At 45.1% G+C, this 71839-nt stretch overlaps 2 protein-coding genes across 3 annotated transcripts; one reads left to right on the top strand and one right to left on the bottom strand.

Annotated features, from left to right (window-relative positions):
* The first annotated feature begins 9817 nt into the window (after nucleotides 1-9817).
* On the top strand, nucleotides 9818-28297 carry LOC137562431 (zona pellucida sperm-binding protein 4-like). Its single transcript, XM_068273777.1, has 13 exons — nucleotides 9818-10001; nucleotides 15119-15240; nucleotides 16160-16253; nucleotides 17152-17304; nucleotides 18607-18794; nucleotides 19756-19853; nucleotides 19938-20065; nucleotides 22058-22247; nucleotides 22323-22482; nucleotides 22823-22901; nucleotides 23389-23520; nucleotides 24920-25030; nucleotides 28126-28297. Exons 1-13 carry the CDS (start codon nucleotides 9818-9820, stop codon nucleotides 28269-28271), a joined length of 1785 nt encoding a protein of 594 aa, XP_068129878.1. The 3' UTR covers nucleotides 28272-28297.
* Nucleotides 28298-48568: 20271 nt separating this feature from the next.
* Nucleotides 48569-70380, bottom strand: LOC137564467 (zona pellucida sperm-binding protein 4-like). Of its 2 annotated transcripts, none has more exons than XM_068278364.1 (12): nucleotides 70275-70380; nucleotides 69745-69866; nucleotides 66963-67059; nucleotides 64683-64838; nucleotides 61550-61737; nucleotides 59307-59404; nucleotides 59077-59204; nucleotides 55007-55196; nucleotides 54783-54933; nucleotides 50849-50927; nucleotides 50659-50775; nucleotides 48569-48739 (listed from the first exon to the last, which is right to left on the bottom strand). In XM_068278364.1, exons 3-12 carry the CDS (start codon nucleotides 67042-67044, stop codon nucleotides 48600-48602), a joined length of 1329 nt encoding a protein of 442 aa, XP_068134465.1. In that variant the 5' UTR covers nucleotides 67045-67059; nucleotides 69745-69866; nucleotides 70275-70380; the 3' UTR covers nucleotides 48569-48599. The 2 variants fall into 2 exon arrangements, with proteins under 2 accessions (XP_068134465.1, XP_068134464.1); XM_068278363.1 differs by lacking the exon at nucleotides 70275-70380 and adding an exon at nucleotides 69950-69989.
* Nucleotides 70381-71839: the final 1459 nt, after the last annotated feature.

Here is a 71839-nt window from a genome sequence, read left to right as displayed (position 1 = left end):
TATCCGACCATAAATAGTTTCAACTTACCGCCATGCAGGCAATGACACCGCCCCCATTCAGCCGCTACGGCGTCCCGACATATAGGCTCCGCCCACCGGAAGTTGCGCACACGCTGCTCTAACCAATTGGTGAGCGACAGGTCTCCCCGCCCCGTGCGTGACGTCAGATCCTGAATACGGCGTCACAGCCTGCCTGTTCGCCAGCAGCTATGCGGGGCTAAATGTTGCCATGGTGATCATAAATAAAAGGTCCTTGATACACAAGGGGACACAAACGTCAATAGACAATAAATGATGCAGTATCAAATTATGAAAATAAGGAGTAAATAGCCACGCTATAATCATATAAGAAAGGCAAGGACAAGAATATTAATATTTTGACAGAAAGCAGTGGAGTTCATTACGTTCGTTCAACCCTAAGGGGCCGCAAGCTCCAGTTTCAGAGATCAGCTTAGCTTCACATTGAAGCAATAGCTGTTCCTGATTGCCCCCCCTGTGGGGTACAGGGACCTGTCTCAAGCCCAGAAACTGCAAAGAGTCAGTGTCTCCATTATGGCCTTCGCGCATATGCTTGATAAATCTTCCTGCACCCACACCAGTCACAACGGAATGGACATGCTCCTGAAAACGAGAGCAAATCATACGGGTGGTTTGCCCTATGTAGAAGCGATTGCATGAGCAGACTATCGCATAGACAGTATTCCTAGATCGGCAGTGCAAAAATTGGTTAAATCTGATCGTCTTGGCTCCCAGACGGGCGCTCTTACCAGTTTTGAATTGTACACAATGATTGCAATTGCCACATCTAAAGTTACCAACCGGAATGTGTCTCTGCAACCAGTTCTGCTCAGGCGTCAGTCTAAACTCACTATTAGTGACAATGTCACCAATTGTCCTTGCTCGTCTAAAGGATATAAGTGGTTTATGACCAACGACATCGAGTGACCCCATGCTGGTTTGAAACTCACACCAATGTTTTTGAATAATGGCCTTAATTCTCTCTGACATTGGTGAGTATTCAAACACACATGTAAACGGTTGTGCACCCTGCCTCTGATTTCTTTTAACCGACTTTCGGTTTGACATTAAGGATGACCTTTCAAGGGCATCTGCCCTGCGGAACGCCTGATTCAAATGATTCATATCATATCCCCTAACGGACAGTCTAATGGCCAGCTCTCTACTTTGAAGGATGAAATCCTCCCTTTTAAAGTTGTTTCTTTTGAGTCGGACAAACTGTCCATATGGGATAGATTGTATCGTGTGCGGAGGATGAAAGCTAGACTGGAGGAGCACGGAATTAGTGGCAGTGTCCTTGCGATGGCCTCTTCTGCGAATGCAACCCTCCTCAACATACAACTCTAGGTCAAGGAAACAAAGAGTGGGATTAGCCACTACCCCAGTGAATTGCATGTTGAGGTCGTTGTGATTGATGTACACCAAAAAATCGCCAAACTCACTTACCGTGCCCCTCCATGTCAAAGCCACATCATCCACATAACGATACCAATGGCCGATTTTCTCCCTAAAGGGGTTAGTGACATTCAAGATATATTTTTTCTCCCAGGTCCATAGGAACAGGTTAGAAAAAGTGGGTGCTACCGGCGTTCCCATAGCTACTCCGGATCGTTGGTGGTACCACCTGTCATCAAATAGAAACACATTGTGAGACAAAACAAAGTCAAGACACTGCATCAGGTAGCCCACCCATAGCCTGTCTTCACCACATTCTATCAGGAGATCAGCTATCGCCTGAATCCCCTGGGATTGGGGGATGCGTGTATACAAATTGACCACGTCAATGGATGCCAGAATCTCATTCTCCCCAAGTTCCACACCCCCAATTTTCCTGAAGGCGTCCAAGGTGTCAGCCAGGTGGGTGTGAACCACCCTGAGAAAGGGTCTGAGATGGAAGTCCAAAAATTTGGACAGAGGTTCAGTAAGAGAACCCCTGGCTGACACAATTGGTCGCCCCGGGGGGGAGACCGGGTCCTTGTGGACCTTGGGGAGAAAATACCAGACCGGTTTCCTGGGGTATTCGGGTAAAAGTCCCTCCCCCATACGTTTGGTAATGAACCCCTTTTCCACTCCCTGTCTCAATAGACTTTGTAGCAAGGTTTTGTGTTGTGGCACTGGATTTGATCTTAATCTTTCATAAAACCTATCGGGTCCTTCTAACTGTCTAAGGGCCTCTTTGACATAGTAATCTTTGGACATTATAACGAGGTTGCCCCCCTTGTCTGCCTTTTTCAAGACCAGTTGTTCATTCTTTTGGAACCAATCGAGGGCCGCCCTCTCTTCCCTGGTGATGTTGGGGTCAACCTCAGGGTAGACTAAGGCTTGCATATCCTGAAGGACTTTCCGGTTCAAAATGTCCACTGGTGAACCAGGGGCAGTTCTAAATTCCTTCGTAGACCTACAGGGACGAAACTCGTCGTTATGTGGCACCAATGTCTCTACTGGCATTTCTGTTTTAACATTACTGTCAGTCCAAAGTTCCTCAAGATTATGAAGGGCCTCTAAATCCTGGCTGGTATTCAATTCTTGAGCAAAGAAGCCAAGTCTACTTATGGTTGTGTGGCTATTAAGGCGGAACCCTTCTTCCTGGGTGTCATCCTTCTTTTCTTGCCACAAAGCAATGTTGAGTCTGCGTATTGTTTTGTACCAGTCCACTTCAAAATTAAACCTATTAAAGCTACAAGTGAGGGAGTAATTGAGGCCTTTTTTGAGGGGGGACTCACTACCGGCCGGCAGTTGGACCCCCGAAATGTTGATGATCTGAAGATTCTTATCTACCTCGATTTTTTGAAGCTCACCTATCTCCTCTTGCGTTTGCCCCTCCCATAGGTCCCCCTCCCCCAGGTAACTCTTTTGGATAGGGTTCTGGAGGAACCTGGTTCTTCCTCCTCGTCCTCGTCTGATAGCCCTTCTAAAGGGACCTCGACACATCTTTTCTTAGGGGGGGTTTTAAGAGCGGATTTTGGTTTAGCTTTTGGTTGGGGTCTGGTATTAAGCTTGGGTTTAGCTGGGATCTCCTCTGTACTTGAATCACTTCCTGATTCTGTGGTCCAGTAACCCTTGCCTTCAGAGGGTGGCTTTCTCTTTCTATTCCTTTGACGTCTAATTGGCTGTCCCCAATCAAAAACTTTTCCCTCCTTAAAGTCCTGACGATCCCGTCTGAACTTCCCAAGTTTTCTCTGCTTGATGTCGTCCTGTATGGGTATTAATCGATTCTCGATTTTTTCTTCCACTTTAGTTACTTGATCGGCTGAGGTCAATTTGAGGAGCTCCTGTTTGCATTGGGCGATCTCGGCTAGTGTGCTGTTATATTCACGTTCTGTCCGCTTCAGGACAATGGTTTGTAATCGCAGAGCATGTTGTAGATGTTCATCATCCTATTCCTTCATGAACTCCACATCGTTTCTGTACTCGCTTGCCTCCCTGTAATTGCGAAAGCCTCTGGATGCTATCTCCTTGGACTCGTAGCGTTTGAGGGTAGCTACGGTCCAAAAAAGTTTGACCTCTTTGTCTGATAGTCGGTTGAGGTCTTGCTCGATAACCTTCACCCCCACTGCTTTGCTGGAACTTGAAATGGACCCACTTGCTGTGTCAGTAAAAAACGTCTCCCAGTCCGACCTGCCAGCTTGAAGGCGCTTGGTTCTGGTGTGAACGTCTACAGACGTTCCAGAAGCTTCAGTAGGCTGGTCTTCCACCTCTTGCATCTGTGCACAGTAAAAATCAACTGATAACCTTGTAGAAGGGAGAGACAGACTAGCACCAGATGTGGGTGGATGGGCACTGGATTCACCGGATTGCGTACTCCATAATCAACGTGCTCTCCAGAGCATACACTTGAGCAATTGACAATGAAGAAAAGGTGGAGGCACAGTTGAAAAAATAGAAATACCTTTTAATCCACGGTGTGCTGACACGCGGGGTACAGTGGGGGTGAGGGGATGCCTGACAGCTGTTTCGCTAAAAAAGCTTCCTCAGAGGCAAAAATTGGGAACAACAATTGGGATACGGTAGTATCCGACCATAAATAGTTTCAACTTACCGCCATGCAGGCAATGACACCGCCCCCATTCAGCCGCTACGGCGTCCCGGCATATAGGCTCCGCCCACCGGAAGTTGCGCACACGCAGCTCTAACCAATTGGATTACCTGTCCAATGGGGTTAGTGGGCGGAGCATAGGTGCTGCCATGGATGCATCAGGAAAGGAAAATTACCGGTAGGTAAGTATACAATTTTCCGTTATTGTGCAGGTGCGGAGCCCATGCAGAGTGGATTTGATTGTTCTCAGCACCGCCGACAAGCTTGTCGGCAGATTTCTGACGGCTGACAGGGCTGAAATGGAGGACGGACACCTAACCTTAGGCGCCGCATTAAAAAGATACGCTTATCGCTATTTATCATTAGTACCAGGGGCGTAACAATAGACCCTGCAAGGGATGCCTCCGCAGGGGGGAGGCAGAGGATCAGCAGGGCTGCCAGGCAACCGGTATTGCTTAAAAGGAAATAAACATGGCAGCCTCCATATACCTCTCTCTTCAGTTCCCCTTTAAGTCTAAGTGTTTTTATCTGCATGGGGAAAACACATTGGTCCTCAGTTTTCCTGTGCAGAAAGCGAGGGGGGTGGAGGAGGGGTCATCCAAATTTTTGCTGGGCCCATCTAAAGTTTCGCAGGGGGGCCCAGTGATATCTAGTTACGCCCCTGATTAGTACTGCAGTGCATAATAATGGCGCACAGGGGAAAAAAATAAAAACGGCACACAGTAACGTTATTTATCAATCGGGCCGTTCATATGCCAAACAGCAGACGTTATTGCGCACAGTGATGTTATTTATCAATAGCCCCTACATAAACCAAACTGCAGTGTCACATGGCTGCCTTAGATCGCAGTGCTGTACAGCCTAATTAGACGGCGGTAACAGTCTCCAAGTGGCGATCACAGCTGGAAGACTGAAGGCGGAGCGAGATGCGCTCTCACCTGCGTGAGCGATCTCCTGCTAGCCCCAAAGAAGGCCGTTCATGCCAATCGGTGTGGAGCAGTTCTGGGCTGCCTGGGAGGTCTTTCTCATTCACTTAGCTGTTATCTTGGCTGTTACCGCTGGCTTATCGCCTTATCTAAACAGCCGGTGTTCTCCGACAGTATAGGTCCGTACACACGCCTGATGAAAGGCAACGACGGGTCCGTCATAACCTCCTGCTGGGCGTGTTTTTAGCAGACAGTACAGCGTGTGGCGGATCGCTCAGAAACAGCCTTATCAGTCCACCGACAGACTGTACACACGCTGTACTGTCTGCTGAAAACACGCCCAGCAGGAGGTGACGACGGACCCGTCGTTGCCTTTGATCAGGCGTGTGTACGGACCTTTTTCCACCTGCTCTAATCTTTATGAATTAACCTTCAGTGACATGTGCTGTGATAATCTCCGCACAAGGCGGTAATTTCCCCGCACAGCTCAGGAATGTCAGATTTTCATGCGGAAACAGCTTTTATGAATGAACACTTTGCTAAATGGTCAGTAAAGTCAGCTGTTTCCAGCGGTAAGCATGCGGGAAAGTTTTATGAATAGAGGCCATAGTGGGAAATAATATGCGATTCTGCCGAGTGTGTTCCTACCCTGACTGTGGCCTAAAAAAACACACCAGAGGAGTTTTTCTGAGCGTTTTAAGTTTTTAAATCTGCTGCTAAGGTTATCCTATGTGTCTGTGCACACTGGAGCAATGAGGTTTTGTAAAAAACCCCATAGCATTACATTGGGAAGAGGTTTTGAAACCTCTAAGGGCTGGTGCACACCAAAACCCGCTAGCAGATCCGCAAAATGCTAGCAGATTTTTAAACGCTTTTTTTTATTTTTATGAGGCGTTTTGCTAGCGTTTTGCGGATTGCTGCTGCGGTTTTCAGTATAGTAGATTTCATATATTGTTACAGTAAAGCTGTTACTGAACAGCTTCTGTAACAAAAACGCCTGCAAAACCGCTCTGAAGTGCCGTTTTTCAGAGCGGTTTGCGTTTTTCCTATACTTAACATTGAGGCAGAAACGCACCCGCAATCCAAAAAATGCCTCACCCAGGCATTTTTCGTTTCTGCAAAACGCCCCCCGCTCTGGTGTGCACCACCCCATTGAGATACATTGACCAAGCAGATCCGCAGCCGCAAGCGGATCTGAAAACGCCCAAAAAGCCGCCCGGTGTGCACCAGCCCTAAAAGCTCTTCCCAATGTAATGCTTAGGGTTTTTTTTACAAAACCTCATTGCTCCAGTGTGCATAGACACATAGGATAACATTAGCAGCAGATTTAAAAACTCAAAACGCTCAGAAAAACTCCTCTGGTGTGTTTCAGGCCTGTGACCCAGAACTAAGGAATGTTCTATGCCATGCAAATAAGAAATAAGGCCCAGTGCACACCAAAACCGCTAGCAGATCCGCAATACGCTAGCGGTTTTGGGAACTGATTTCAGAGCGATTCAGAGAGGTTTTCTAAACATACCTAGCGGTTTTGGGTGCGTTTTTGTGTAGCAGATTACACATATTGTTACAGTAAAAGCTGTTACTGAACAGCTACTGTAACAAAAATGCCTGGCAAACCGCTCTGAACTAGCGTTTTTCAGAGCGGTTTGCGTTTTTCCTATACTTTACATTGAGGACGAAACGCTTCCGAAAACCGCAAACGCGCAGCAGGAGGCGCGTTTGCGGCTTGGCAAAAACCGCAAACCGCCGGTGTGCACCATCCCATTGCAATACATTAGACAAGCGTTTTTAGAGGCGGATGCGGCAGGCGGATCGCTCCAAAAACCGCTCGGTGTGCACTGGGCCTAAATCAAATATAGCGGATTTGGGATTTGACAAATCCTATTTCAAGCCAAATAAATATGCATAATTCTGCATCAACTTGGAATTGTTTGCATTACATGAAACATCATTAGCTAGTGGGGATGAAAAATAAGATGCAAATAATTTCTCTTCTTGCATTCAATTCCCATGTAAATATTATGCAGCTTGAACATGGACCAGTAACATTTGACAGGAAGTTATTCCTATTGGTCCGTTTTTAAGCTGCATATATTGGGCTCTATTCTCAATGATTTTCCGCATGCGGAAATGCACTTGCGGTAAATTCCCGACTGAAAAAAAAAACATCTTGACATTCACAAATGTTTACGCATGAAATTTACCGCATGCATAACATTTTACATTAATTACCCGCATGCGTAAAAAATGCGGTAAAAGTCCGCAAAGGCGGTAGTTTCCGCAAAGAATCCAAATTCACAAAAAAAAGAGGTGCCTTATTTCTGACTTAAAGGATACCACAACTGACATGTGACATGATGAGATAGACATGTGTATGTACAGTGCCTAGCACACAAATAACTATGCTGTGTTCCTTTTTTTCTTTCTCTGCCTGAAAGAGGTAAATATCAGGTATGCAAGTGGCTGACTCAGTCCTGACTCAGACAGGAAGTGACTACAGTGTGACCCTCACTGATAAGAATTTCCCCCTTTTTTATCTCTTTCTTGCTCTCAGAAGCCATTTTCTTCTAGGAAAGTGTTTTAGGGCTCGTTCCCACTATCGCGAATCTGCATGCGTCCAACGCATGCAGATCCGCACATGTGATGCAAGTGGATGGGCCTGTTTCCACTGTAGCGTTGTTGAGGGCGTTTTTTTCAGCGTGAAAAAAACGCACAAAAGAGCCAACGATTTCGCCTGCGTCGGGAATCCGTGCGAATCGCCGCTAATGTATTTAATAGTAAAAACGCATGCGTTTGTTACATGCGTTTTTACCCGCGATTTCGCGTGCGATTTCGCACCTTTTTCAATTTTATTTAGCCCTGGCAGTGTCATGGTTAATTTCGCATGGCACCCTGCCATGCGAAATCGCATGCGAAATCGCGGGTAAAAACGCATGTGGAAACGCATCCGCATGCGTTTTTACAAGCGTCGGAATGCGGCCGAAATCGCGTCGCAACAGTGGAAACAAGCCCTTATAGTTGGAATTTCTTACCAGTGAGGGTCACACTGTAGTCACTTCCTGTCTAAGTCAGGACTGAGTCAGCCACTTACATACCTGATATTTAACTCTTTCAGGCAGAGAAAGAAAAAAAGGAACACAGCCTAGTTATTTGTGTGCTAGGCACTGTACATACCCATGTCCATCTCATCATGTCACATTTCAGTTGTGGTATCCTTTAACTACCGAATTTTTATCACCTACTAGTACTTGGTGATATATTTCGCTTCCCATTGACTTAAATGGAGCCTGGAGCCTTGAGTGCCGTGTTTGCTGGACTTTATTATTTTTTTTTTTTTGGACAAGTTTTTTATGCAACTTTTTTTCCACATGGTGTCCGCATGTTTACTATGTAATTACGCATGTTTCCCAAATTTTTTTACGCATTGTTCCCGCATGCGGGAAACATGCGGAACATTTTTTGTGAATGTGGAAATTTTTCGGTGTTTTCCGCAGGCGGTAAGTTTACGACCAAAAAAACAATACCGCACATGGTTTTGTGAATAGAGCCCATTTTAGTAGTAATGGTCAAGTAGATGCAAATAAGTTGATGTAAATGTATGCACATTTCTATGCAAATGTGTGCAGCTTGAAAATGAGCCAATCGAATTTTACCTCAGCAGGATTTGATTGGTTCGTTTTCAAGCTGCATAAATTTGTATAAAAATTTGCATCCACTCGAAGTTATTTGCATCTACTTGACCATCACAATGGGCTCTATTCTCAAAGACTTCCCGCATGCGGTAAAGTACATGCGGGAAGTTTCCGACCAAAATACCGTCAAGTTGACAGTCTCAAAATGTTCTGCATGTTTTTTCCGCATGCGGAAAAAGTGCGGGATTCATGCGGAAAAATTTCCGCAAAAGTCGGTATTTTCCGCAATAAAAAAATCAATTCTCAAAAATGTTCAGGCGCATCATTTCGTCGTTATTTACCGATTTTTTATCACCTACAAGTAGTAGGTGATATATTCCGCATCCCATTGACTTTAATGAAGTCTGGAGGCTTAAGGGCTGTGCTTGCTGGACTTTAACATTTTTTTTAAACACTTTTTCATGCGACCTTTTTACCGCATGATTCCCGCATGAATAATGCCTGTTTCCACATCTTTTTTTCCGCATGCGGCAAACATGCGGAAAATGTTAGAGAATGCTGAAAAAATGCAAAGTTTACCGCTGGCGGAAATATAGTGGTAAAATTTTGCGGAAAAGTTTGGTCTTTGAGAATAGAGCCCTATACTGAAAAAAACTACATAATTTTGAATGCAAGGATATATTATTAGCATCTCTTTTAACATCTTTAGGTCTCTTTTCCACGGACTGTTGATAGGCAGTGAAATGCCTCTCAAACGCTCACAACTGCTCATTGCTGCCTGGTAACTGCTCACTGCTACCTGACAACTGCTCACTGCTGCCTGATAACTGCTCACTGCTGCCTGATAACTGCTCACTGCTGCCTGGTAACTGCTCACTGCTGCCTGGTAACTGCTTACTGAGCACACAGCTCAACCGTCAGTGAAAAAGGCAGTGAAATGCCTCTCAAACTCTCACAACTGCTTGCTGCTGCCTGGTAACTGCTTGCTGCTGCATGGTAACTGCTCGCTGCTGCCTGGCAACTGCTTGCTGAGCACACAGCTCAACAGTCCATGGAAAGGAGGCCTTAATTAAAAGACCTATTGGCCACCTTCGTGGAACACAGCTGGGATCAGTTGAACTAACCAATCAGCAGAGGGCAGCCTCCTCACTGAGGTATAAATAAGGGACTTGTAGGACTGGAAGGTATTGAGAACTGCAGGTAAGATGGGATCTTGGAAGGCATTGCTAGGGCTGGTAGCTCTTCTCTTGACTTGTAACTTGCAGTTCTCAGCATTTGCTCTGTATGGTGGTTTTGAAAATCTTGCTGATGCAGATTGTGGATCTGGTGAGATGAGATTTCCTCTTCCTGCAGCTGTCAAGGACTTGCCCTCTGCCTTCACAATTCTTGGTGAGTAGCGCAGTCTGTGGGGAAACACATGGGCTGCTTGTAACTTATTGTTAGTAAATAGCTTTATGATTACTGGTTTGTCTGATAAGTCCATGGGTGAGTTGGAGGGGTAGATGATTGAGATGTATAACTTTTAGACTTCTGTACTGCTGCCTCCCTTCCCGCCCCCCCCCCCCCCCCCATAAGAAAGTAGAAGTGAAGGGTATGGAGGCTACCATATTTCCTGTTACACAATACCAGTTACATGGCAGTCCTGCCAGGGACAGATCTAGACCAAGTTGCGCCTGGGGCAAGGTCAGGTTTTGGCGCCCAAGCTGCCATTCCCCATCCACATTTTGCCGCCTTTTTGAGAATTCAACAATCTGCGCCTGGGGCAAGAGACCTGCTTGTGCGCCCCCCCCCCCCCTAGATCTGTCCTTGAGCCCTGCTGATCTATTTGCCTGCAGTACTGTCTAAATCATGTCAGAAACAAGCATGCAGCGACTCTTGTCATATCCGACAATGGGCTCTATTCTCAGTGACTTACCGCATGAGTTAAATTAGGTAGTAGTGATCATCGACCAAAATCTCAATTTTCAAATTCACAATGTTGTTTTCTCCCTAAATTACCTCTTGCGGTAAAAGTGAGGTAATTGCCTCCAAAATTTATCTCCAATTTGAGATTCTCAAAAGTTGGTGGTAATTAAAAAAAAAAAAAACCTTAATCACCTACAAATGGTAGGTGATGATTATCACTTCTCTGCTGTTGGCCTTCAGGATGGAGCCTTCTGAGCTTTCTTTGCTCGAGTTTGTCAATTTTACATAGAAGGGAGAAAAGATGAGTGTCTAATCTCAAGGCACACTTTCAGACCTTGTACAGTCTTTTATATTTTATAGATGGCGAGGAGGAAATTCATCTCTGCTCTAAAAGATAAGCAACAGCATAATTACCTTAAAGAAAAACCTTTCTTTGTTACAGCTGATACAAATACAGCAAAAAATCTCCAGTGTATTTACTTCCTGCTTTCATGGAAGCAGACATAGGGTTAGCATCCTGTGTTTACACATTAGCTGCTCTGCTGAGGCAGCCAGCTGGCACAGCTGAGAGCTAAAATTGTGATTATTCACAGATGAGGGGGCATTAGACAGGCTAAATTATATACATACAGGGGGCATTTCTATGTTTTCATTCTGTTCTGTGCAAGAGTTGAGGTCCCACTGTAAATGTGACAGGCAGCTTTCCTGGGTCGTCTGTGTAATGGGTGGCAAGCATATGGGCTGCCCTACAAAGGTCAAAATAGCTTTATTTCTGTAGATATTACTGACTTATCACTATTTTTATTTTAGTTATCACTGGAGGTAATTTTTCACCCAAATGGGTTTTGTGAATAGAGCCTAATGTCAAACTCCATCTGCTGCATGCTTGTTCAGGGGCTATGGCTAAAAGTATTAGAGGCACAAGGTCAGCAGGGCTGCCAGGCAACTGGTATTGCTTAAAAGGAAATATGGCAGTCTCCATAACCCTCTTGCTTCAGGTGTCCTATAACTTAGTATATCTAGTCTCCAGTAAAGGACAAACTGTCTCTTGTAGAGTAGGAATGCTTGAACTCCTGTTCATAAAGTGAGATTGTTCTCCATGTATTGCAAGGATCAACTGTTATATTTGTATAAGGCCCCGTTCACACTGCACGCGTTTCCAGCCATGTTTTGGAAACACGTGCAGGTGGCCGACACGCACAACATCAGACAGTGCATAGAGTGCACTGTCTGATGTTCACACTGCATGCGTTCCGGACCTGTGCGGTCCGGGAACGCATGCTGCACGCATTTTTTACCAAAACTCGAGGCTGTCCCATTCACTTTTCAGTGATGGGATCAGCCACGCATACAAACGCGGATGGCGTGCATTCGTACGCATTGGGTTGTGCCTGTCCGTGTTTGTAATGTGAACGCGGCCTAAGGGTCCTTTTACTTAATCAGTTGCTCTCGGTTAAAATGGAAAGAAAACTGATTTTCAAAGTAATGCCCATGTTTTCCTATGGCCTCTTTTACACTTAACACGTTTTAACTGAAATCTTCTTCCCAATGCACTGCTATGGAAACGCGTACTAACGCATGCCAACTGATTAAGTGTAAACGGGCCCTAAGACTGGTAGGGCTGTTGTATTTTCTGCCAGGCACTAGATTAGTTCAGGTGTCTAAGTCAGCAGTAAGGATGACTGCCCCATGCAGTAAAGGACAGAAACTGTCTCTTGTAGAATAGGGAAGCTTGAATTGCTGTTCATAAAGCAAGATTGGGCTCTATTCTCAATGATTTTCCACATGCGGAAATGCACTTGCGGTAAATTCCCGACAAAAAAAACCCATCTTGACATTCACAATGTTTACGCATGAAATTTACCACATGTGTAAAAAAAAATGTGGTATAAGTCCGCAAAAGTTGGTAGTTTCTGCAAAAAAATAAGGCGCCTTATTTCTGACTTAACTACCAAATTTGTATCACCTACTAGTACTTGGTGATATATTTTGCTTCCCATTGACTTAAATGGAGTCTAGAGCCTTGAGTGCTGTTTGCTGAACTTTAATTTTTTTTTGGACAAGTTTTTTCTAATGCAACTTAGGCTGAGACACCAAAGTGCGCCCCTCCATCCCTCCGACCCCAGCCGTCACACACTGATTGCTGTTAGACTAAGAGGTGCCACAGGGCTCACAACCTCCCCAACACCTTAATATCTAGTTATCTGGTGTGCAGTCACTGCCAAGTATCCCCTTTTCTTATTTCTGCTTCATACACAATTAGGAATGACAGCTGAATGAATTGTGCGCCCCCTCCTACACTGCGCCCTGAGGCTGGAGCCTCTCCAGCCTATGCCTCGGCCCGGCCCTGCTGGGGGCATATGCCCCCTGGCTATATATAACACAGCTCCCAACTGTCCCTTTTTTTTTTGGAGGGACAGTCTTTCACCCTCATTTGTCCATCTTTCTATGTAAATTTATTTCTATACTAAAAATGTTTGACTCTAAACTTTATTCCCATCCTTTAAATTGATAAAATACTAATTTTAAAATGTTAATATAAAGGAAAATGAGCCAGGATAGAAAGGACCAGTGTGGTTTGAATTATAAAACAACAAATTTTTCTTATGAAATCTTTATGGTATGGATGATGAGGGCATGGCCAGGGGTGTGGCAGGGGCGTGGCTTAAGTGTCCCTTTTTCTCATCTCAAACTTGGGAGGTATGATAAACCTACAAACCCTGGCTGAGCATACAAGGAAAAAACGGCGTACGGAGTCCCCGATTAAAATAAAATGCGATTTATCGTTTACCACCTTACCACAGCACACATTGTCCCATCACTCACCTCTGCTGCACTGGGCTTCGGGCAGGCACACATGCTGGTTAGATGCTGTAGCTGGAGAAGTGCAGCAGAACTGCACAGAAGAGTATTAGTAGCACGCTGGAGGTCCAGTACACCGGGCTCTGGAGAAGAACGCCTTCCCAGCGCCCGCTGCCACCCAGACCAGAGGAGCATCCAGCGGGGGTATAAGCACCGCACAGCGCTGTGGAGGCAGAGCCGGGACCAGGTCCTCCAGCACCCAAGGCTGAGACACCAAAGTGCGCCCCTCCATCCCTCCCACCCCAGCTGTCACACACTGATTACTATTACACTAAGAGGGCCACAGAGCCCACAACCTCCCCATCACCTTAATATCTAGTTATATGGCTTGCAGTCACTGCCATGTATCCCCTTTTCTTATTTCTTTCTGCTTCAAACACAATTAGGAATGACAGCTGAATGAATTGTGCACCCCCTCCTACACTGCGCCCTGAGGCTGGAGGCTCTCCAGCCTATGCCTCGGCCCGGCCCTGTGTGGAGGAGGCAGTCTGCAGGTAGGAGGGGAGCACAGTCCATGCCCACAGCGCCCGGAGCCAGAAAAGAGATTTTCTGGTGCACCATAAACGTAATTTACCGTTTTGAAGTGCCCTGCGCTATAATTTCCCCCCCCCCCCTGCACTTAGAGGCTGTGCGCCAGAATGTTGCACTTCAAAACGGTAAATTATGTTTACCGTGCTTTTCAGTGGTGCGGCAAAGTTTCCATTGCTGTGTGCAAATTCTCAGCTTCTGATGAGATGAAAAGCATTAAGAGAAGTGTTCCCCCTTAGATGAGGCCTGGATACTGCTGGCTATCCCCTGAGATGCTTCATTATTAGACTGCAACCCCTACAGGAGTCTAGTATGACAATACAAGAACACTGGTAAATTGAATTTCCTGGTGCCTCCATGACATCATACAAATGGGCAGGTCCTCCTCCCCTTTGTATGCTGTCATGGAGCTGCACCAGGAAAGGAAAATTGCTGAAAGGCAAGTATACTTTTATCTTCCCCCCCCCCCCCCCCTCCAATAGCACTCAGAGTTCTCTGATCAATACAGGGTTGAAAGCTAGACTGTTACAGAGGATATAGTCAGGTGTTCATAAATGCCAGACTTAAAGGGGAACTGAAGTAAGGTATATGGAAACTGTAATTTATTTCCTTTTAATCAATACTGGTTGCCTGGCAGCCCTGCTGGTCTATTTCTCTGCAGTAGTATCTGAATAACACCAGAAACAAGCATGCAGCTAGTCTTGTCAGATCTGACATTAATGTCAAACACCTGATCTGCTGCATGCTTGTTCAGGGGCTATGGCTAATGGTATTAGAGGCAGAAGATCAGCAGGAGGGCCTGGCAACTGGCATTGTTTAGATGGAAACAAATATGACAGCCTTCATATCCCTCACTTCAGTTGTCATTTAACAAATGGTTTTTCAGTCTGGACTTGCTTCCAGGGATGGAGATGTCCTGATTCGGTGAGGCAGGGAGTTCCAAAGTGTAGGGGCAGCATGACGGAAGGATCTGTCGCCACAGGCTTTGAGGTGGAATCTGGGAGTGACAAAGTAGTTTCTTTCAATCTAAGATTGTGGGGGGTGTGATGCAGTTGCTGATGTATAACTGTTATGCAGATTGCATTTACTAAGTCTCGCTAAGGTGGAATTTAAGACATTTAAAGCAATCTACATAATACTGCTTGAACTCTGCATCTCTTGTCACTAATCATTGTTGGGTTCCTAACTGTCTACCCCACAAACACCTGCAGATTACCAGGACAACGCTCACCGCCTCAAGAACGACACTAGCTGTGGACTCCGGGTGGGAAAAAACAAAGATGGCTCATTGGTTGCCACGGTTGCACTCGGTGGCTGCTATATAAGGGAGGAGGTAAGTGAAGATTGCATGATGTATATCTTTAGGCATGGGAATAAAAGCAGTTGACATATGTTAAAGTTGGTGACCCTGCAGGCTATAGCACTAGTTACTATTAGGCCCAGTGCACACCAAAACCTCTAGCAGATCCTCAAAACACTGGAGGTTTTTGAAGCAGATTTCAGAGCGATTCTAGGCATGTGCAGAGGTTTTCTAAACATGCCTAGTATTTTTGGAGCCTTTTGTGTAGCAGATTACAAATATTGTTACAGTAAAGCTGTTACTGAACAGCTTCTGTCCCAAACGCCTGGGAAACCAGTCTGATCTAGCGTTTTCCAGAGCGGTTTGAGCTTTTGCTATACTTTACACTTCTGCAAACCACAAGTGCTGCAGGACCCACGTTTGCAGCTTGCTAAACCTCAAACCGCTGGTGTGCACCATCCAATCGAAATGCATTAGCCAAGCGTTTTCACAAGCAGAAGCGGTTTGGAAAACACTACAAAAACCGCTCGGTGTGCACCAGGCCTCCTTTTCTCATTTATGTCTGAAGCATGCTCAGTCAGTCAACATTGCAGTGGTGTGCAAATGTTTTATACAAAATTTGCAAGTTGGATTGTTTGCATTAGACCAGAATCAAATATTACCGAGGTGTTTGTCACTGATTGTTTGCACTTTCAGGGCTGGAACCTACTAGAGCGTTGAGTTTTTAGGGATCGCTTTAAATCACTAGCCATTTCCCTATTCACTCTGCCAATGTGAATTGTAATAAATTCCACAGTAGCAATTGGCAAAATTGCAGGACATGCAGCATTTTGGGAGCATTTGTGCTTAAATGTAAAAGTGCTGGCAAATGGCTCATGAATTGCTTTGACCATCTTTAGTTCCTGCTGCACCTGAAGTGTTTGGGCCTTGACTCTATCCTTTTTACTTGTAGGATGACTATTATGTGGCAACCCTGATAGCGGACTATACTGTTGAAGGTGAAGAATATCATCAGAAAAAGGACTTCCGCTGCCCAAATGGACCAGGTAACTAAACTCGGTGTGGTCCTTCAGAAACATTGTGCAGACTGAACTGTTTGCCACACCTTGTTAAGGGGCATATATACCCATTGGTATCACATCAGACTGAACTCCAATACATCTGGTTATTAAGATTACACTAGACCCCTCGCAGTACAGGGTAAATTAGTTACTGTAACTGCCTTCACAGAGATGCCAATGCAGCAAGTAGTCTTGTGCTACTGCTAGGCCCTCTAGTCTATGGCTATAAACTTTCACTTAAAACTGTACAGAAATGGTTTGCTTCAGAGCTGCTGTGACATCTACCTATTTTTACTGTCCACATGTTTTTAAAGGGGCCAACTCTAGGGGCCAGTTTCCACTGGCCACTGCACACAGCTGCAAGACACACAATGGACCTTTCTGGTCAGCAGGAACGCTGACGAAACCCATAAGCTTTGCCATGCATGGCTATGGGATTCGCAGCCTCTCGCACAGAAGCTGACAGCAATGTTGGCCAAATTGCTAAGGTAAGCAATACAGCCGGCGGCGCCATAGTTTCCTATGGCAGAGTCCCATCCCGGTTCGCCTGCAGGGAAACTCTCTGAATTTGGCCCAGTTTCTGCATTAGTGGAAACGGGCTCTGACTCTTGAGGGCCTGAACATGTCCAACTTCAGCCTGTGAAGCCACCAAATCTGGCCCTTAAGTAGTTTCCCCCTCTGCCTTTGTTTGGCCCACTCTAGACCGACCAACAGAGGCCCATAACTTGGTCCTTGGTGTCCACTTCTGACACATCTGGCCTAAACTGAGTGGTATTAAGTTGTGTGAGCAGCTGTGACAATAGAATCTAGGATACTTGTTAGACATGCAGGCACTTGCCTGGCCATAGCATGTATATAACTTGCATACTCACTGTCTTTCTAGCTAAGGATGCACCAAGTGCCAGCGACTGTGCTGCCATCCAGAGATCTGACCGCTTGCCATGTGGTAACTCCTCAGTATCCAGGGATGTGTGTGAAGGGCTGGGATGCTGCTTCTCCAATGACCCTTCTCTCCCCTGCTACTTTGGCAATAAAGGTGGGTTTTGTGTTTGGGGTCCATCTGATAATCATTTTGGAGATGTAGGGCTGTTTACCAAACTATATTTCAGAGATGTATGGCTGATGGAGGCAACATGTTCATGGCTACTAGTGCTGAATTGACTAGGTATATAAGGAACTGGAGTGCCTCATGGGTTGTAGATGTCAGCTTGAATGAGCAATCTTAACTGACTCACAACTTAATGTGAACCTGAGATGAGGGATATGGAAGCTGCCATATTTTATTTCTCTTCAAACAACCAGTTGCTTGGCAGTCCTGTCAAACTTCTGACATCAGTTCAGGGTCTTTGGCTGTCAACTGATCCTGTGTCCACTCTTTTCAGCCAGGCAACTTCCATTGGTGGAAAAATATGGTAGCCTCTATTTCCCTAGACAGCATTGGCTTTCTAAAGCTACTTACTATGTAGTGGATTGGATGGCCTCCCGAGTCCTACCCAAGCATAAGAATCGGCTCTTACCCTGCTGTACATCCTTGTAACCGCCACCACTTGTCTACAAAAGGTGTGGAAATTGGGCAGAAGCATATCTAGAGGGGTGCAGGCATGGCTTGTCATGGGCTCCTCCTACTGAGAAATCTCTCACTACATATACTGGTGGGGGGAGTCAATTATACACCTCACTACCCATATTGTAGGGTTGACTTATACTGGGGGACTAAAGCTACTTGCTATGTAGTGGATTGGATGGCCTGCTACCCAAGCATAAGATGAATCAGCTCTTACACTGCTGTACATCCTTCTCCTTGTAACCACCACCTGTCTAGAAGTTTGGAAATTGGGCACATGAATATCTAGCGGGGTGCATGCATGACTTATGTCATGGGTGCCACAGCCCCATGGGCACCTCCTCCTACTGGGAGACTCTCACTACATATACGGGGGGGGGGAGTCTATTATACACATCACTACCCATATTGGAAGGAGTTACTTATACTGGGGGACACCTCTGGTGGGGGCTATTATACTAGTTGACTTGTACCACTGCAACCAAATAAGCTGTTAAGGGGCAAGGTTGTCTGAAGGAGGTGCAATTTCAGTCTCTGCCATAGGCACTATATTACTCAGATATGCCCATGGGCAGTTCCATTTCTAACTAAACTTAGTTACGACAGCTTCACCATATCAGGACTAGTTAAAACATCAGATACAGTCCTGCTTTATAAATTTGCACTTTAATTTCTGTGAAGCCTCTATTATAAAGTTGTAAGCTTGCCATGGTTCTTGTTGGAAATTCAGATGCTATCCTGCAGATTCTGACCCTTGTAAACTCTCATATGCAGTGACTGCTCAATGCACAGATGACAGCAAGTTTGTGGTTGCCATATCCAAAGATGTGACTCTTCCATCCTTACTCTTGGACTCTGCTCATGTTGTCAACATGGACACCACCTCATGCCCTGCACTGACTGTATCCACAACTTCATCATTTGTCCTGTTCCAGTTCCCATCTTTTTGTGGGGGAAGTCAGGTGAGACAGAGCAAAAACTATATATGTGCTGTGTACAGACAAACTTGTAAGATGTAGTCTGAACCATTTGGTCAAACTAATTTGTGGCACCTATAGCCATGAGAAGCTGTCTGACAGGCAGTCAGTTTGTTAATTTTTTTTTTTTTTTTGGGGGGGGGAGGAGAATTCTAGTTGAAGACTATCTCCAGATATTTGGAGCAGCTGGGATACGCAGGCCCAATATCTGGGCAAATGTTGCCCCTTGAGACAATCATGTATCCAAGACATTTTCTGAAGGCTACAAATGGGCTCAATTCTTCATGTAATGGGCTTTCTCTGTACAGAGCAGTTGTGCACAATGCTCCTGGGCTTGTTTCTGAAGATATGGTCATGATTACAGGCAGCTCTAATGTAAAGGTAGAAGAACAAACCAAAGCATAACCTCTAAGGCCTTATACATGGACAGGTGACCACCAGTGATCTGCACTTGACTTTCCAGTTGTTAAAGGCAAATGCATTGATGCACTTTTAGTTCCTTATGTATCATGACTGTGGCTCAGTCCCACAATGCATTGCAGGAGTGACAGCTAGTCATGATAAAGGCAAATGCATTCTGGGACTTGTAGTTCCTTAACAGTAGGCCAAGTTTGCAGATCACTGGCTTAGACCATGGAACTCTGTTAAAGGATGCTTTTAGTGATAACTGCAGTATACATTAGTTGCATACAGTAAAAACAGCATTTCGTACATGGTTACTCATAGTGAACTTCCACTGCAATTTTGCTGGCTCCTCCCACCTTTAGTTCACATAGCTCATCCAAGTCTCCTGCACTGCTTGCACCAAGAATGCTCTGGCCGGCTTCAGGGACTGCCACAGATGGGACTTCTGAAAGTCACTCTCCAGTACTATTAAGAATTATCCTACTTCCTATGTCTAGTGCTGTGTATCTGACAACATTGCTGGACCAACTTTCTCTTCTAGGCATCTGGGGATACAGTCATCTATGAGAATACCATAGAGGCCACAAGGGACATAAAGACATGGGGAGGAGTGTTTATTACTAGAGACAGCACTATGAGGTATGCATGGATTAGTGTGTATTCCTGATATGGGCTGCTACTGGCAGTTTCACAGCACTGGCCTCTAATTGTTTTGTATTTTAGGTTGACGGTTCGCTGTAGCTATTCCCGCACTGGTGTTGCTCCACTAAAGGTTGAAGTATTCACTCTACCACCACCCCTCCCAGTCTCCACCTCAGGACCTCTCTCCCTGGAGATGAGAATAGCTAAAGGTAATGGGTTGAGGGTGCAGTGATCCCAGTACATCATAAAGGCAAGTGTGCCCCCCCTCAGGCCTTACTATTGGTCAATATGTTCCAGTGACCCTCTGCCAGGAAGCCTAACGTGCCATACTTGTACTACAGCTTATTTCATGGGAATATTGAGGATTCCTAAATGTGACTGCACCCTATCACTCATAGTGAGCTATCTTAAATTTTGATAGGGGCGTTGCTAGGCCCAAAGATCAGTGGCTTGTGCCCTGGATGTCCCCCCAGCAGAGTAGTCACCACAGCACCCAGCAGGGCATTGCAGCATGCCCCATAGAGGCACACAGCAGTGGGGGTATGCTGGGGCCACGGTGCCTCTATGTGGGCATATTGGGTGCTGTGATGCCTTTACAGAGGCATGCAGAGAGCTGTGGCTCTTCTAGGGAGAATGTTAGTTGTGGTGCCTCAATGGAAAGCCTATGGGGGGGGGGGGGGGGGACTGGTAGCAGGGCAGCCCACCCTGGAGAAGACCAGCCAGCACAGAAGCCAAGTAACTCTCCCTAGCTATGTTTAAAGTGACCCAAAACAAATGCAGCATATTGTATTAATGGAGAAGACTTCATCCAACCTTTTGCTAGGCAGGTCTACTTACAATGTTAGGTTCATGTAAATTTGGCTCCACCCATGACCACACCCAACCTTTTGCTAGGCAGGTCTACTTACAATGTTAGGTTCATGTAAATTTGGCTCCACCCATGACCACACCCACATTCCAGTGCATGGCCACACCCCTAATTCAGCTGAAGTGCCCCAGGTCTCTTAGGATCCTAGGCATGCCCCTGGATTTTGCTGGAATGCTGCAAAGGTATAAAAACAGAACTGCAGCCAGGAGTCTTCACAAGATGTGGCCAGTCTGAACTATTGCAGACAAGATATGTAGCTGTGCACCCATAGCTCCCCATGTCTGCTAATGGTGTGTAGGAGTTGCTGCATGTACATACCTGTTAAAATCAGGAGCAATCGAGGTTTAAGTCGGGCCTGCTGTTTAGACACCTGTGATGTGCTCAATGTGGCACTCCTTGCCATTTTGTGGTCATCAAGAGCTTTAAATGTGTAATTGACCAGTAAAAATGACCACACTGACAATGTTTCAACCAGAACCACTGTCACTGGTGTGCTGCTGTTTGGGAAGGCAGTTTGTGGCAGGGTGCAGCAACAGCCCATGGGAACCCCAAGCAACTTAGCATGGTTTACCCTCTTGTGAACCAACCCCCCTCATGTGCCTGGCTTGCCAAAGACTATGGGAAGTGTAGGCTAGTATCTTGGGCCACATTTCATATTGATCCTCTTCTGCTGCACTAGGCAGGTAAATCTTAAGCTCCCTGAACACTGCATGTGATTCCAACTTTTTTTTTACTCTTCCCTATAAACTGAACAAGCCACAGCTCCTTGTGTGCCTTGGCACTGTAGCAAGGGCATATGGGAGCTCAGAATGGGCAGGAGGTTACTAGCCATTGATTTCAGAGGCAGAGGGGACTGAATTTATCAGTCAAGCTGATAGCATCTCCAGCCCTCAGCCTGTGACAAACAGAACATGGCTGCCCTCATATCACAGGAATAAATAATAAACTTTTGAAGCTGTTTGCAGCTAGATTTGCTGTGTAAACTATCTAAGCTTTAGATAAGAAATATAGACAAGTTATTTGTTATAGCTAGATTTCCATCTCGGATCTGCAACTGCACTACTCTGCAGAAGGCGCTGGCCCACATGTTTGCCATGGTTACACTTTAGTAAACAAATTTGGCCCTAGTCTTAAATTATGATTTTGGTTCCTCATGTGATTTAGTCTGACACTCCTGGTCTACATGCATGAACTGGGGTAGGAACTGTGTCAAGGTGTTGTGGCACAATTGGTTTCATAGCTCCAACAGTCTTGGTGACAAGCCCCTTAAGGTGGTCTTTGAACTGTTGGAGCATGACTGGGAAATTATTCTCCACTTTTTTTTTACCCTCAGATGACCAGTACAGCTCCTACTATGTGGATGCCGACTATCCCATAACTAGAGTCCTTAGGGAGCCAGTTGACTTGGAGGTCAGAATACTGAGGCGAACAGACCCTAACCTAGTTCTGATCTTGAATGACTGTTGGGCCACACCTTCTCCAGATGCTGCACAGCTGATTCAGTGGCCGATTCTTCAGAAAAGGTAAGTCACCAACTGGCAATTCTGAATTCTACAGCAGCAAAAACCTTAAATTATGCTAACTTTTTTTTCTTTCAGCTGTCCTTACAATGGTGAAACCCAAAAATACCTCACTCTGCTGTCCCCTCTTGGAGCTGCTTCTCCAGCCATTCCTTACCCAAACCACTACAAGCGGTTTATTGTCAGCACCTTCGTCTTTGTGGATCAAAGAACTCAGTCATCTCCCCTAAGTGGCCAGGTGGGTTGCTGAGCTGTTTATACCATAGTTTTGCACTAGACTGGCTGAGGATTGAAGAGACTTCTAGAAAGAACTTGATCTACCAGGGCGTATGTTCAGGCTTTCAAATCTGAACATTCATCTCGTTGTCTACACCCAACTTTATTCCATGTGGCATAAGAGCTTACAATCTGTTCATGTAGGAGTAGTTCTATAGATTTTGAAGGTGGTGGGTGACTTGACTATTTATCAGATGAACAGGGGCATGGCCAAGTGTCATGTTAATCTAAGTAGTCGCCACTGGGTGCTTCTACTAGAACTGTTTTATAAGGCTACATTAAGTACAAATTTTGTTTTGCAGGTTTATTTCCACTGCAGTGCATCCATCTGTGTTCAATCAGCTGCTCAGTCTTGCATCACAACATGCGGCCAAAGGAAAAGTAAGTTTCTATAGCAGAAAACCTCCCCAGCTCATTTCATCATGGATATTGGTAGTTTGTTCCCACCTGTGTATTTTGGGGCCTCAATTCACTAAGCTTTATCAAACATTTGAATTTACCTCATGCGTAAAATCTAATTTGAGTTCACTAAGGTGGTTGTTGGGATTTTACCCATGAGAGAAATTCAAATGTTAAAGCTTAGTGAATTGGGGCCTTTGTGGATAGTGGCTTGCAGGAGTTAAGACTCTCTGACACTGACTCGAGACCCTTAAGAGGCATATTTTTTTTTCCTCCTTATGCAATTAAGTTCTTGTTGGGTTATATCTGTAGTCCACTTTTCTTGCTTATGTGGTTGTACCATTCCATTACATGTGGTATCAATGTGACACACAACTTATCTATGCTGATTGGGAAAAAAGGCCTAAAAGTTACAAAAACCTCCCTAGCTAAATGGGCTGTAATGCTAACCAACACTATCTCTCTGCAGAGCGAGAAATTGAACCACTTGAGGAGATCATGGTTGAGGAGATGGTGGTATCTTCAGGACCAGTAAACTTCCATACAGAGATTTCATCATCAAAATTAGAGGTTTCTATTGAAAATGAGTCTCCTATAGAAGGTAAGATTTCTCTAGAATTCCAGCTCTTTATTATCCAATAGTATAAAGACCTGTAGATGAAATTGGCTAAGGCCTTCATGTAAAAACCCCAATTTACTACAGTGAATGGGTCAGTGCTTCGCTGACAAAGGCATGCAATGGCACTTCTGACCTTGGAGGAAAACAAACCCCCAAGAGCCCAATAAAGTGTAGTACATTAAAGTCCCCATTGTCGAAGCCTCAACCAGCATGCCTGAGGGATAACGGGAACCTCTGTTTGGGGGGGGGGAGCTGCCCTTCCTGTGGGTGCTGGCAGGCTGTAATATAGTTGGGGAGGGAGACTGACAGGCATCACTTCTGCTCTGGCGTCTGTATGGAGGCACTATCACATGACCTGATGTGGGTCAGCTGACACTCCAGCATCCATGCACTGGAAAGCTGCTCTGAGCCTGCTGGGGAGATGGGAGGGAGACTAGCTCAACTAGCAAGCACATGTATCAGGTGATCTCCCACCAGTGCTGGACACCAGGGACTTTGCTGTATGTAGTATAGCCAGGTTTTGGAGAGAAGACAAACGTGGGATACCTCAAAGGCAGCCACTCTATAGGCTGGTGGGGAGCATTAGGACCTGGCCCCACTCGGGTTGAGGTCGCTCTTTGTAGATCAGAGACAAGGTGGGAACACCCCTCCAAGGGTAGACTCAAATGTAGCAAGGATGGAACAGAGGCCCCCAGTAACAGGCTAAGGCCCCATTCACACATGCAAAACTAATTGCCAGCGTTTTGTAGCAGCCAGCCAAGCACCTGAGGCACTTGGCTGCTACACTAGTACTAGTTGTTGCCTGATGCAGGTTTGATCATGAAATGTGTTACATTGTGGAGTATATACATTTTCATTTGACTATCAACTAAATCAGTCAGTGTCATACTGGGGTTTTATGCCAGTTGATGGCACCTCTATTCCATCCTTGCTTCACTTCTGACCTTGCATGTCAACCACCATATGCATTGCTAAGATGCACACTGACCATGCTAGGGTTTTTGGCTAATCTTTGCTTTCATTTAGGTTGCTGAACCTTGTCCAGTAAATGGCTGGTCTCCAGCTTCTGCTCTTAAAGAGGTCTAGATCTGTCTCCACTTGAAGTGAGGGATACAGATGCTGCCATTATTTCTTACCTCTTGCCTGCTGATCATTCTGCCTTCAGTATCTGAATCACACACCTGACCCAAGCATGTGACTAAGCCTGTCCCACTTGAAACATCTTATCTGCATGCTTGTTCAGGGTCTATACCAAATTAGAGGCAGGACAGGGGGGCAACTGGCATTAAAACAAACATCAGCCTCCATATCACACTGTACTATCACTTCAGTTGGAGTTTGTAGAATATATACACTAACCTGACTCTAAATACTTCTCCAGAACTCAGGGCTTTTGAGATGCTGAATGAGACAGATGAACCCTCAGGCTTCATTGGTGCAGAAGACAACCTTGATGGGGACTTAAAAGATGTTGGAAAAATTAAGAGAGGAGGTATGACTAAGATCTTGCGTTGAGGGCACTGCGTTGAGGCTTTGGAAGCTGGCTTGCATGAATACTGCTACGTTGCTAGTCATGTGGTCTAGGGTAACAGACCACAGACTAGAACATTGACACTATACTGCATCTTTTAACTCTTAGCTGGCACTAGAATGTGTAAATGGGTTTTTACATGACACATGGTAAGATTGTAGATAGGGGGTGCAGAGGTAGCGACCACATCAGGGCCAGAGGGGCCCACCCTCAACTGCAGCACTGGCTCTACTGTATTCTGTGCTACTCCAATGGATTGGAATAGTAGTCACTAACATTCCCACCCCCTTCTTGCACCTCTGACACTGGCTGTCCTCGGCAGGTTTTGGTGCGCTGCCAATTTATGTATGGGCCTTCAGATTCTTATCTAAACTGGATGTAAGTTGCAGCATGGCGTCTGCTGTCCCTATTCTAAGCAGGAACTGGCATTTCATTAAACCTCTAATGGTAAAATCATGCCAGAAGGCAGGGATAGCACTCTGCACATATGGTTGCATGAAATCTACCCATGTCAGTTTGGCTTTAAAGCCCACAATATTAATCTACCTAATCTGTGTTGCGGTGGCGAGCAGATTTTGCATAATTTCTTTCAATGCTAAATTTCAGAAGAATAATTTAACATCAGGGACCATAATCTTTTTGTGCTGACTTTAGCTGTTAATTGCAAAGTGTCACTCTATTTGCTATGTATGTTAAAGGGGATAGTGGGAGCAAAGCTTTATTCAAACTACATGGTCTTGTTGCAAATGTATGTTCTAACCATTCCCCCTTAGCTAGCAGATTATGATCATCACCACTATATAGTTATATGCAGTAACACCTTGGATTGAGTAACTTGGTTTAAGAGCCCTCTGCAATACAAGCAAACATATTTTTTGAAATTTTTGACTTGATATACAAGCAGCAAAAAGTGTACATGTGTTGCGTCCTCACAACTGAGCCGATGGTTCTTCCTTTGGTGCTGCAGGATTGCATTCTCTGCACTCAAAGTAGAATTAAAGGGGCACTACAGCAAAAATTTAAAATGTGTACAAACTCATACACTTTTTTTTCAGAGTAAAATGAGCCATAAATTACTTTTCCCCTATGATGCTGTCACTTACAGTAGGCAATAGAAGTAACAGGTTTTGGACTAGTCCATCTCTTCATAGGGGAGTCTCAGCAAGGATTTTATTCTTTATAAAGATATTCCCTAAAAAGAATTTAAACAAAGATGCTGGCCAGCATTCCAGATCCCTGCAGTTTTTGGCAGTTGGGCAGAGCAACTGCCATTCACCAAGTGCTTTTGAAAATAAATATATCCCTGAGAATGCCCCCATCAAGAGATGGACTAGTTCAAAACCTGTCACAGTAGGTAGTAATCTGACGTAAGTGACAGCAACATAGGAGAAAAGTAATGTATGGCTCATTTTACTCTGGATAAAGTGCTTTTGTATGTTTGTACATAAATTAAACTAGTTTTTGCTGTAGTGCCCCTTTAAGTAGTCACATTCCCATAAAACCCTCAAATGCAACAGTCATTTGACAAGTTCTTTGTTTTGTAAAAAAAAAACCTCCTCCCCTAGGGGATACTTTCCTTGTGAGGGTGTGGCCAGAGCTGGGACAAGGTTCTCCAGCAACCAAGGCTGAGACACCAAAGTGTGCCTCTCCATCCTTGCCACCCCAGCCGTCACACACTGATTGCTATTAGACTAAGAGGCGCCGCAGGGCCCCCAACACCTTAATATCTAGTTATCTGGCTTGCAGTCACTGCCGTGTATACCTTTTTTATTTCTCTCTGCTTCAAACACAATAGGGGAATGATAGCTGAGTGAGTTGGGTGCCCGCTCCTGCACTGCGCCCCGAGGCTGGAGCCTCTCTCGCCTCTGCCTCGGCCCAGCCCTGGGTGTGGCCTGTAGATCCTAATGAGGCTTCCTCTGTCCCTCCATTAGCCTGCCAGGGTCCCCCTGAGGTGTGATGTAAATCTTTACCTCTCTGAGATCCAGGGCAGTAGCAGCTTTTGTTCGGGTAAGGCGGAAATGGCCGAACCCGATCATATCAGCTCTACTGCACAGGAGCAAATCAGGCCCAGCTGTTTCCACCTAGCCTGAAGGAAGCGCTGCTACTGCACCAGATCCCAGAGAGGTAAACAAATCATCCCTTGTTGGGAGAATTGTGGGAGGCTTCAGAAGCCAGGTCTGGATTGCCTGCAGCTACAGGGATGGGGAAGCCTCATTGGGACTCTGAGGTAAGTACCCCAGGGGAGGTTTTTCTTAAGCCACAACCAATTCACTATATCATATTTTCCACTTCAGTGTCTATGAATAACTACTAGAAGATTAGCAGCAAAGAAAATATTCTCATACTTTTTATTTTCAGGTATATAGTGTTTTTTCTAACATTGCATCATTCTATAATATGTGCAGATTACACAACACTCAGCATTACTTCAGACTGCTCTGAATCATTTTGAATGCTCTCACCTCTAGCAGAGAAAAAGTAAACAGTTCACAATCACTTACAGTTGAGAGAATTCAGATAACAGCCCTCTCCACAACTAAGACTTAGTCGGAGAGTTAATGGCTTGTTTGCATAGATAACTGGAGTTTCTCAACTCTTCCTGTACTGGAAACAATTAGACTGATGTATCTGATCTTAATGTTTTATTTCTTAGCTGTACTACACATACAAATCATAATCACTTTTTTCGCTTCAGTGTCTCTTTAAGCCACAAAGGTTGGGGGTAAACAGATGGCAATGATGCTGTTCTAGTGAAATGTCACTGTTTTGGATTGTGAACAATTTACCTGGGTTATGGGGGAATTCACTTGATATAAGCTTTGGCTTACAAGCATGTTTCTGGACATTGTGCTTGCAGACTAAGGTTCCACTGGTATATGAATTTGAAATGCTTGCTGAACTCCAGACCTGAGTGCAGCACATGCATCAGCACCGGTCACCTATGCAGTGTAGAATAGCTAATCTTGCTATGCAGGTTTCTGTACACTTCCGCTTTGCACAATTGATGAACTGTACTTGATGAACTTGCATAAACTGAACCTGCCTTTTCTCTTTAGGTGGCCCAGATCCAAATGCCACCCTGCTGATGTGGCTGAGAGGAGCAGCTATTGGCGCTGGAATCATGGCAGTGGCTGTTACAATATTTGGACTGAGGAGTTGTCATAAAAGACAAAATGCTACACTGCACACTGTGAATATTTAAATAAAATATTTTTTCCAAGTCCTGAATTGTCTGATGGATGTATGCTTGTGGGGATGGTTTAGATTTCAGCCCTGTGCACTTGTGTAAAGTACAAGGGCTCTTCAGAACCTAGGTCAGGGGTCTGAAACCTTTTTTGGCTGAGTGAGCCATAAACACCACATTTTAAAATGCATGTCTGTGAGCCATACAATGGTTCAAACTAGCACTGGGTGCATGCACAGCAGAGGCCTCACACCCCTGTTGCCATGGTGATGTGTATATAATTGATCTGCTGGTCAAGTGTCAGACATATTTAGCTTCTCTTGTGTTTCTTCATTAGCAATTTCCCTGAGAGGCAGACAGGAGAAATGCCAACTAACAGCTTGTACAATTAGCTAGCTGACTTTGTGGTTGATTCACTTTGTAGGATGAGATCACCGCACTTTGGCTCAATAGGCTGCCTGTCAAGTGTCAGGCAGCCTATTGGGCCAATAAAAGTGCAGGTAACTTGTTCTGCAAAATCACTGGTCCTGATGGGGTCTAGAGTGGTAAAACTGGAGCAGCAGTTTGTTTTGGGGTAGCACGAGTAAGTTAGCAGTGCATGCTACAGTAGTAGTATATTGGGCTGCCACACTGAGCTGCACTTCTTGAGCGGTGTAGCTTAGTGAATCAACCCCCTAACTATGAGCCAGATGCAGCCATCAAAATCGCCACATCTGGCTCCTGAGCCATAGGTTCCCTTCCCCTGATCTAGAGTAACTGCAAACAAGGGGAAAAACTCCAATCTGAAGCTGCAATATTTGGTAGTGAACAGCTTGGTTGTAACCAGATTTAACATCTGTGGTGACAGTGACTAAGCTTGATGACTGGGCCATACTTCAAGATATTTTATGACTTGTTGCATTATAGCAGTGAGCCATGCTGGTGGATCAGGGTCATAAAGTGCATATGCATAAACAACCTCCACCACATCAGGCTCTCTGGTTTCTGAACAGGGAACTAGTGCAGGCTGTTGGCACTGAACTTGTAAACTGCAACCCCCCTCCCATTTGATGCCTACAAACAGCCACCAACCAGGGGTATAATTGCAACGAGAGACTGGACAGCTCACCATACACTTTTCAGCAGTTGAATGGAGCAACTGCCATAATGCCATTAAGTGCTTTTAAAAATAAAGAAACCCTAAGAACCCCCTATGAGAAGATGGGGTAGTTCAAAATCTGTTAATGAGAACCCGAGGTGTATTGAATGTTATCTGCATACAGGGGCTGGATCTGCCTATACAGCCCAGCCTCTGTTGCTATCCAAAACCCCCCTGCACTCTGCAATCCCTCATAAATCACAGCCACGCTGTGAGGCTGTGTTTACATCTGTAGTGTCAATCTCAGCTGCTCTCCTGCATAGCTCCAGTCCCTGCCCCCGTCCCTTCCCTCCAATCAGCAGGGAGGGAAGGGATGCAGGCGGGGACCGGAGTTCTGCAGGAGGCGGGGAGAGCAGCAGACTGACACTATAGAGATAAACACAGCCAGCTCTGACAAGCTGTTAGAAGAGTGGCTGTGATTTATGAGGGATTGCAGAGTGCAGGGGGACCTTAGGGGGGGTTTGGGATAGCAACAGAGGCTGGGCTGTATAGGCAGATCCAGCCTCTGTATGCAGATAATAATCTTCAAACCCACCTCAGGTTCTCTTTAATGACATATTTCTACTACTTACTGTAAGTGACGGCAACATGGGAGAAAAAATGTCTGGCTCATTTAACTCTAGCAGAAACGTACTTCTTCGTATATTAACATGTATTTCTCTCATCAGCCGGGACATCCTCTGGAGTGGCTCCGCCCACACCCCCTGTGGAAATACAATGGCAAAGTATAAAAAGCTCCCGCCCCTTTAGTCTCCAGTTCATTTGTGTTTCTACCCAGGAACACAGGCAAATATTGCAGCTCCCAGTTCAGTGTTTGTTTTTTTTCCTCACCAGAGGGTGAGTTGAGCCTGGTGCAGTACCTATTTTTCCAGATTCAGGAGGGACGCTGATACCAGAGAAAGGGAGGTGGTGCTACCTGGTGTCACTGAGACGCTGATCGGACTGAGCACCTCAGCTGCCGCCTTCCTCCTGTGTGAGCCGCTGACTAAAGTTGTAATAGAGGTGAGGTGCATACGTCACTTCTGATATCACAGGAAGGGGAGTTCCGTCTAGTTGACGCGTGGCATGGGGGAAAAATGGAGGAACACTCTACTGTAGCGGCTACAGCATTGGCTGGTTCTTCTGCCTCTACCTCTGCAGCAACCGCCCCAAAGCAGTCTCAGTCTAGTGTGAGTGGGAGTCTTCTCCCAGATACAGCCTCCACTGTTAAAGTATACATGTTGGAGTTCTCTTCCAGACTAGAGTGGAGTCTAGGTCTTCAGCTTCTAATAGTTCTGAGGCATAGATCTAGGAAATGTTGTCAGTGTTGTGCCAGATTGTCTGTCTTCTAGCTATAACAAGTCTTTGTCAAGCTCTTGCATTGATCTGGGCTGAGGTGAGAAAGGCTCCAGCCTCAGGGCGCACTGTAAGGGGGGGGCACAACTCACTTAGCTATCATTCCCCTGTGGTGTTGGAAGCAGAGAAATAAGAAAAGGGGCTACATGGCAATGACTGCAACTTGCAAGACAGGTAACTAGAGATTAAAGTGTTGGGGGCCCTGGGGCGCCTCTTAGTCTAATAGCAATCAGTGTGTGATGGCTGGGAGGGATGAAGGGGCACACTTTGGCATCTCAGCCTTGGGTGCTGAAGGACCTGGTCCTGGCTCTGGATGTGGTTATTGCTTCTGAATCTTCAACCATATTTAAAAATTTTCTTAGATCAGTTAAAAAGGATATTATTGAGACTTTGGGTAAATTCAAAGTCTAATCTTGCCCTAGGGCCCAATTGTTACTTGAACCAGCCCTGGCTGTCATGGTTCTGTGCCCAAAGGCTGTTGCCTGTCAAACCCAGCCCCAACCTAGTTCTGGATAATGATGTGGTACAAGGTAACTGATCAGTTTACTGCAATCCTGAAAAAAAAGGCTTGCTTAGAAATAACCATCAATCTATCATAACAGTGTTCCCCCAACCCTGTCCTCGGGGCCCACCAACAGTGCATGTTTTGTGGAAATTCCCAGAGGTAGTTATTCCACTCTGCTGAGAAACTAATTACCTCACCTGTGCATGTTTGTGGTTTCCTGCAAAACATGCACTGTTGGTGGGCCTTGAGGACAGTGTTGGAACTCTGAGCATACCCGAGAAAATCACTTTAAGGGCCCATTCACACTTGAAAGCGCAAAATGCTGGTGTTTTGCATGAGATTTTTCAGCGAAAAAAATTGAACACTGGTGATTTTTCTGCGATTTTTGCATTTAGTGCTTTTATAGCACTGAAACGCGATCGCCGGGTAATTGCCTGAAAATGGTGCAGGCTCAACGGTTGTGTTTTGGGCGATTTGCGGTGATTAGCGCAACTCACCCAAGTAAGAATGGGCCCAGAGACTTTTATTACACTAGCGTTTAGTGTTTGAAAGGTTAAAATGGCGCAGACCTTGTGAACGTTGTTTAGTTTTAAATCCTGCTTTTTGTCCTGCCTAAACGTTATTTATCGTTTAAGCTCTGCTTTGCTACCGTTTGAAAATGTCTGCCTGCCGACTTTAATGTTTAAAAGCAAAGCCCCCTTAAAAGCTAGAAATATTCTTTTCCTAAATTTTTTTTTTTATGTGCAGTGTGGGAAATTAAATTAAAAAAAAAATGGTGTGGGGTCCATCCTCCCGAGCATCTGTAACCCCTTGTCTCCCATGCAGGCTGGGATAGCTAGAATGCGGAGCCCTGAGCGACTGGGGCTTTGCACCCTGAGCTATACCAGCCCGCATGGTCCATGGTGAGGGGGGGGGGGGGGTTGACAGAAGGAAGGGGTAGAGGTGCGGCCAAGCCTTCCCCCCCCCCCCCCCCGAGCCCTTGTCTAATCCGTGGACAAGGGGCTCTTCCCCACCTCCGGTGCCCCAGGACGAGGTGGGGGCAACAAATCCCTGGGGAGGGTTTATGGTAGCATCTTTTTAAGAAGGGGACCCCAGATGCCTGCCCCTCCCAGGAGAAATGAGTATAGGGGTACAAAGTTCCCATGCATCAATGTTCCAGTGGTGTCTATCTGTAACTTTGACCATCTTGATGGCAGATGCTACACTTTGTACTTGAAGATGCACAGAAGTGCTCTGTCAATGGCTTTGGTTTCTGTCATTAGGTCACACTGACATCGTATCCATGTTGCCACATTGCAAAAAAAACAAACTGCTCTATGCATAGCACTTGCATTGTGCTCCATGCATAGCACATGCATCAATGTTCCCATTACATTTTCACAGGGAAAGATGAACTGGTTGTGTTAATTCAAGGGTGATAATCTTGAAGATTTGATTTTTGTCTTTTTCTGTAATAATGCTTTTTACATCTGTTTACCTTTAAATAAATGAACTAAACTGTGTGTATATCTGATTCTCATTACTCTAAACTAGAGGCTGCTGAACTCTCCACTAGAGTTGGGCCGAACGGTTTCATGCGAACTTCCCTGGTTCACATCCCGCAGGTGAACTTTTGCGGAAGTTCGGTTTGCCCCATAATGCACCATGAGGGTCAACTTTGACCCTCTACATCACAGTCAGCAGGCCCAGTGTAGCCAATTAGCTACATTAGCCCCTGGAGCGCCACCCCCCCCCTTATATAAGGCAGGCAGCGGCGGCCATTACGGTCACTCGTGTGCCTGCATTAGTGAGAGTAGGGCGAGCTGCTGTCTGTCTCTAGGGAAAGATTAGTTAGGCTTAGCTTGTTCCTGGCTGCATACCTGTTCTGTGCACCCGCCACTGCATACCTGTACTGGGCCGTGAACCCGCCACTGCATACCTGTACTGGGCCGTGAACCCGCCACTGCATACCTGTACTGGGCCGTGAACCCGCCACTGCATACCTGTACTGTGCCGTGAACCCGCCACTGCATACCTGTACTGTGCCGTGAACCCGCCACTGCATACCTGTACTGTGCCGTGAACCCTTTGGTGCGTCAGTGTGAAGCAGTACCTTAATTACACTACCTGATTGATGTATACACATGCAAGATGTTTTAAAGCACTTAAAACGCTGCTTTGCGTCAAATCCAGATTTTTCCCCGGGACTTTTGGCATGTATACCACTCCGCCATGCCCCCTCCAGGTGTTAGACCCCTTGAAACATCTTTTCCATCACTTTTGTGGCCAGCATAATTTTTTTTTTTTCAAAGTTCGCATCCCCATTGAAGTCTCCTCCTCATCAACTGCAGGCCAATCTACTCGCCCAGGGAGTTCTCCTCCTACGTCCTTGTGGGTGTGTATATCCCTCCTGATGCAGAGGTAAATGCTGCCCTGCGTGACCTCAGTGACATCATCACGCAGTGGGAGACGGCCCTCCCGGACTCGCTGTTCATTATCTTGGGGGATTTCAACAAGGCCAACCTCCGCAAAGAGCTGCCTCGTTTCCATCAGCACATCACCTGCCCCACCAGGAGTGCCAACACCCTCGACCACTGCTACACGTCCCTGAAAGACGCATACAAAGCGACACCGTGGGCAGCCCTAGGCTCATCTGACCACTGCATCATCCACCTGGTACCTACTTACAAAAGGCGCCTGGAAACCTCAAAACCGGTCACTAAGTCCTCCAAGGTGTGGTCAAGTGAGGCTAAACTACAACTTCAGGCCTGCTTTGACTGCACAGACTGGAAGGCTCTGGAATCGCCTAACCTGGACGAGTGGGCAGAAAATGTATCCTCGTACATCAGCTTCTGCGAGAACTCCTGTATTCCAACAAAAACCTTCAAACTGTATCCAAACGACAAACCGTGGTTCTCAAAAAAACTACGACAACTACGGCGCAGCAAGGAAGCCGCACATAAGTCCGGTAACCAGGATGAATACAGGAAGGCAAGAAACGACCTAAACAGAGAGCTGAGGTGCGCAAAAAAGTGCTACGCGGAAAAGATGGAACAGAACCTCTCCTCAAATGACTCACGAGCCGTGTGGAAAGGGCTGAAGGCTGCCACCAACTACAAGCCCCCCCCTCAGCATGCCACACCGAGCACTGAGCTTGCAGAGAGTCTCAGTGAATTCTACTGCAGATTCGAGAACCAGCCAGCACCTGCAGGACTCCCACAACCACCACCACAATCTGCCACTGTAGCCCTGGGCCCGCACTCACCCCCACCGCCAGTGAGGGAGGCGGATGTACTGAAACACTTGCTAAGGTTAAATGCTAGGAAAGCCTCGGGTCCGGATGGAGTGTCACCAGCCTGCCTGAAAACCTGTGCTCGTCAGCTCGCTTCCACCCTCTCTTCCATCTTCACGAGGTCCCTCCAGGAAGGCAAAGTTCCCGCATGCTTCAAGAGGTCTGCCATTATCCCTGTCCCCAAAAAGCAGGGCATCCTCGACCTCAACAACTTCAGGCCCGTGGCACTTACATCTGTGATCATGAAAGCTTTTGAAAGCATGGTGCTACCCCTCCTCAAGCACTCCACAGAGGGACTGCTGGATCAGCACCAGTTCGCGTACAGATCGAACAGGTCCACCGATGATGCCATCAACATCTGCTTGGAGCTCGTCTATGATCACCTGGATAGACCAGACTCCCACGCCAGGATCCTCCTACTGGACTTCAGCTCAGCATTCAATACCATCAGCCCTAAGATACTTCAAGACAATCTCGCTGCGCTAGGAGTCCACCCCACCCTACGCCTGTGGATCTCTGACTTTCTCACCAACAGGTCCCAGGTCGTCAGGTTAGGCACCATCTCCTCACAACCCAGAATCACAAACACAGGGGCCCCACAAGGCTGCGTCCTGTCGCCGTTTTTGTTCTCTCTGTATACGAACAATTGCAAGTCCACGTCAGACTCAGTAAAAGTAATCAAATTTGCCGACGACACGACCATTGTAGGTCTCATCACCAAAAACGATGAGAAGGCGTACCGCCACCAGGTCGATAACATATGCCGCTGGTGCAGAGAGAACGGTTTGGTCCTAAACACAGCGAAAACGGTGGAGATGATCGTTGATTTCAGGAGGCGCGCCTCTACCCCACCTCCAATCTACATTGACGGCAAGGAAGTAGAAAGAGTCCCCAGTGTCCGCCTACTGGGCACAACTATCTCCAACAACCTGAGGTGGAACGCCAACACTGCCTCAACACAGAGGAAAGCCCAACAGAGACTTTTCTTTCTCCGGCAACTGAAAAAGTTCGGTGTGGCCCAAAAACTTCTGACAAACTTCTACTCAGCCACAATCGAATCCGTCCTATGCTCGTCCATCCTGGTCTGGTACGCCAGCTCCTCCGCCAGCGACAGGCTCAAACTGCAGAGGGTCATCAGATCTGCGGAGAGGATCATCGGGAGATCACTTCCCACTCTGGACCTCCTCTACCACTCCAGGCTGAACACCAGAGCATTAAAGATCGCAAACGACCCCTCGCACCCAGGCTACCGCTTCTTTAATCAGCTCCCCTCAAGCCGGAAGCTTCGGTTCCGATCCATCTACACCAGGACCACAAGACACAAGAACAGCTTCTTTCCCTCAGCTGTCAACCTCCTGAACTCTCTCCATGGGAATGCCCATCCCCACCCTACAATACCATGACGCACTGTAGCACTCTGCACATAGACGGCGCTCCAGCCCAAGCATACCATTCGGTTGTTTCTTTGTATTGTAACTTATGCCACATTGTCTTCCTCTGCATAAATGTTATATAATGTTCTGTATTCTGTAAGTTCTGTTCCTACTGCATGTCCTGTCCTGTATCTGTAACTATATTGTGTATCAGTACCCTGTACGTGCCAAGCCCAATTCCGGGCACGACCCAGTCGTGCTTGGCGAAATAAAGATTCTGATTCTGATTCTATTGCGGTTCGCGAACTTTAACGCGAACCGAACCTTCCGCGGAAGTTTGCGAACCTAAAATCGGAGGTTCGGCCCAACTCTACTCTCCACTACAGTCACATCTGCTGTGTTCTCATCTCTGCATCATTCTGTAAAAAGTAAAGATGAGATGCAAATATTCTGGCTGGCATGTAAATAGTAAGCGGGTTGGAATCTGGGGACATCAGATGTACTTTCCTGCCAAGTTGATGTCGTGAGTTTGGAACACCTGGATAAACTCAGAAAGGCGGTGTTTCCCGCCATATCAGGTGCATACACACATTTAACTTTGATTGGCCAATCTCACCACTTCCATGTAGCATAAGGGCCAGCAGATATTGAATATTATAAGCAGATTGCATAGGTATATTCTCACACTACATGGAGGTAAAACTGGCCAGAGATTGGCAAACCCCCATTTTTTGGGAGAGCCAATGTAAGCCTATCCTCATCTACAGTATTCACTCTTTATTTGGTCCTGTGCTGATAATAATCACTTCTATAGATGGTGTGTTAAGGATTACCACTATTCAAACTATTTCCCTTCCCTAATAGTACCTCTGACACTGTGGTTGTCCTTGGCAGGTTTTGGTGCGCCGTATCAATTATGTATAGAGTGCTTGGGTGGCCCCAATGTAAAATTTGCACTGGGGCCCACAACCTCTTAGCTATGCCACTGATTGTCAAGTTCTGAAGCAGTAATACAGCATGCTGTGCAAACTGCACTCGATGTGGAATGACCCATAGGAATAACATTTCATTGCAATGCAGTGATTTTGTCCATTGCTACAGACAGTGAGTACCCTTATTGTCCTTAAAGCAGATCCGAGATGAAAAACTAACTATAACAAGTAACTTGTCTATATAACGTATCTAAAGTTTAGATGGTTTACACAGCAAAGCTAGCTGCAAACAGCTTTAGTAGAATATGATCATTTCTTCCTGGGATACAATGACAGCGGCCATATTGTTTGTAAACATTACACAGAGGCAGGCTTATCTGCATCTTGAGCCATCAGCCGAATCCCCTCTCCTCCTCCTCCCCCCTCTGCCTCTGAAATCTCTGGCTAGTAACACCTCCTTCTCCTGCCCAGACTGAGCTCCCATGAGTCCTTGCTACTGCCAAGGCTCTCTGAAAACCTGTGGGCGAGGCTTGTTTAGATTATAGGGAATTAGAGTATTAAAACAAAAGTATTTGGCTTGAGGAATGCCGTATAAACTATATGAAAGGAACACAATTATGCAATGAGTAAAAGTTCACCTCGGATCCACTTTAAGGCTCGGACAAATCTGTACATTTCTTGTCCTGCCCATTTTGTATCCAGTTTTACGTGACCAGATCAGAACTGCGCACCTTGTGTGTACCAAGCCATAGAAAACTCTAGAGCAAGCAGTGATATCACCATTAGTGATGATCGGAATCAGTAAAATTACAATTTGGCTAAATTTCACATACATTTTCGCAATTACACCGATATGTAATTGAGATTTGCAAACTAAATTGATTTCATAGTCATGCGTAATTTCGCATCAAGATTTGCATAAATTTCACGTCATTTTGTGCCGACTTTGGCGGTTAATAGCACAGCCCCCATACAAGCTACTGACACCAAAATGACTCCCTATGTTAAAAGGAATAGTGGGTACAAGGGGAAACGTTTTTTTTTTTTTCCCAAAAAGACCTTGTAGTTTGAGAAAATCAATTTTAAAATGCAAAGAAAAAATGTTTTTTTAAACTTTGAAATATGACAGTTTAAAAACTTTTCTTTGTAGTTTTTGAGAAAATTGAGTTTAAAAATGCAATGTCTTTTTGAAAAATTATTTTTCTGCCTTGTACCCTCTATTCTCTGTAACATAGGTGGCAATTTTGGTGGCAATAGCATGTATGGGAGCTGTGCTATTAACCGGGTAGGTTTTTTTGTGGGTCATAGTACTATTTGTTAGTATATATCATTTACGTATTAAAGTCAAATTGCTTACGCAAATACAGTATAAAATTAACTTGTCCTACCTTGATGGTGTGTGGTGGGACATATAAACGAGTAGAATTTCAGATTACATAGATCGAATTTATTATGCACTTGACAACGCGTTTCACGTTCCGCAGCTGCTTCCTCAGGTCAATAAAATAAGTGCCATGCATTTCATTGCAATGCAGTGATTTTGTCCATTGCAACAGACAGTGAATACCCTTATTGTCCTTAAAGCGGATCCGAGATGAAAAACTATAACAAGTAACTTGTCTATATAACTTATCTAAAGTTTAGATGGTTTACACAGAAAATCTAGCTGCAAACAGCTTTAATAGAATATGATTATTTCTTCCTGGGATACAATGTCCTCCTCCTCCGGCACCTCCTCCTCCGGACCGGGCACCTCCTCCTCCGGACCGGGCACCTCCTCCTCCTCCTCCGGACCGGGCACCTCCTCCTCCTCCTCCGGACCGGGCACCTCCTCCTCCGGACCGGGAACCTCCTCCTCCGGACCGGGAACCTCCTCCGGACTGGGCACCTCCTACCCAAATTGAATCTGCTATAAGTCCCTTATATTCTAAAGGTGGCCACTAACTGTCCAATTTCTAGCGAAAAATCATTCGAGCGATCAGAAATTCTGATCGGACAAAAAATCGTTCACTACACCATCAACTAACCAATCTTTGCTTCCTATCTATCACGACCACCAAGAAAATCCAAATTTCCGTTCGACGAAAATTCATTCGGGCCACATTTTTTTCACTCGTTCATAATCGATTGTGTCCACCAATGGAGATCATTTACAACCAATCCAATCAGAATTTCTGATCGCTCGAACGATTTTTCGCTAGAAATTGGACCATTAGTGGCCAGCTTTAGGGCGATTTCAGTCGAGGATCTCAACTGGTACAAATCTTTTTTCGGAGCAGCGACCGCCTGGGAACTAAATAAAAGGCCGAGTGGGAACGGTATTCTTCCCACCTGCGATTACGAGTGGTTGCCTCCTCCGCAACCCAATTTTGTGAGTATATTTTCAACTATTTCCTACTTACTCCGATCTAATAACGATATTGCACCAGATTGGGCTCCCGGACTCTGTGCTTTTTCCCTCTCTACCACTGTACAACGATTCATAAATGCAAATTTCTGTCGGCCCACCACTGATCAGCATGAGTTCCTCATACTAAAGGAAAGTATTCAGCTTTTATAATGTGTGTATTATCTGATGCAGAGGTAGTGATTATTGTGTACTAGGAATGAAACCCAGCATTTCTGCTTTGCTCTAATACAGGGGTCAGGAACCTTTGTGGCTGAGAGAGCCATAAACGCCACAAATTTTAAAATGTAGTTCCGTGAGAGCCATACAATATGTTTCAAACTGGGACAGTAGGGCTCACATCCCTGTTGCCATGGTGATGTGTATACAGTTGATCTGCCAGGCAGCGGAAGTGTCAGACACGTCTTCCGCTTCTCTTGGGTTTCAGCAACATCAGCAATTTCCCCTGAAAGCCAGACAGGAGAAATACCGACTAACAGCTTGTACAATTAGCTAGCTGACTTGGAAGTTGATTCACTTTGTAGGACGAGATCCCTGCACTTTGACCCAATAGGCTGCCTGTCAAGTGACAGGCAGCCAATTGAGCCAATCAAAGTGTGGGGATCTCGCCCTACAATGTCACTGGACCTGACAGAATCCAGATTGGGACAATTGGAGCAGCCGTTAGTTTTGGGGTAGCGTGAGTTAGTAGTGCATGCCACAGCATAGTTCCTACTATGAAAATGTTACTTGCGCTGCTGCAGTGTAACAGTGAATCAACCCAACTGTGAGCCAGATGCAGCCATCAAAAGAGCCACATCTGGCTCCCGAGCCATAGGTTCCCTACCCCTGCTCTAATAGATTTACAGCATACAACCAGCATTTTTTTTTAAACTAGAACTGCATTCAAAGGGTTAACACCGGCTTTAGAAGCTTCCCTGCCAGCAGAGCTGGCCGCTTACAACTTTACATAGTGTTATCTTGTGTTTAATTGTATCAAGTGAGAAATGTAAACAAAGCCTTCTCTCACACTGTGTCCCCAAGTATTCGGTAGCTAGAGGTGCCTCTGACTGTAGGGAGATCTCATCAGTTGAGTGCGGACAGCAGGGTGAGTAAACTCTATTTACTATCTCATCAGGACTCTTCCCAGAGTGCCTCCCTCCTTTCCAATGCAGACAGTGGGCCACCTTTTCATCAGGTGACACTAGGCATGTGCCTACAGTGCCTTACGATAAATCTGGCCCTGCACATGGCTTCTGAAAATTCAGCAGCAGCATAGGAAACTATTTGGGCTCTTTTCACAATTCACTTGCAAAATGCTGTCAAGTGGCCATGCAATTCTGTGGGCTTTTTCCCATCTGTGTAAAGTTTTACTTCTAACTTGTTGCATGCAGGCTTTGGATTAACCTGTTCAGTCTCCACGGACCACAATGCATGTGCTATGCATGGACCACAATGTGGCAACATGCATTTGATTTCAGTGTGACCTAATGACAGAAACTGAAGCCATTAACAGAGCACTTCTGTGCATCTCCAAGTATAAAGTGTAGCACCTGCCATCAAGATGGTCAAAGTTAAGGTGGCCACACACACCATACAATTTTTTAAATATCTGTTCAATTTAAGAATTGCAATACATTTTTCTGACTGATTGTAACATTAAAAAAAAAAATAAAAAAAATCGGACCAATGTACCACACACCTATGTTAAATTTTTCCCCAATGGTGATAAAAAATGATTGGGAACTATGACAAAATTGCTAGGGGGTGTATATCAATAAACTGACTAACACACACCATACAATCTTCAGAAGGATTGAAGAAAAATATCTGGCATTCCGGATCGATAAAAATCGAAGAAACTGCGAAATCCGATCAGATTTTTCAGTCGAATGAAAAAAAAGCTTTCAATTTTTTCGGGAGATCTGATCGTTTTTATCGAATTGCCGTAAAATTATATCATTTTATTGTATCGTGTGTGTGGCCACCTTTACACAGATAGACACCACTGGCAGATGAGAGGTTTGCCAAATATTGGTTTATGACATGTTACTACCAAGTTGCAGCATTACACTGCAGGGAGGTTGCTATAGGCTGCATTGCCCTTTTTCCATATGGACAGCTAAACTGCACACCAAAGGTGGCCACTAACAGTCCAATTTCTAGTGAAAAATTGTTCAAGTGATCAATAGATTTACAACCAATCACAACTTCTGAAGGGCACAATGGATTATGAACAATTCTAAAAATAGTTGTCTGATTGGATTTTTGGCAAACTTAAATTCGGATTTTCTTGTTGACAGTGATAGGAAGCAAAGATTGGTTTGTGGATGGTGTAGTGAACGATTTTTATTCTGATCAGCATTATCTGATGGCCTAAAGTAAACAATTCTGCTAGAAATTGGATAGTTAGTGGCCTCCTTAACAGTTCAGGTGTCCTATGCCACCCATAATCCCCATTAGCTGCTCCCATTCAGACGTATCTAAGCTGCACCCAGTCACTTGACAATTGGTTTTCTGCTGCAGAGAAACCACATCTCAGCATGGCTGCAGCAAGATGTGCAGGGCTGGTGCTACCAAAGATACAAAGGGGCAATTGCCCCAGAGCCTGTAGGGGCCCTCCAGGTGTCTCCCCACCCACATTAACTGTTGCTCCCCGGGGCCTCTGCAGAGTCTTTGGCAGAGTAACACCTAACCTGTGTTGGAAGCATGTGATATGCTATGCCAAAGACTCTGCAGGAGCCCTAGCAGGGAGCATAGCCAAGTTGGGAGGAAAGGTTAGCATCCAGCTCAGGGGCCCTAGGAGGAACATTTGCCTTAAACAAAGGACTCCTTATGCTGATTTTTGGTCAGTGGTGTCTGTGGGGGGCAGGGTTAATTCTGCACTGGGGCCCCATACTAGAACTGACCCTGAAGATGATATGGCAGCCTCACAAGGTAATCACCACTTTTCAGGTGTTCAATTTATCCCCTTCTGCTGCCTTTCTGAAAGAAGCCCAATCACTCACCACAGACAAGGTTTGAGCATTTTAGGCCTTTTTTCCATGGACTGTTTATAGGCAGTGAAATGCCTCAAACTCACAACTGCCTGGTAACTGCTTGCTGAGCACACAGCTCAACAGTCTGTGGAAAAGAGGCCTGAACTAAGATACCAATTGTGGAAAGTTGTATGAATCTTGAAATTGATTCAAAGTTAGAGAATAGCCCATATCTGCTTCTCACTGACCATCCCTAAAAAGAGGACCTGCAATCAGTGCTAGAGAGGGAAAAGCTGAAGACCATGCCTGGGTGAAAACCTGTTTGAAACCCCTTGTCCTATAGGGAGCCAGTGAATGGTTTTGAAGCACTAGCAAACTCCAAGAATTGAACTTTATCCCAATCAGTAGCTGATACCCCTTTACATGAGAAATCTATTCCTTTTCACAAACAGACCATCAGGGGGTGCTGTATGGCTGATATTGTGGTGAAACCCCTCCCACAAGAAACTGAGGACCATGGTACTCCTGGCAGTTTCCTGTCTGAACCTTGTTGCATTGTGGGAAATAGCTGTTTACAACTGCCCAAAAAATGCAGCAGCTACATCACTTGCCAATAAGTGTCAGAAAGTAAGTCAGGGATTTAAAAGATTTTACATTGAACACACACTGACTAAATCATTTATACATAATTGTAAAAATGAAGCACTATTGCATTTTCACTGGAGTTCCTCTTTAAGGAAAAGCTGCAGGGCCACACAACTCAGTACACAAGTGATTTTGCCACGCATTGCGCTTTAAATGTCATTTAGTGTTTTACAGGATTACAAGTAAACAATTCTCACTTCACATGCAATGATTAAAACCATAAATGGCCTTTTAACTTGCAATATACTGTAGCAAGTTAATGCTATATTGCATATAGTTTTAAAGTGTTTGAATTGGGAAAGAAGAAAGTAAGAGTGCTTTTACTGTTGTGCACAAACTATTAGCAATATTGCATTAACACTTGTGAGTTAGTAAGGATTAAAATACAGTATAACATTTAGGCCTCAATTCATAAAAGGCTTGGCGGTAAAAAAAAAAAAAATCTTAGAGGGAAAATACCGCATTCAGTAATTCAGTATTATTATTTATTGTATTTATAAAGCGCCAACATATTACGCAGCGCTGACATAACGCAGTATTTTAGACCTTTGTGTGCCAATTCATAAAGATTTTCCTAGCTGCCTTTGAAGTTCGATAAAATCGCAGCCAATTGAGCGGTACAACAAAATTGTGGTTAAAGAGACACTGAAGCGGAAAAAAAAAAAATGTGACGAATTAGTTGCGTACTAAGAAAAAACACTATACCTGAAAAAAATGTGAATTACTAGAAGATTAGCAGCAAATAAACTATTCTAACATTGAATCATTCTCAGCATTCAAAATGAGTCTTTCAGAGCAGTCTGAACTAATTACTTTTTCTCTGCTAGAGGAGAGGTCAACAGTTCAATAACAGTTGAGATAAGTCAGAAAACAGCCCTCTCCACGACTTTGAAAGTTGTAGAGCTTAATGGCTTTTTGCATAGAGATAACTGAAGTTTAACTCTTCCTGTACTGGAAACAATTAGACTGATGTATCTGATCTTAATGTTTTATTTCTTAGCTGTACTACACATACAAATCATAATATATTTTTTTTGCTTCAGTCTCTTTAATAGGTCTCTTTTTACAAGCTGTACAGAGACTCCAGCTCCCTGCACAGATGGAGACTGCATTGTTAAGACCTCACCATGCAGTGCTGCTCAGATACCCCTTTTCAAAATCCAGATACTCTGCTATCCAATCCGGGGTCAGATATCAGAGTTCAAAATTTTCTGATCCGAATCCAATATCCAACCCTAGTATGCGGCGGATTCAGATAACCGGATAGAAAACCAGAAGTGGCCTTTAAATAGGTTTAAAAACATTTAGGGCATGAGGCATGTCGCATCATTATTTTGTAAAGGGGGAACACTAATTGATGGGAATTTCCCCCCACAAAAACCATTAGTCCTAGACAGCGGTTATGCAGCCCACAATGGGCTCTATTCATAAAAGGTTACCGCAAGTTTTCCGCTCAAAACAGCAGATTTTACCGTCCATTTAGCAAAGTGGGCATTCATAAAAGCTGTTCCTGCATGAAAATCTACAATCCCCCAGCAGAGCGAGAAATTTCCGCCTTCTCCAGTGTTTTTCTAGATCTAGAAAAAAGTAACAAAATGGCCATTCATAAAGATTAGAGGAAGCGGTATGTGGACGGGAAATACCGCTTCCTCTGATTTTGCGGATTACATACAAGTGAATGGGACAGACCTCCCAGAGAGAGCAGCGCACGGAGGGACTCTGCCGGCTGAAGTGTTTCCGCATGCCTTCCGACAGCTTACCGCCAGCTTTCAGCGGGAGATCTCCGCACTTGCATCGCAGCTGGCAAGATTTTTTTTTGAATGACCACCCAGAAGTGTAAAATACTGCTGCGGTATTTTAACTCTACGAGTATTTACGCCACAAGTTTTTTATGAATAGAGCCCAATGTGTCCAAAGTCCAACCACACAACTGGGACATGACAGTTTTCATTCAAGACACTTAACAAAAACCTGCAATTGTGGTTTGGGTTAACTACAGGTGGCATCAGTGGCCTGTGGCACCCTGGCCTGGCAGTGGGAGCTGCACATGCAGCAGGGCAATGTAGCATGTGTAATGTGTGCTAGGAACATGCCGGACATGGCACATTGCAATTGACATGTGTCATGTGCCAGTCAGACAGCAGAGGAGAAGACAGTAGTGCACACTAACAGCCACTGCTCACAGCACAACAGTTTTGTAGAAAGATAACAGTACTACTACTCTTAACTACTAGCACACTGACTGCAGTACTACACAACAGTAATCCTATCCCCTTACCCAGCGTTTCTCAACATTTTATTGTTATGCACCACTTTAAAACCCTGAACTCACCAAGTACCCCCTAGCATAGTAAACCTCACAAGTGCCCCTTGACAAATATTTTATAGTACATGATAACTGGCTCTAAACCATTTTCAAGCACTTGCTATGGCTTATAATTAGCTAACACACTCATTTGGTGTTTCAATAAGATGTATCATTATGTATATTTATACAAGAACAAATTTAGAGTTTTAGGAAATCAGTACCCCCTGGGGTATGGGCACCACATGTTGAGAACCTAGGCCCTAACCTATACCTAAGGCTAATAGCTGGCCAGCAGGCAGCAGCTGGCCTGTGCACAGCACAGACACACAGCAGCTGCCTGCAGCACACAAATGACATCAAGCTAACTAACAATTTAATAGTGTAGTGGTAGCAGTTAAGGGGTTAATCACTGAACAGCTTTAGGGTTATAACTGTACAACCCTTGGTTGGCCACCAGCACTGTAGCATGTCTTTCAGTGAGCATTTAGCAAGCTAAGTAGTGTTGTCCGGATCATGAACGATTCGGATCTTTGATCCGAATCTATTTAATGAGTCGATCATCCGAATCAAAATGAACGATTCTGAGCGCAAAAGGGGCGGGGCCAGGAGCGACACGCCCCCTCTCAGCGGGCAGCGGGGTCCTGGAAGCAGAGCTGAGATGGATCGCTCTGTTGGATGGGAGGCAGCCTTGCAGGGAGACAGGTAGATGAGAGGGGACATGGGTGCCACTGCCAGATATGTGTAGAGCACACATACTGGCTGAAACGTGCTTCTCATTATAGGCTGGCTGTTCCGTAGTGCTGCACAGTGAACACATTTGAAGCTTTTGGCTCAGCACAGCTCAGTAACTTTGCAGGCACTGTGATTGCAGCGTAATATGATCCTCCTCCACTCGGCACTAAACAGCTGCACTTATCTTCTGGGAATGCTTTCCTTCACTGTGTGACGTTTGCATGGAAAGTACACAGATGAGCATATAGGTGAAATAAATACATGTAAAGCATATGACTTCAGCATGTGGGTATTACGTGCAAACATTTCTGCTCTCTGCTCGTCCCTCCTCCCTTCTCTGTCCACTCCCTGCCCTCTGTCCATCTTCTCCCCTTCTCTCTGTGTGTCCACCCCCCTCCCCTTCTCCTGTCCACAGCACAGAAAGACCTGTCCTGCTAGTCATCTCACCCCGAATGCTTCGGTAGTAAAATGATCCGAGATTCGGATCAAAGATCCGGATCTTTTCAATGATCCGATTCGAATCATCCGGATCATTGAAAAGATCCGAACTTCCAATCTCTAAAGCTAAGACGATAGGTCTCATGGCAGCCCTCCTATACAGGGGGCTGGCCAGTGTTCCTTTGTGATTGGGTGCCAGGGTTTAGGCTGGGAGCCCTCTGATTGGCTCAATGAGGTCAGGTGGGGCTGGCCAGGGTTCCCCTCTGTGATTGGTTGCTAGGGCTTCTGCTGGGAGCCCTCTGATTGGCTCCAGGCCATCTCCTTAGTTACAGCATTTCCAATCCGAATAGCCGCATTACATGGCCAAATATCTGCAGATAGGTAGCTGGGTTTTTACAAAAAAAAAAATCTGGAATCGATGGGAAAAAAAAAAAAAAGTCGGATATCTGGGTTACCCGGTATCCTGATGAGCAGCACTGCTCACCAGAGGTGTTGGTAATTATAGTCAGGCTTACCGCTTGAAGGCTTTATGAATTGACATTTGCTGACAATTTACTGACATGTGATGGAGGTAACTACAGCCAAGTTGGTAATTTACATTTTCTCATGTGGCAACAGCCTTTATGAATTGACACTTTGCCAAGTGCTTGGCAAAGTCTGCTGTTTTTAGCATTACCGCATGTGGTAATTCTTTACAAATGCAGGCCCTAGTGTTTTATGTCTTAGCATTTTAAAGCACTTTGGCCTCGATTCATAAACAGCAGTGCGATAACAAAAATCTTGTCGGGAAAATACCGCACTCGGTATTTTCCCGGTCTGTGTGCTAATTCATAAAGATTTCCCCAGCTGCACTTGGAGGTCGGTAAATTACCGCAGCCCATTGAGCGGTAGAGTAGAGCAGTGTCCCGATTCCCTCTTTGCTCTGCAGAAATGAATCACAGAGACGGCTCTCTCTGGCTCTCCCACTGATGACTCAGACAGATGAGTCACACAGTCTTTCCCTGCCTGCAGAAATTACTCACACAGCCGGCTCTTACCACTGATGACTCAGACAGATGAGTCACACAGTCTTTCCCTGCCTGCTGAAATGATTCACACAGAGGGCTTTCTGGCTCTCTCCACAGATGAATCAAACAGACTTTCGGATCTCTGCACTTTGCATTAATCAGAGCTGTCAGAGCTGTCGGTAACTTGTTAAGACCTCAGAGGTGTCGGTAACTACCGCCAGGCTTACCGCATGTTGCAGGCTTTATGAATTGACATTTGCTGACAATTTACTGACATGTGTTGTCGGTAACTGCAGCCAAGTCGGTAATTTAGCTCCCTGGTCGGTAATGTCAGCTTTTCATGCGGTAACAGCCTTTATGAATTGACATTTTGCTAAGTGGTCGGTAAAGTCTGCTGTTTTCAGCATTACCGCATGAGGTAATGCTTTATGAATGGAGGCCTTTATTGGTGGAACCATGTGCCATTTTGGCTGGGGATGCTAGGTATTGAGTCATTGGGAACTGCAAATCTCTTTAATAGTTATGCATGGGGAAGAAAGGGGAGAGCGCCAGCACTGCTGTCACATTCTTTTATTTCAAAATAGTTGGAAAGTAAATACATTGTCCGTACAAATTGAAAAGACACACCATATGTAGCAGTGAAAGGTGCGGAGGGTGCAGAGCTCTGCACCCACCGCATCTTTCACTGCTACATATGGTATGTGTCTTTTCAATTTGTACGGACAATGTATTTTTAACTTTCCAACGATTTTGAAATAAAAGAATGTGACAGCAGTACCGGCGCTCTCCCCTTTCTTCCCCATGTACACAGATCTTTTTGGCCTGAGCACGCTGAAGACTTTCAGTACATGACGCATACATCCTAGCATTGGACTGTGCTGCCCCCCTCCCTAGATGGTAGATGGTCTGCAGTGCCAGCATCTCCTTTTCCCCTATCTTCCTCTCAAAAATTTAAATAGTTGTGCATCATTGGTACATACCACCCTTACTGGTCTCGTTTTCCTTAGTTGGTTCTTTACTCCTTAGCAGTAACCTCGAGTCAGGCTTGGCTGGAAATCTACAGCTTGGTGGTAACCTAGAGCTGCATCCATGGGAGGAGGTGTATAATATGCAGGGCTGCTGCAGCTCTAGCAGTAGGATTTAGGGTCTAAAAGCTTGTGAAAAAAAAATTGCAGCTTTTAGACTAAAATCTGGTAGCAAGTGAGGTTAAAGCCACATCTACCCAGAGTGCATCATCCTATCATGCAATTGAAGAGCCAAAGTCAGATTGTTGAAAAGGTCTTATTTTATTCAAGCCATTACAGTGGACTAAGATCTGCATTGTTTGACCAAGATCTAGACTGTCTTCTGATCAGATTGATTGTCACAAGTGCCACTGCACCAACACACCCTACAGCTGCTGCACCCAGTAACCAGGACATGGAAGACCCAAGACCACCTGTTGGGGGAAAAAAAAAAAAAAGTCAGTTTAGAGATTAAACTTTAGCTACATTTAAGGGCTTTAGGAAGAAACTAGCAAGTTTCAAAATGCATTGTGCAATTCTGCAAAGGTGTGGTCACTAGATTTGTGACCCAGGACCTAGTATTTTTACAAGACCTGCTTAGGGACACAAGGCCAAGTTGCCCATGCCTCAAGATTCTGCCATCTGAAAGTTTGGCCTACTCTAGGCACTACTATAAGGGGTCTGCCCTTCTGGTTTTATGATGGACCTGCTGACATTGCCTCCACTTCAAACTACTCATACGGGAGAGAAACCTCATTTCATGAACCATACCTGCAAATGCATGGCAGCTCAGGTGTAAGTCTCTGGTAAACCTCACTAAATTACCTAAGTTTTGCCAGTGGGGTATACTTTTAAGCCAAGTTTATATTGAAGATCTGCAGAAGTTGCTTAGTTTACTCTAACAGTATGCACTTTGGGTCCTACAGGAGAAAAGCACTGAATGTTTTGTTGGAGCTAACAGTTCTGAAAGATGCTTTTAGCTGAGATCTGGACATCTGCCCACTGTAGAGACCCTCAGCCCAGATGTCCTGTCAGCTGACTGCTGTAGGAGCCTGGTGAAGGCTTCTGAGTCCTGACCAAACATTCCAAGATTGAATTTAGTAGCTAGCCCAAGTTCCTACAAACTGTTTTTGGAAGAGTTGCATACAATGCCTAGATTAGGCATTGGTCACAGGTATAAGAACCACTTGCTACCAAGTCATTTGATAGTCTCATGTCCATTTAAAGCCTATCACTGCAGTGGTTCTTAAAGAGAACCTGTACTGAGTAAAAATATTTAACACATGAGGTAACTTCAAATGAACATTACATAGTTACCTTGCCATCAGTTCCTCTCAGAAGCTCACCATTTTCTTCTGACAATAATCCCTTCCAGTTCTGACAATATTTTGTCAGATCTGAAATATATCAGTTGCTGTCAGTAAAATATTAGTTATAGCTGAGAGGAAAATTTATGTACCAGGTAATGTCCATGTTTCCCTATGGCTCTAGTGGGCGATGTTACAGTTTAACTGTGTGCTGACCAGAAAGCTGTTATGGGTAATGTCCATTTTCAAAATGGACGGAAAATTCCCCTGATCACAGTGAACAAACAGGACGCGGGAGAGGAGAAAAACACTGAGGAGAAGACTACATGGAAGTTAAGTATGACTTGTGTATGCTTATTTTGACTTTTAATTTTCAGTACAGGTTCTTTAAACCCTCAAGTGATGGCACCCCTTGGGATAAGGAGGCTGACATTCCCATGCACTGGTTGGGTTGTTAGTGCTTGGGGTGTGGGTGCTGGAGGTCAGATCAGTGAATAATAATAATAATGCAAAGCCTATGCATAAAAATGGCACTGCATTAAGATATGCTTATCGCTATTTATTGTAAGTACTGCATAATAGCACAAGGGAAAGAACAGTACACAGTAATGTTATCAATAGCGCTGTTCATATACCAAACAGCAGATGTCATTGTGCACAGTAGCATCATCAATAGATAACTTACATTAAATCCATTCAGTTTTGAAGTTTTGCTTATGTAACATGGGGTGGTTAGGCACCACCAGGGGGTGGTTAGGTACAGAGGGTTATGTGTGAATGCTAAATAAGGCTTTAATGTTAAATAGTGATAAGTGACAAATGGGATTAGCAGCAACACCGTGCGCCATTTTCAGATGGATCCACTGGAGGTGGACACTGGAGTCACCTCTGAGCATGGCTGCTGTGCCCACATGCCAGATGTGCCCCAGTATTGGTCAGCTCCTTCCCCAGTAGAAAAACCACTGCACCAGAGTTCCGCAGCAAGAATCTCTATTACTAAAGCCTCCCACCACTCATACCATCAGCATTTATACTCCAATACTCACCATTTGCACCACTGAAATCTTGGACAGCACTAATCTCTTCTTGTTCAGCATTAAAGATGACTGGTCCATGAGAAGAGGCCGTTGCAAATTCTTTAGCCATGGTGTCTGCTTCTCGCCCTATAAAAGACAAGTTTCAAGTCACTACTGAACTTTAAAATGACACTAGTGAACAATGCACCAAAAGTCTTACTTCTCCTTTGTCCACAGCTCACTCTGCAGGAAGTAGTGGTAGAGGGGACACATACAGAGGCACTGCAGTGGAAGAACACCTGTGGAGGAGAGAAGAGAAAAAAAAAAAGTTGCCATTTTGATGCAAAGAGAAGGCAGAGAAAGAAATGCAGATCAGAATAGAAAAATCCGGGTCTGTTAAAAATGGTGCCATTTACAGTTTTTAAAAAAAATGGTGCCCCATATACTGTAAATGCATTATTGAATGCTATTTTTCGTTTAAGGCTCCCTGCACACTGCAAATCCGTTTTCCGATTCCGTTTCCGATTTTCCTTGAATACATTCAACAGAAAAACGGATCAAAAAACGCAGCATGCAGTTAAGATTAAAAAAATCTGAATCGGAAGTAAAAACAGATTAAAAAGCGGAATCGGAAATGCATGCAGTGTGCAAGAGGCCTTATACTGTTAAAAAAAATGGCGCCGCTGTCCAAAACAGTAAATCTGGCACCATTTTTTTGGCTGACGCCATTTTTAACTAGACCCGAAAAATCAGCCTTGGTTTTGTAAAAAAAAAAAAAAAAAAAAAAAAAAGTTGTGGTGATCTGATTTCTGCATTCTGATTGATCCAATGCTTTGAGTTCTGCAGTTGGGGCTAAAGTGACAGGTTTTAATTCTGTAAAATCCAAATAAGCATCCCCAATCTCAGATTTGGAGTTTGGAATTTTCACCAAGCCACACCAGCAGGAAGTGTATATTATATGCAGCTTAGATCTGGAGCAACACACGGAAGCTTGAATAAGCAGTGAGCCGCTTTGAGTGCTTGTTACAGTGACAAGATAAGCCTTGCACATTAGTGGACTCACCTGGCAGGGATCCCAACCCATTCCCTCAAGGAACAATCTCTCGCATTGGATGTTTCAGGTAGTTTTTGTGGTGCTCTTGAATATACACTAGTTTGCCCAAGGCAGTCTTTACTGGCCAACTTAGCTTAGTTCAGTCTAGTGTTTAAGTAGCTATGCCCCAGGCTTGAGTAAAGCTATCTATATTTTATCTAAAGTTTAGACAGAAAATATAGCTGCAGACAGCTTCAATAGAATAGGATTATTTCTTACTGTGATACGACAGCCGCCATGTTTGTAAACATTACAGAGGCAGGCATATCAGCATCTGTGAAAAACCTAATCCTCCCCTCTGCCTCTGAAATCTGGCTAGTAATACCTCTCCTCCTGCCCAGACTGAGCTCCATGAGCCCCCTGCTACTGCCAAGGCTCTGAAAAACTGGGCGAGGCTTGTTTATAGGGAATTAGAATATTAAAGCAAAAACTAGTATTTGGCTTGAGGAATGCCCTATAAATAGGAAAGGAACACAATTATGCAAGGAGTAAAAAAAAAAAAAAAAAAAAAAAAAAAAGAAGTTCTCAGATCCACTTTAAATGCAGAAGATAAAGCTGGAAGTAGGATATACAAACTGCATGTGTGTTCCCTTTTCTGAGTCAGCCAGAGCAGGCAAGACAGGTGACCCACTAAAGCTGCTTTGCATTTAAGCAATTCCAAGCTGCAGTAGTGGAATCAGATTGTCATTCATAAAAAGCACCAATATACTAGGCAACACTGAATATGGGGAAGTTAGAATGTAAGGATACCTGTACTGTGTGGGTTATGGAGGCTGCCATAGATCCTGTAAATATTGTTGCCTGGTGCATATGAGAGATCATGGCGCGGGAGACTTGGGCGCAGGACACAGCCGGTATATGGCTTATCCTGCTGCTGCACAAGTCCAGGCTGTGTTTACTACTATTCTGCCTCCAGGCCGCCATGGATAGTAGGGGAATGATATAATTACGCTTCCAGCTATTGCTGGAAGCCAAACGGTTTTCAAAGCAACTTCAGTGCCGTCTTCAGACAGCACTGTAATTGTGCCTGCTATAGCCATTGTTCCTAATACAGCCTATGGTGGCGCCGGCTGCACCCAAGTCTCCAGCGATTGTTCGCTGTGTTCGTTGCCTGTTGTCCTGATGTCTTTGGCTTCAACGGTGTCTGACAAGTAGTGATGGGCGAACACCTGGATGTTCGGGTAAGTTCGCCGAACATGGCCGAGATGTTCGGCATGTTCGGGCTGAACCCCGAACTTTCCGAACATCCAGCTTTTGGGGGCCATATGGGGTCGCAGGCATAAGGGGGGAGCATGCCCCGATCGTGGGGGGGGGTCGGAAATTCCCCCCACCCCCTCCGCTAGCGCTCCCCTCTCTGCCCGCTTCCCCATACAAAAGTTTAAGCAAAGTACCTGTAGTGGATGGCCTGGCAGTGGGCGGCACTGTGGAGTGAGGAGGAGGAGTCCGGAGAGTGACGAGTTGAGGGAGGCCGGGCAGTTCAGCGGAAGTACCCTTGTGGTACTTCCGCCCTTTCTCTGACCTCACGCCCGCTGCCCGGCCTCCCTCAACTCGTCACTCTCCGGACTCCTCCTCCTCACTCCAGTGCCGCCCACTGCCAGGCCATCCACTACAGGTACTTTGCTTAAACTTTTGTATGGGGAAGCGGGCAGAGGGGGGGAGCGCTAGCGGAGGGGGTGGGGGGAATTTCCGACCCCCCCCCCCCGCGATCGGGGCATGCTCCCCCCTTATGCCTGCGACCCCATAGGGGGGCAGTATTCGGCCGAACAGGGCCCTGTTCGGCCGAACAGGGGCCCTGTTCGGCGGCCATTAGAAGTTCGGGGCGAACCCGAACTTAAAAGGCCGAACACCATCAGGTGTTCGGCCGAACATCACCCGAACAGGGTGATGTTCTGCAGAACCCGAACAGTGGCGAACACTGTTCGCCCAACACTACTGACAAGCCACATGCTTATTTCAGGTGTAATGCAAACATCTGATCTCCATGCTTGTGCAAGGTATAGCTAAAAGCATTAGAGGCAGGGGACCTGGTTAATTTGTATTCTTTAAATATGTTAACTTCAAGGATTAAAGGACACTTGAGTGCGGAGGCTGATGCATTTCCTTTTTAAAGAGGAGCTCCAGTGAAAATGTAAAAGTAAGTCATTTATACATAATTGTAAAAATGAAGCAGTCAGCATTTGCTGATTGTAAAGTCTTTTAAATCCCTGAATTATATGGTGACATTTTTACTGTTGGCAGGTGATGTAGCTGCTGCATGCTGTTTTGGCAGTTGGAAACTGCCATTTCCCACAATGCAACAAGGTTCACAGACAGGAAACTGCCAGGAGTACCACGGTCCTCAGAATTTCTTGTGGGAGGGGTTTCACCACACTATCAGCCATACAGCGCCCCCTGATGGTCTGTTTGTGAAAAGGAATAGATTTCTCGTGTAAAAGGGGGTATTCGCTACTGATTGGGATAAAGTGCAATTCTTGGTCACAGTTTCTCTTTAAAGTTGGTCCACAGAAAGGGTACCCAGCAAAGGGTGTGCAATCAGAGTTTTTTTTTTTTTTTTTTTTTTAAACTTAACATTACACTTGTACCTCAGAAACAGAGCTGAAGTTTAGTTCTGTCATCTGCCAGTTGAATTCATCTAGACATTAGTAATGCAGGTTCTCATTAACTGACTGGCAACCCCTGATGCAGGTGCATAGGTTACAACTGCATTGGAGCCCTCCCTCAACTGCATTATTGGCCCTCTATTGGTCCTGTGCTCATTTCTACAGACATCTTGAATAGTGGTAATCATTAAACTGCTCCATCCCCTTCTTGCACCTCTGACACTGTAGTTGGCCTTCACAGGTTGTGCTGTATCAATTATGTATAGTGTGCTTGGGGGCCTATAAGTAAAACTTGCATTGGGGCCCACAGCTCCTTAGCTATGCCACTGCTCAATCGAATCATGTGACAGAACCAAAACCTTAAGTATACTATGGAGGTCAACTCAAACACCAACAGTCCAGGTCCACTTTTAGTGACTTGGAGAAACTAGAACACCGATATTCTATCTGCAGTTACTTACCAGTCCATTAAGAGAAACTTGGCCACTTTGACCTACGAAGGTGAATGTGCTGACCACAAATCGCTGGTAGTGGTTTGGGAAAGGAACTGTCTGAGAAGCAGTTCCAACTGGGATTGGCTCAGTAAGGTAGTTGTCACCAGTGAAAGGGCAGCTGAAACAAGATAGAATTTTGCATTAGGACTTCAGAAACTCATTAATCCACTCATTGAGCCACAGAGACTCACCTGTTAAACAAGATGGGCCATTTGATTGTGTCAGTTGGGTCATCAGAACCAGTAGCCCAGCAGTTATCCAAGACCAGAACCAAGTTTGGATCATTCCTGTTCAGAATCCTAACCTCCACAAAGACTGGATCTCTGAGTACTTTCACCACAGGGTAGTCTCCAGCAGCATAATATCTACTGTACTGGCCATCTGTAAAGAGAGTGGGGTGTCATCTAAAATTGCACTAAAACAAAAAAGTTTAGCATGGATAAAGAATATAACAGTTGAAAATAAGACTGGTTATATAGCATTGCATCAGCTTGTCTGATTTGCATTTTGAGCAGAGTGGTTTGCAGAGCCAATGACCCTTTTATCTCTGCAGTAAGTTATGTAAGGCTGTCACTGATGTATAAGTACTCTATAAAACAGCACTGTAGCTGGCCAAGCCTGGACAGAGCTCAGAGAAGCCCTTTTGCATAGATCACTCCTCCTGTACTGGAAATATGAGACTCATACTAATGTTCTTTCTTAGCTCACATACAATTCACCATAAGTAATTTTCTTCTTCAGAGTCACTTAATACAGAACGCAAAACTTAGTTGGCTAAGCTTTTGTAGTCATGTGACTTGTCAGGTAGGTCATGTCTGGGAGGCTTCCTGCCATTTACAGAACAGGACAGAGTTTGGTGCTGATGTGCATCACCTAGATCAAAAAGCTTCTCAGAGACACTGGCTTGAGACTGCCCTTTCCATTTCAGTTGTACCTGGTCTACAGAGCTGTGACAAGGTCCTCCAGCACCCAAGGATGAGACACCAAAGTGCTCCCCTCCATCCCTCCACCCCAGCCGTCACACACCGATTGCTCTTAGACTAAGAGGGCCACAGGGCCCACAACCTACCCAACACATTAAAATCTAGTTATCTGGCTTGCAGTCACTGCCATGTATCCCCTTTTCTTTCTGCTTCAAACACAATTAGGAATGACAGCTGAATGAATTGTGTGCCCCCTACACTGCGCCCTGAGGCTGGAGCCTCTCCAGCCTATGCCTCGGCCCTGCTGGTCTATCCTGAAGAGCATGAGACCCTACCCAAGGATACAAGATGGCCAGTGGAGCCCAACAGGTTCTAGCCACTTTCCAGTTTGTTGGGAATTCTGCATAGTGGTAGGATTGAAGAATCAAGCATTTTAAAGTGAATGAATGATTTTGAAGGAAGGGGGGGGACAGAAGGTCTTAATGGACTAGTAAGGTGTTTGGGTTTCAATGCCACTGCAATAGCCATGACTATACTGAGCCTCCCAAGTCACTAAGCTCAATTCCCCAGCCAATTTAGTCATGGCCCAAGATGTGTCTGGTCCAGAGCAGGGACAAGGTCCTCCAGCACCCAAGGCTGAAACACCAAAGTGCGCCCCTCCATCCCTCCCACCCCAGCCGTCACACACTGATTGCTATTAGACTAAGAGGGCCACAGGGCCCACAACCTCCCCAACACCTTAATCTCTAGTTATCTGGCTTGCAGTCACTGCTATGTATCCCCTTTTCTTATTCCTCTCTGCTTCATACACAATTAGGAATGACAGCTGAATGAATTGTGCGCCCCCTCCTACACTGCGCCCTGAGGCTGGAGCCTCTCCAGCCTATGCCTCGGCCCGGCCCTGGTCTGGTCCCCATATCAGTGTTCAGTAGGGATGGTGGGAAGCAAATTTAGTTGCTGAATTTCATAGTCAATATTAAGATGCAACTATTTGACTGGTCCATTTTCAAGCTGCAGCAAACTTAAATTAGCAACTCATTGACTAACCCCTAGGGTTTACAGCAGTGGTCCTCAAAACTACAGCCTGTGGGCTAAATTCAGCTTTTCACTGGCCCCCTTCCCCCAAACAAAATGTACAACTTATACACAGCTCACTGCATCTACAAGTCGGTAGTCTGCATATAGAATCAGTGCTGGCACCACCCATGGACCATACTGTAGAAGCCAGTGAACAGTCATTTGCTGGCATCCAATTCTGCATCAGGTAACTGCTGTTCAACTGAATGGCAGGTTGTCACCTGGGTATGCTTCATGAAGAGGTTCTTTGGGCACTGCATGACTGAATGGCTGCTGCTGGGAGGTCTCCTCTGGGCATGATTAAGGAAATAAATGCTTAAGCCCAATCTACACGATACTTTTTATGATAGATTACGATTGGATTAAATCTCACATGTCTGATTGGGATTTGATTTGCAAATCGAATTGCATTGAATACCGACTGGACATGTTGGAGTTAATCGAATTGTTCTAAGAATCGTATTGTGTAGAGAATCTGTATTAAAAAAAAAAAAAAAAATTTTGCACAAAAGTAAACATACCAGTGCGTTAGGGGACATCTCCTATTACCCTCTGACACACTTTCGCCGCATTAAAAGTGTTTAAAAACAGTTTTAAAAAGCTTGTTTATAAACAAACAAAATGGCCACCAAAACAGGAAGTAGGTTGATGTACAGTATGTCCACACATAGAAAATACATCCATACACAAGCAGGCTGTATACACCCTTCCTTTTGAATCTCAAGAGATAATTTGTGTGTTTCTTTCCCCCTGTTCTCATGCACTGAAGTTTCAGGCTGCTCGTTTCTTCCTGCAAACAGCTTTGCCCTTGTCTGTAATTCCTCACTATGTGAAAGCCCAGCCAGCTCAGAGGATGATTTATCCAGCTTGTAAAAGATAAGAGAGAAGAGAGAAGCTGCTCTAATCTAAATAATACACAGGCAGTGTGCAGAGAGGGGCCTGGAGCAGGGAGATGCATCACAGAACCACAACACTGAAGAACTTTGCAGCTTTCCAGACACAGGCTGACAAGTCTGACAAGAGAGAGATAAGTTTATTTATTACAGAGACAGTGATAGTATAAAGTGCTGCAGTAAGCCAGAACACATTAGAATAGCTTTTGGAACTTGTAGGATGATAAAAAACAGGATGCAATTTTTGTTACGGAGTCTCTTTAAGATTTAAAGTAATGTTTTTCAACATCATTTTATGCATGTTCTGGTGCCCAAGCAGTCTGAAGTATGTTGACCCAACCCTTGACTGAAAGTTTGGGGAACTGTGGTTTAGACTAGTGAGTTGGAGGAGTAATGAGTGGACAGTTCTGCATTAGGGCATCACCCCATGCAGCAACACCCTCATGTTCAAGCCACAACTATTCTAGTGCCTGACCTGCACCTTTGTAAATAAGAGGAGGAGATCGCTGCCTCAAGTGCATGAGAAGCATGCCGATATACACAAGACTGAACATAGTGTGGCTTTCTAGCTGCAGCACAGTTATCAAGAAATGTTCTAGGCTGATCAGAAGCTGCTGGAAATACTTGTAGCATGCAGAACAAGCTTGGCAGCTCTAGTATGCAGGTATAGCCATAATCTAGTAGTGTAGAGGTTGCCATTGTCTAGCCAGCCATTGCAGGGCTCTTGTCCAGAAAGTGTCAAAGCCCCTAGTAGATGTGACTAGTGCTTTAAGCTATCAGGGAGGACACTAGAAAGGCTATATAGAAGATGTAGAAAGAAAGCCAGCCATAGCACAAGGACTTAGGACCATGCCGGCTTCATTTGTTTGGAGGTGCTCCATGCGGTGGCACCAGGGCCGGGTCTGAGGCATAGGCTGGAGAGGCTCCAGCCTCAGGGCGCAGTGCAGGAGGGGTGCAGAATTCATTCAGCTGTCATTCCTAATTGTGTTTGAAGCAGAAAGAAATAAGAAAAGGGGATACATGGCAGTGACTGCAAGCCAGATAACTAGATATTAAGGTGTTGGGGAGGTTGTGGGCCCTGTGGCCCTCTTAGTCTAATAGCAATCAGTGTGTGACAGCTGGGGTGGGAGGGATGGAGGGGCGCACTTTGGTGTCTCAGCCTTGGGAGCTGGAGGCTCTGGGTGGCACCAACCTGTGAAAGCGGGCCTGACCTTGTGAGTATGGTTTTGCTTCTATGCTACTGGTAAATACAGCATCTTTAAAGGCCTTGCAATGCCAGGAAAGTTCCCCAAAGTTAAATCATCCATGGCTTGGACTTTCAAAATTAGTAGTGAGGAACCGTGGGACAAAATTGAAAAACCAAATTACCTGGAGATATTCTCATTTCCAGGTTGAGAGGTCCTGTGGTAGATACTGGAAGAGGGGGTGGCAATGTCATTACTTCAACTTGCAGAGGAGCCACACCAGTGTCAGAATAACTGCAGCGTACTGTTAGCCTGGTTAAGGAAAGAGTAAGAAACGTGAGTAGCAAGATGAAATAGCTTCCGATCTCTTCCAAACAGGTGTGCACCCTCCCCAACCATCTGAGGTCCACCTACCTCATTGTACTGTCCCTTGTAATTGAAGAACTTTGCCATGCTTGTATCACCTGGGCTGCTTCAAAGTTATTCTCATACACCACTGAGTTGTCAGATGCCTGTTCAGAGGAGATGAGAGCTTAGAACACTTTTGGCAAATGCAAAGTTCCATTTTACACAGGTTAGGAGTGTTACAAAAAGCTTTAGCAATGTTGTGCCTCTGGAGATATATTGAGGTGCTGATAATATTAGGGAGTACATATTGACATATTCTATCATTTTTATGTCTGCTGTGTATCTTTCAGAGGTGGATGTCAGCCAGTATGGCTTGAAGGTATTGGCAACTAGCTTCCTGGAATTCTGTATAAAATGTATATTACCTATCATTGTCTGCTTCTAATTAGGAAACAATTAGACAGTTGCTGTGAAGCTTATACAGGTGGTCAGACCATTTTGTCTGAATAATGTCTCAGAGGGGTATTGTGTTTGGGAGCAATTGTCACCTGGACCGGCTGCAGTAGGCTTTGAAGCCAATCACAGGACATCCTGCTGCAATGTGAAAGCCTTAATCAATTGTCACCTGTAAACTGGGGAGATTGGGGGTTAACAAAGTCTTTTGTTGTGTGTGCGCTATAGGACACTGTTCACATGTGGATGTCAGATCTCTGGGAAATCAAATTATGTCTGAGGATGTTATTAAATCTAGTCCCCCCCCCCCCCCCCCCCATCCAAACAGGCTGGCAGCCTCAAGGCAAATATTGCATTATAAAAAGCAGGGGACAGATAGCTGACGTCAGTTCTCTTCTGACGGTAGCGGCGGCTGGACTCCCAGCCTAAGCTAGTGAACTCCTGGTCTAGCCAGAACTGTGTCCGTCCACACAAAAGTCCACGATTCTTCTATCTGGATCCCTTTATTTTGGTAAGCAAAATCGCTTTGTGTGTTATCTTTGTAACTTTTATCTTGTAACTATTTTTACTTTTTGTAATCTTTTTGTATGTATTACCGTAAGTTCTGCACTGTTCTATGTTTTTCTGGAATATTAAATTATTCAATAAGCTTGACTTCTGCTGTACTAAACTAACACTCATAGCCTAGAAGAGACTGAAGTGTAACCGTGTTTAAGTTTCATGCCTAATTGTACGCTTGAGCAACACTACCGTATGAAATTGTAATTGCATTGTGTGGGGGTGTTTGTCATACGTTGGCCTAAGCGTGCAGCTGACCCAACGTATGAACAACGCCAGTGCGAGTAGCGACAGCAGAGTGGCTAACAGTATCGTTCGAAACAACTGTTAGTGGGTCCTTGCTTCACAACAGTGTAAGATATCAACTGTGTGGGTGCGTGGCGTTCCCATATTTGGCCTAAGCGCAAAGCTGACCTGAATACGAAAACGCGGAGTGCGTGCTGAGGACTCAGAGTGGAAGTGTCTAGAGAACCGCTAGTGGTGGCAGTGAGAGGTGTTCTGAGGGGTCCCAGCCTTGTTTTAGCTTGACTAAGGCTGCTTCCCCTCTCAGTCTGGTCAAACCCGCAGTCGGGAACCGTATATGCAGGTGTGCCGCGGGCCGGTTCCTGACAGTGCCCATGTGTAAGCTAATAGGTTTAGCTTTTAATCTGCTAGCTCTGCATTCAAGAACCCATCAATCATGAAGTAATCACAAGACAAGCCTGTAGCAGGTTAAAGTGAACCAGAGAAGACTCATGTATTTGGAGAGCTATAGGATATATAGTCAGTGGGAACGTTAGAGAAGACACCTACCCTGCTCTGTTTTATCCTTTGCTGCTCAGCCTGCTTGTCAGCTATGATAAAATCCAACTTAGCATATGATGGCTTTGCTCAGGAATCAGAGCCTGACGGGGCAGACTTGGGCTTGAAAAGAGAAGACAGACTCCGCTGTAATGATTCCTGAGCAAATCCAGCCTGAATGCTCTGTCAGGGATTTTATCAGGGCTGATCAGTTGCTACAGAATCCTTGATAAAGCTCACCTGCATTTAGAGGTAGTCAATGCAAATAATTGTAACTTGAAAATTGACCAATTGAAGATTTCACCTCAGCAGGATTGTATTGCTTCATGTTAAAGCATCTCACTGACCATCACTAGCCTGCATTCCAAACCAGGAATTGGCACTTTATGCTAATATACTGTTAATAAAGGGCACCTTTGTACCTACAGCCATCCTTACCATGGCCTTTGAGAGATTAAGAAATGGGATATGGACCTCTGTAAAGACCAGTGTATTCTACTCCTGAAATATTAGCTCACCTGACGTCCAGCACTGCAGGAGACTGGAAACCTGAAACCAACGAATGAGCCAGTCTTCGTGACACTGAATGAGGGACAGGAGCTGGAGTCCACACCCACAACACTGACTGAGTCCAGGATCAGAGATGGGACAACTAGGTCCTTAGACATGACAACCACCACATTCCCATCAGCGCATTGTGCAGTCACTGCAACAGAGAAAAATAATGTCAGAACCATACAAGCACTGAATAGGTCATTTAAGCAAAAAAAAAGTTGATATGCAAATTCAGGAGGAATGGCCATTTAAAATAGAAACCCTGAGTTTTTTGATGTTTCACTGACCTGGCAACTGCCTTTGAGTGAGACCCACATTAGCTGGACTAAAGCACCATTACTTGCTAGCAGGGGTGTAGCTACAAGGAAAGCCCCACCCCCCAATGTTTCTACCCTTCCCCACCTCTAGTTACCTTCAAGCTTGGACCCCAGTTATAAGACTCAAAACAAGTGTGGCCATCATTGTCTACACCCCATGACAAGTTTAGACACAAAACACCTGATCTAAAAGATGGGCTCCTTATCAGAGGAGTAAAGTAGTTGGGGAGCCATGTTCACAGGGCTGCTACTTTGTAGTTATGCCCATGCTTCTTCTGAACCGACCCGGAGGAGTAGTGAAGCAGCTTGAAGTGTATGCTCTGCTTCACTGCAGTGTGGGCTCATTCAAATGGGGATCTATACTCAGAAGTCCTCGAGGTTGGCTTTCTAGGGGGTGTTCTCTTTCCCCTTAGCTTCTCCTGAGCTCACACTGGAATGTTACTACTCCTATGGGAATACTGATCTAGAGGCATTCCTTAAATTGTATTGAGCCATTTATTGATCTGTTAAAACCTTTTGTAACAATGCTTCTCTCATCCCCTTAGGGTTTTATAATTGAATATAATATACACTGCTTTGCTATAATGTTTTTAAATGATTTCTTATTTATCTTTTTAGGCACGCCGCGCTTCAGGACTGGTTGCCTAGACTACTAGACGCCAGCCCATACTCCTCACCGATACCGCTGTGCAAGATCGAATCAGGGGAAGTGAAGGAGGAGTCACCTGACTTCTTGTGGGCCAATCAGGCTCCGTTTACCAGACGCTCCCGAAAGGGAGACGTCAGGGACCCCTGCAGACCAATCAGGCGCCGCCTGTTAGACGCTCCCAAGAGGGTGACGTCATGTTCTGCCTGCAAATCAGCGGTTCGGGGCGGCGCTCTCTACTGGGCGCGCGCTTGGCGGTGGGGCGTTAAGGAAGTGCGGTAAGCCTATCTGCTCTCATCTTGGAATGTATATAAATCTTGTTTGTTGTCACTATAATTGTTGTTGCCTCTGAAGAAGCAGATTTGTCTGTGAAACGGCTGTTAGGCCTTGCAATCTTTCTGTCAGGGATCTTGGGGATGAAATAAAGGAGTTTTGTGCAGCATATCCTGCTGACTGGTGCCCGGATTTCTATTGTTCTATTTTTAATACAAGTTGATCTGTTGGATCCGGAGGCACATTCGATAACCCCTGCTACCCCCTTGGGGCTGCCTATCTGAGCATCTAGTGCCACCCTACGTGCCTTTCTTTCTACCATGCTAGGACACCAAGTGGAGTTTGTATGTTCCCATGTTTGGTTCAGTACTACAACATTCCAGAGTTTAATCTTACGCCATCTGTCTTCAAACTCAACTTGAGACATGAACTGATGAAGGCAAGTCCTGCAGAAATACTATGCAAGTTAACTAGAAACTGATGTTTATTCCTGGTCTGGGGAAAAACAAAAAAAACAAACACACTTTTGCTAAGAGATCCATTTATAGATTTACATCCTATAAAGCCTTTTGGGGCATGTTTGATAAGCAATCAGTAACACGAAGTATCTGCCCGCCTCTGGAATAGTGGAGAGTCCCAATCTCTTAGGAGGTCCATCAATTCTTCCTTCATAAGTCCACAACAGTCAAACTATTCCCAGTTAGGATGTGACCCTCAGATGTATATCCAATAAGTTTTATTGCACATCACTTGCGTTAGTACACAGCATACAAATCCAGCATGATGTTTCAGGTAAAGGGCCCTTTGTCAAATGGGTCATTTGCAATAAAATGTATTGGATATACATCCGTTGAGGGTTGAGTCCTTACTGGGAATTTGGCTGATAAGCAATCAGACCATGGATGTTTTCCTTGACATTCCCCCTTTAAGATTGATTTTTTAAATAGAGTATTCTGATCTTCAAGGAAGTTCTACTGTAGCTGCCTTAAAGTTCCAGTCAAAGATTAACTTCTTAAATGGAGTATCTAATCAGCAGCTGTGAGGTTGACCCTTCAGCTGATAGGAAAAGTTTTGAAAGTGTGGTAGGCTTAGGGCCTTTTTCCACTAGCCTGCGATTTGCTTCTGATCGCAAAGTACATTAAACGAATGGAAACTGCAGCAGAAATTTCCATTAGTGCGATCCGATTGCGATGCGATTTTTGTCAAAGCGCAATAATCGTCCTGCCGCGTTTTGTATGCGATTGAGCTGGACTATAATGAGTATAGTAGCTCAATCGCATGGTGGAAATTGAAACGTGATTGCGATCGGAATCGCGATCGCATTTCATAGTGGAAAAGAGCCCTAAGGTGTTTTATTCAATCTGGTGATTATAGTGCATGGTCACGGCCAAGTAGCCATCTAACCCCAAAAATGCAGACTACGAACCTGCCATGGTAAAGGCAGAGCTCACACTTCTGTGCATCATGTGAGCAAGCACCTTAATATAGGCCATCAACTCTGGTTGCATTAGGACAAGTGGGTGAGGTGTATTTGTATTGACTTGGTTGTCATTAACTCACTGTAGAAAAGCATTGGACCAACAATAAAGGCAACAGGAAAGGATGAATGTTGGTTTAAAGCAATGAGTCAAGCTATTAACCCAACAACTGAAGATGCCAATTATGCTACCAGGCTAATAAGTTGAATGGTAGGCAGCAGTTAGAATCCACCAGTCAGGCTGGGAGACTAATGGGTACACTCACATCCAATTTAGGCATCCCGTCTACCACCTTATGGCCTGATTTTAAATACCATTAACAGATTGAGCAAATAAGGTCTCATGAAAGTTAAACAGTATATACACCAACACCACAACTCACATTTGCTGCCATAGTAACAGGGGTTAACTGGGTCTCCTGATGTGAAGCAGCAGCCCACACTCTCGCAGAGGTCTCTGGACACAGATGTATTACCACAAAGAATTCTGTCTGTTCTCTGGACGGCAGCACAGTCCTGGTTGCTGGGGGCATCCATTTCTGGGGGAGGGGGAAACAAACACGTCAGTACAGAGCTTGTGTTGGTAGGGATAGCTGTAGGTCCAGTAAACATTTAGCTTCATGTCTGATGGATTTTTACTGGAACCCTCCTTTCCTTTCCTAACACCGACAGCATTAGAACTGAAGTTAGTACACAGATCAGATGCCTCCATTCAGTGAAGATGCAGTCAGTTGTGGCTGAAGCTGGCCTTACCTTTCTAGCTCTGTGAGGAAGCCCTGCACAAGACTGAAGAGCAGTTAGGCCAGGATCCACTATGAGAAGTTGAGAACTTGCAGGAGAGTGTGAGGTACCCATGATTTCCCAAATTGAGGAAGTGCAGTGTTTTCTGGAGGTATCATGATTATCTCTGCACCTGAGGAACACTCCAAAATGTTGAAAATTGAACCCATGCCCATAGAGTTCCACTGTTTTAGCAAGTGCTGCCAGTTAGACAGGCCTCAGTTGTATAGGACTAAGCCATTCTCAAAGAAGTGTCACGTGGTAGGAGAGCTTTAACCTCCCTAGTGGTGTTGATGGTTATTGGATGTGGTTATTGGATGTGGATAAACCGAATTTATGCTCTTCCCACTCTGGCCATCCACAAACCTCCCAGATGTGCATGTCACTGTTAACCACACTACCATTTGCCCTTCCTCTCAAGCCCGCTGTCTGGGTGTCACCCTGGACTACGCACTCTCCTTCACTCCCCACATCCAAAACCTCATAAAGTCCTGCAACTTCCACTTTTGTAACATCTGTAAGATTTGCCCTTTCCTGACCTCTGCCACCACCAAATTCCTCATCCATGCCCTCATAATTTCCTGCCTTGACTACTGCAATGCCCTGCTTTCTGGTCTACCTATGACCCAAATAGCCCCACTGCAGTCTGTCATGAATGCAGCAGCCAGAATTATCCACTCCTCCCATCACTCCACCACGGCGGCTCCCCTCCGTGAATCCCTCCACTGGCTTCCTATCCAGTGCAGAATCAGATTCAAGATACTGTGTCTGACCTACAAATCTGTCCACAAAACTTGCCCAGCCTACATTTCTGATCTTACTCAAAGGTACACACCTAGCCGCTCACTCCGCTCTTCCAATGAACTTCGCCTAACCGCCCCCCGCATCACCCAGTCCCATGCACGCCTCCAGGACTTCAAGAGCTGCTCCAACACTATGGAACTCCCTACCTCTGCCCATTAATCCAGCCCCCTCCTTCAACATCTTCAAGAAGGCCCTCAAAATTCACCTTTTCACTCTGGCCTACCCCCTCACTGGTGCTCTAAACCCACAGCTGATCTCTTGTCCCCTACCTCTCCCTCTAGATTTTAAGCTTTTGGGCAGGGACCTCCTTTTGTGTCCTACCTGATCATGCACCTCCATTACTGTACACCCATGCTATGCATCTGAGTGAGCTCTACTTGCCTAATCTCCATGTTCCCCTCCAGTGACTAAGCATTACCTTGTACTCATACTGTGCTGCGTGATCTGGTCTCGTATTCCTGTAGGTCACCCCTAAATATTGTCTGTAACCTAAACTAATGTCCAGTGCTGTAATATATTGGTTCTTTATAAATACATACAAATCATGCTGTGAACAGTATTGATGTGCATACACATCAATACTCTCCTGCACTGTGTACTAGACCCTTGCTTGACACATTTTGCTAAGTTACAGAAAAAAAAAAGTTATGAAAATAGGATCACTTTGTACAGAGAGATCCTGGGGAAATTGGACCACTAGAGAGGTCAAGGCCCTGTCATGCCACAGCACAGTAGTAGATAGTCCTGTGGTGGAAGGACACTGAATGAGGTGTGGTCCTGTGTGCATCATGGACTTGAGGGAATCTCTCAAGGGAAGGTATGCTTCACTGTACGGTTGCACCACAACAGTAACCTTTCAGGACCACTGGAGTGAGATTGTAGAACAATCACAATAGAATGAAGTGTTAAAGGAGCCTTATTCCAAATAACAAAGTGTACATAAGCTGAAAACCAAAGCTTTTGTAGCTAACATGGGGTAGTAAGAAAGCCTTGTTACAGGGCTGCCATTAGGCAGAGCAGCAGTCATGTGTTATCTCTGAAGACCTACAGCCTGGACTGCAGCCCATATGAGCATTTACCTGGAAGGTTTTGACACTGGAAGTCCTTCTTGTGGTAGCGGCGGTCTTTGTTACGAAGGACCTCTTCCAAGCTGATGGTCATCACACGTTTGTCATCCTGGAAGAGAAAGCTTATGGGTAGCTGAGACCATAACCTGCAAGCATGTGGCCTCAGGAGACAACCCAGAGACTTCAAACCTGGTCAGTGCACAAGACCTCATGGGTGCCTCACTATGAGCAAGTAGAACTGCTAGATACAGTAAAGGGATGTCTGTCCCACCATGTGCTATAATGCAGTCCACTGGCCAAAAAGCAAAGCCCAGGCTAGCAACTGCCAGATTAAAGGAAAGCTGATGTGAAGGATATATAGGCTGCCATTGTCCTCATCCCATCACTAATACTTTTAGCCATAGCCCCTGAACAAGCAAGTAGATTAGCTGCATGATTTCTTCGTGTGAGTCAATCCCAGAATCAGCTGGACAGCCAGACAACTGATATTGTTAAAAATTAACATGGCAGCATCCAGATCCCTCTCACTACAGTTTCCCTAAAAGGTGAAATATGGAGGCTGCCATATTAAATCTCCTTACTTAATGCATCTGATCATCTACTGCATGCTTGTTCAGGGCCTGCAGCAAAAGGGGCCTATACACTAGTTGATTTCAGTCATTGATCCTATAGAAATCTATTCTATCAAATCTGTGGCAGATTTTGATAGATGGATTTGATCTGACAGGATGGAAAATCTAGGTCAATCTGCTGCTGGCAGCAGATCGATGGCCTATAGAGATATATTGGATCTAATGGTCCAATAATGCATTTAGATCGATTTCCATTAGATTTAATTCTGAAATCTGCTATGTGTGGAACTCAGATTCCTTTCAGATGTGACTTGACAGGCATCTGACTGAAATCTGGTCGAATCTGCTGCAAATCTATCAGTGTATAGCCACATTTAAGGTGGCCATACACTGGCCCGATTTGTGGCCGTTTTGACAGATTCGATCCTGGGATCGAATCTGCCGCCAATCGTTAGCTACACCCGCCGATCCGATTTCCTCCCGAAATTGGATCAGTCAGTCGATGGCGCCGTGTGGGAAATTACCCTCGATCACCCGTGGGTAGGGAGCGCGTCGCTAGCGGCGGATCCGGTATACATTACCTGACGCTGGCTCCCAGGCATCTTCTCCGCGCTGGACGGCTCTGTTCCGGCTCCATCCCGGCGCTTCCTGTGTCACTGCAGTGACCAGGAAGTTCAAATAGAGGGCACTCTATTTGAACTTCCTGGTCACGGAGTGACACAGGAAGCGCCGGGATGGAGCCGTGCAATGCGGAGAAGATGCCCAGGAGCCAGCGTCATTTAATGTATACGGTGGGGGTTGGTAGGAGTAGCTCAACAGATTGTGATCGGTTTCAGGCTGAAATAGATTCACAATCTGTTTGCAGTAAAGGCAGCCATACGATCCCTCTGATCAGATTCGATCAGATAGGGATCTGTCAGCTGGTCGATCTAATGGCAAATCGACCAGTGTATGGCTACCTTTACAGTTAAAAGCCAAGTATTAGCAGAATGGCCAGGCAATGTGAATGCACCCAGATGTTGGCAGGAGATAGGTCTTCCAATGGTTGATGACTGGATAGTCTGCGGCTAGGATAGTGATATGGGGAGAGCAGTGAATCCATCACTACAAAAGGTTGGCGAGATGCTAGAAGGAGGGATATGGAGTGTCATATATACTGATTGCCTGGCCAGCCTGCTGATCTTTCATGCATTCATGTATGAAACAAGCATGCAGCAAATGCAGTCAGGAATATCTGAATGCTTGTTCAGGGTATTTGGCTAAATGTAATAAGAGGCAGAGAGGATAGCCAGGTAATGTGCATTGCTTAATAGTTAAGTCAACCTCCATATCCCTGTCACTTTAAGTCCTTTAAATTTGCAGAAGAATGGGACATAAAATAGCAGTAACTGCACTTTCTAGTCTGCAAAAAAGCTGCAGCATCTTACTTAGACTAGCTGCTCTCAAGTACAGTGACCAGATTTTTGTGGGTTCAACCTGGGACAGGTGGTGCGCTATGGGTGTGGCCATGACATTGTATGGGCAGAGCTAATGTAATGATGTAACAGCGAGGCATAAGAAAGCAGTGTTTCCGCCATATGTGGTGAAACGAGGATTTGCATCATTGGTGTGCAGAGACTGTGATGCTAATGGTATACCTGCCATAACTCTAAAGCAGCAAACATAGCTAACTATGACCATTAAATAATAAATGCAGCAACAGTTAAACAAATGCAATGTGGGCAACATTTTAGCAGAAACGCAATTTGCGCAACATTTCACCTGGAAAAAAAAAAAAAAAAAAAAAACCACACAAGCATTTACTCACCTGACAGAAGTCCTCACGCAGCCAGCCTTTGGCACGCTGCTCCCCGGATGATCTTGCTCCTGCACAGTCTCCCGTGCTGACAGGCAGGGCTATGGGAAGATTGTGCACGAAGCCCTGTGCTAGAGACACAAATAGTCTCTAGTACAGGACTTCGGCAGCCATCTTCCCATAGCCCTGCCTACAACTACGCAGGCTGGAGTGGGGCTGCAGGTTATGAACTGCCGCAGCGTCTATCAGATGCTGCGGCCAGTTCATTCAGTATGGTGGCCAGAGTCCGAGGCTAGGACATCCCTTGGCTAAAAGCGGGACACGTCCCATGTTGAGCGGGATGTCTGGTCCCCGCATCTCAAGCAAAGAATAGAGATCTGATGGGGGGGGGGGGGGGGGGGGGGAACACTCAAGGCTTATACTGTACCTCATCCTTCACATAGCAGCCACCATATTTAGCCCCGATCACCACAGATCCCTCGGAGTCCTGCCCCACCCAGGATCCACAGAGCGAGTCGTTTCTAACCTCATGCGGCTTTCCACTGCGATCTGAAAAAAAAAAAGTTACATATCAGCCTTAGGGAACTAGAGGTTTTAGGATTGCATTCTAACATGGAAAGAAACTCAGTTACAGGTAGTCAGGCTTATGAATGCCATGGATTCTGTGTTACCATGGGAACAAGTTAAAAAAAAAAACCAAATTGGACTTAGAATTTTTTTAAATAGATTTTTCTCAAAAAAAAAACACAAAAAAAAACAAAACACTTGTATAAGCAAATACAGTGGGCAGATGTGACAGAGGGGGACACTGGAGGCACAGGGGATAGAGATTGCACAGTGTTCCCACTGAACAGATTCAGGCTAAAGTGAACCTCCAGACTAAAAATCTACTCAGCAGCACTGAAAAGGCTTGGTGTTTCTTTAACAGTTTCACAGCATCAGAACTTTGTTTCTTACCAAAGCATCATTTTAGCTGCATTTCTTAGCGAAGCGCCATACATATATTAAAAAAAAAACAAAAAAAAAGGAAAAAAAAACAAAAGGAGCCTGGGCTTTTCCCTGATGCTGTGCAGAGCATGATGGGATTTCCTATGTTAATTATGTTGCTTAGCAACTAGGAGAGGTGCTCAGCACACAGGAACTGTGGCTCATGCTCCCTGTCACCTCCTTTCAATCAAAAAGATGGCTGCCATCATGAAATCAAACATTTGCCTGTTCTTTTAAAACAGTGTGGGTAAGAGATTATTTTAATTAACATGACTAATGTAACTTAATGACAGTATGTTTAGATTTGTTCTTAATGAGGTACTCCAGCCTAAAACAAACAGTCCCCATCTTGTTCCTTAACCAGGGACTGTATGTATGTATGTATGTATGTATGTATGTATGTATGTATGTATGTATGTATGTATGTATGTATGTATGTATGTATGTATGTATGTATGTATGTATGTATGTATGTATGTATGTATGTATGTATGTATGTATGTATGTATGTATGTATGTATGTATGTATGTATGTATGTATGTATGTATGTATGTATGTATGTATGTATGTATGTATGAAACAAAACTGGTAAAGATGCTTTCAAATGACAGATCTTTGACTAAGACACTACAGACCACAGGACAGATTGTTTTGTAATTGCTGAATTACTGAGCAAGTAGAAAGTTCTGTGTCCTCACTGGATACAGCAGGACCTTCTGCATTGTTAAACCACTCAGTACATCAGTGCTGCACTGCTGGGCACAGTCAAGAGATCCAAAAGTGAACCTTCCCTGCATTCTGTAGGCACATAACCTCTCATTAGGTCTCCTACATAGACAGTAAAGCATCAAACTAACAGATCATTATTAGTGATGGTCAAGTAGATGCAAATAACTGAATGAATTAAAATTTAATCAGCTTGAAAATAAACCAATCAAATCCTGCTGAGGCAAAAGTCAATTGGCTCATTATCAAGCTGCACAAATTTGCATCAACTCATATTTGCATCTACTTGCCCATCAACTAAGAGCTTCCACATCCCAATTTCTGTATTACACTTACCCAAAGTCACTAAAGTTCCTCCACATCAGGCAGAAGTTTGGTAATTTACAGAAAAAATATATGCCTCAGTTCACTGAGCCCTGCTTGGCAAGAGTGACTTACCAGCTGTACAGAAAGTCTGGCCTGCAGTGGAAACACATTTTTGGTCAGTAAAGTATAGTTGCAATTATAGGGCTGGTGCACCAGAGCACTTCTGTACCTTTTTAAAAAGCTTAGGGGAATAAAAAAAAAAAAAAAAAAAAAAAAAAAAAAAAAAAAAAAAAAAAAAAAACTGCACTTGGCTAGTATATTTCAATGGGCTGGTGCACACCAGAGCCATTCTCCAAACTCAGGGGCTGCAGCATTCAGATCTAAAGAGTTTCTGCCTAAATAGATAGTATAGGAAAGTGGAAACAATAGATCAGAGCAGTTTTCCAGGCGTTTGCTACAGAAGCTGTTCAGTATCAATACATGAAATCTGCTACACAAAAAT

Source organism: Hyperolius riggenbachi, chromosome 3 (assembly GCF_040937935.1).
Source record: "Hyperolius riggenbachi isolate aHypRig1 chromosome 3, aHypRig1.pri, whole genome shotgun sequence".
Classification (NCBI taxonomy): Eukaryota; Metazoa; Chordata; class Amphibia; order Anura; family Hyperoliidae; genus Hyperolius; species Hyperolius riggenbachi.
Note: the sequence above shows the minus strand (reverse complement) of the source record. Positions and strands in the feature narration are given on the sequence as shown.

Excerpts from the sequence above, each read along its gene's own strand:
- LOC137562431 (XM_068273777.1), top strand. The coding sequence starts at position 9,818 with ATGGGATCTTGGAAGGCATTGCTAGGGCTGGTAGCTCTTCTCTTGACT. Across the intron at positions 17,305-18,606 it reads CTGCTACTTTGGCAATAAAG|TGACTGCTCAATGCACAGAT; the intron begins GTGGGTTTTGTG and ends TCTCATATGCAG. Across the intron at positions 22,248-22,322 it reads TGGCCGATTCTTCAGAAAAG|CTGTCCTTACAATGGTGAAA; the intron begins GTAAGTCACCAA and ends TTTTTCTTTCAG.
- LOC137564467 (XM_068278363.1), bottom strand. The coding sequence starts at position 69,974 with ATGGCATTCATAAGCCTGACTACCT. Across the intron at positions 67,060-69,744 it reads GCTGCTATGTGAAGGATGAG|GATGACAAACGTGTGATGAC; the intron begins GTACAGTATAAG and ends TTTCTCTTCCAG. Across the intron at positions 59,405-61,549 it reads CCTGCAGTGCTGGACGTCAG|GCATCTGACAACTCAGTGGT; the intron begins GTGAGCTAATAT and ends TCCTCTGAACAG.